The sequence below is a fragment of the Schistocerca cancellata genome, chromosome 2 (assembly GCF_023864275.1).
Source record: "Schistocerca cancellata isolate TAMUIC-IGC-003103 chromosome 2, iqSchCanc2.1, whole genome shotgun sequence".
Classification (NCBI taxonomy): Eukaryota; Metazoa; Arthropoda; class Insecta; order Orthoptera; family Acrididae; genus Schistocerca; species Schistocerca cancellata.
The window spans coordinates 640,911,737-640,983,825 of NC_064627.1; positions in this window are offsets into that span (position 1 = coordinate 640,911,737).

Sequence of the window (72,089 nt, forward strand, 5' to 3'; positions counted from 1 at the left end):
AGTCCCCTAGAAGTTAGAACTACTTAAACCTAACTAACCTGAAGACATCACACACACCCATGCCCGAGGCAGGATTCGAACCTGCGACCGTAGCAGTCCCGCGGTTCCGGACTGCAGCGTGAAAACCGCTAGACCACCGCGGCCGGCGAAGTAGAAGTGGTTATATCTTTAAATTCTGTGTTCGTGAATTGGTTTTTCTGTTTTCAATTGTAGTCTCTGAAGATACAGTAGTACGTAAAAATCATCTAACAGAAAAAACGATCACTTTTCATAATAAGTAATGTGGCATTACGAATCTTAATCGATCATCACTAATCCCTTTCACCTGTACACCACGGAAATGTACGTTTATACGCACTGTAAAAATTCGCCATTGGAGACAATACAGGCCGGCAGTGTTGTCTGGCAATATCACTGCCACATGAATTACAGCCAAATGTACGGCAACATTTCCGGCCACTGTTTCCCGGCAATGTTTGCGGCAAAGCATTTACAGGAGTCACGCTATTGCCGCGTCGTGAACAAAAGCAAGATAGTGGATGTGAGTGGCGCTCTCCTACATTTGCAGTCTACAAAGAAAAAAATGAGTAAGAACAAAAGGAATAAGGCATCACGGATGCGTTCTTTTTAAAGCAAGCTAACTGCTTCCTAAACTTTAGCTTGTTAACTGATACTGGGAACATACCTTTTCCAGAATGCTGAAATTCTATTTCGAATATACCGTTTAAAAGAAGTTCGTCCGAGAAGCAATACCACTATTATCTACTATATACGAGTTGCTACCGTTCAATTTTCGGCTAGTGGAGCTTGATACAGAGGTATGATATTCTTCTTTGGATATAAAAGAAAAATGCATTTTTAAAAGTTTGCACCAGAGCTTCTAGTTATTTAGTGTTGGCTGGCAAGTTTCGGGCTTTGCCTATTTTAAGATGCCACCTGTTACAGACAGTAAAATTTGTAATGAGTCGATGCGTCAAATGTGGATAATAAATGTACTCTATCAGTAATAGTATGTTTCTTATGGTAACTGCTTATGTTTTTTGTATTTAGGATGTATTTGTTGTGGACAGTTTTATTTATGTCAGAACAATTACATATATCTCAGCTCTGCGTTAAAATATATCACACTTGTAGTTACACCTTACTGTATTATGTTAACATTAACATAGCTGCATAATATATATTTTCCTTAATTGTTGTCTTCATTACCCAGTATGATGTGATTCACGTGACAACCATATTTGACATACTATGGAGAAGTTCCTCCGTGAACTACACTGTGCGTCACTCTGGCTTATTCATCGAAATTATTATCACAATTTTGACAGATGTTAATACAACGAATTTTATTATATCTTAAATAATCTTTGATGTATTCAGTTTACTTCGCGGTTGAATTAAGTTCAATGACTATATCCAGTGTAAGGTAGTGTTCCATCACATTACAATTGTACAACAATTATTTCATTTCCTTTCAGCACTCTTTGAAAGGAAACATATTGTTCCATTTGTATTTCAAAGAAATCTACACACAGTAGTATTACGCTGTTATAATTCTCACTGTATAGATTCCGGTTCATATGCTGATTAAGGTACTTTTGAAGATTTTTCTGAATCGTTTGTAGTTGCGTATTTGATGATTAATGGATGCTGGAGTGCCTTTCATGTACTGATTAAGGTGCTATAAAAATTTTCTGATTATTCTGCTGCGATTCTGTTTGTTGATTTAACATTTGTTCTGGGAGTTTAGTCATGTGAATGTAGATTTTCACAGGTATTTGTTCTAGTATGTCCATCAATTGGCCTTTGCAGCCATCTGTAAAGTAGTGAAATTTCTCTCGATGTTTTCAATGAAGTGTGTATTATTCTCTGAGGTGCGTGCTGAAAATTAAAAGGTTATTTTCGCTTCTGTCTACGTATCCTGTACATCTCATTTAAAGTGACTTGGAGTTCAGTGGGCTGCATATGTATGCCTCGCTTTCATCGCGTTACTCTTGATCTAGAATGCGAAGAAAGTTGCGGTTTTGTACCAACACTGAATGACACTAACTAAACCTGTACAAGGAAAGCTATTTAATTATCTGTGATAGTTTAAGAAATATGACCTTTTGGATAACAGACGGTTTACTTTGGAGGAATTTGGTGAACATGGCTCAAATCATTGTGAAGATATATGTACCTAATGTTCTGAAAATGTAGTTTGGAGAATTCTCAGCGTTTTTGACTCATCGTATGCCTCTTTCAGAACATTCCAGCAGCATTATTCTTGCCGGCCACCTGCTTCTTCATTCTCTGCAGCCTTTTTCGGGAATCTTTTCCTTACTCTCGACCGACAGTGCTGACATCCGCAGCAATTTTAGATTCAACTACTTGCTGATAATCTTTGGCTTTCAACACACTTAACTTATGATTTCCTGGTTGGATGCCTAATTTGTCCATTAGTTTTGTCTTGCCAATTACACTATCACTGAAACACATGACAGCATCCATTACACCTGAGTACAGTCAATGGAACACACGCAGCTCTTGAAACTCTCAATAGGGTTTGGTGTATGGCCATGCAGACATCTTCTAAGTAATTTGGTATCTGCAAGATCCCTGTATATTGGCTTTCTTGTTTCCATGAATGTGGCAGGCAAGAAATGTTTATGGTGATATTCCTTGCCTGTCGCATGAGCGTGGCTGGTTCGCAGACATTTGTTCAAAGGGGGTTAAGACCAAATCAACAATTGAAAAGTAGGTAAAAATACATTTAGTGAAAAGGGGGAAATTTGTCTTTCAGGTGGTGACAAAAATATCTTTTCGAAAATTTCAGTTATTTCAAGTACAGGTATCCTTAAACGTCCGTCTGTCCAACGTAGGCTCTATTAAGTTCGTTGCGTTCTTTTTTTTAAACTGCCAGAATAGTCATATCGTCATGCTTTGGCTGCTTTGTAAATGATGATGGTGTCGCGTGTGTTTATGTCAAAATTGCAGTAATTCCTGCAATAAATAAGCCACACTAATTCAATGAGAATAAATTCTCCACTGTATACGTTAACATAACACGGTAAGGTGTAAATACAATTTGAAATTGTGACATCTTCGAACGCAGAACTGAGATATAGTCAAGTATGGTGACATAAATAGAACTGTCCACACCAAACACATTCTAAATGCAAAATACGTAAATGGGTACCATATGAACAATATTATTCATGATATCTTTATGATCTGCAAATCAACGTATCCACTCGTAACAGATTTTGTTCTGTGTAAGTAGTGGCTTGTGAAAATGGGCGAAATCCGAAACTAGTCAACCAACACTAAATAATTAATTAGCAACTTTGTTGTAAATCTTTAAAAATGTCTTATCTTCCACATTTTTGAGCTGCCAGACGTGACGCACAGAAAAATTTTATATCTTTAAAGTTTATTTCTCATCTGTATGCTTCTTGGTACAAGGCATTTGCAATATTTTGGTGGAAGGGTCCAAAGAATTTATTAAAGTAGTAGGCCAGAGTTACAGGGCGTGAAAAGTAATGTATACAGCCATCGCAATAAAATAATAACAGTTGGCAAATTGATGCCCATTTAAAACACGTGAGGAAGCTTCAAAAGCGTTCAGGCATCATAATAACCGATGGAGGATAAAATTTCTATTCAGTACTGCAAATATTCTAAAACGATAGCAGCGAGAACGTTCTTTTTCAGAATTCGCTCTTTGTATACATTACTTTCTGTTTCTTTCTCTTTAGTTGTGGATGTATTTGTCACACTCATGGATTTCTTGTTGGCTGTCTCGTTTGCCCAATTTTACATACCTGTAGCTGCTTCTGTATTATCGGAGCAGTGATTCGTGTAATTCATTAGACGAACCTAATATCTGTTTCAAGTGACTTGACACGGCAGCACTGTCGACTGAGGAAGGAGAATCGAGGCTGAGAGTGAAAGGCAAACACACACAGTCGAGAAGTGAGACGGAAGTGTCCTGGGCCTTGACACGTTGCAGCAATGTTGCTGGTAACACTACTGCTGCCACACAACGCCGTAAAATAAGGCCTTAGGCTCTCATACCTGCCGAGGTGCGATTCTATCTGCCGGGCGGAGATCGAACGGAGAGATTAGAGAACCTTTACTCGACCTTCTATGGTTGCGAATTTCAATGGAAGCAAATTTCAGGACACCACCCGGAGTACAGAGCACACGTTAGTAAATATTAAATTACCGAGACTCCAGCCACGTGTACACAAAATCAAATTAACACAAGTCCCATAACACACCAATAAACTCCAAAGTGCGGTGACACAATTTCAATCGAGTGTACAAAGTTACAAACACAAGGGGAGCTGCAGCCAAATCCAGTGAACAACCCAGGAAATATAAATCTTAAAACACTTGGGTCAAAACCACATGAAATTTGCCATAAAACTAGTTTACAAAATAACCCGGTGGAAATCTGCCTTGTAGCCATTGATTATCCTGCGCAGAGGCAACACTCAAAACTTTCCAGAAAATTTCTGGCAGGATAACAAGGCTGTCGAGTACGACTTCTGCTTGGCAATACACAGTGCTGCGTGGGACAGAGTAAGTGCCAGTACTGATAAGGGAACCTCCCCATCGCACCCCCCTCAGATTTAGTTATAAGTTGGCACAGTGGATGGGCCTAGAAAAACTGAAAACAGCTCAATCGAGAAAACAGGAAGAAGTTGTGTGGAACTATGAAAAAATAAGCAAAATATACAAACTGAGTAGTCCATGCGCATGATAAGCAACATCAAGGAGAGTTTGAGCTGAGGAGCGCTTTGGTCCCGTGGTTAGCGTGAGCAGCAGCGGAACGAGAGGTTCTTGGTTCAAGTCTTCCCTCGAGTGAAAAAATTAATTTTTTATTTTTAGACAATTATTATCTGTCCGTCCGTCCGTCCGATGCGAGGTAATTGCGCCGTAGTATGGGGACGCTACAACTAAACAAACATCGAAACACACGACGTCAGTAGACTGCAGCGCACGGAAGAGGGAGTATTCCTGCTAACGAGGCTCCCTGGCTGGCAGTTGAGTGTTCGCTACTTTGGACGAGAGTGCATTAAATACGTGAGATGTATTCCGTGAGCAATATGAATCCAGCAAATATAGCTCGCGACTTCAATAACAAGGTCAATGAATATTTTCCTGTGGAGGAATCGCTTGACCTATGACCTTGCGATCAAATGTTTTCGGTTCCCATTGGAGAGGCACGTCCTTTCGTCTACTAATCGCACGGTTTTGCGGTGCGGTCGTAAAACATATACACTACACCTATTACAGTGAACAGAGACATTAATGAACGAACGGACAGATCATAACTTTGCAAAAATAAAGAAAGTAAACTTTTCACTCGAGGCAAGACTTGAACCAAGGACCTCTCGTTCAAAAGCTGTTCACGCTAACCACGGGACCACGGCACTCCGCAGCTTGTACTCTCCTTGATGTTGCCTATCTTGCACATGGATTACTCAGTTTGTGTATTTTGCTTATTTTTTCATAGTTCCAAACAACTTCTTCCTGTTTTCTCGATTGATCAGTGTTCAGTTTTTCAAGGCCTTCCACTGTGCCAACTTATAACTAAATCTGAGGGGGGTGCGATGGGGAGGTTCCCTTGTGAGAGACTATAAAAGAAAAAATACCCACAGTGATCAGAGAGAAAACAGTGAAGCAACTCAAATTCTAGCATGGATAACACACATCACAAAAACTTCTGCGTCATCCCGGTTCCCAGAACTCCTGAAGACAGACGTTGACTTTGGATATTGTATCACAGACACAGTCACTTTGACTGTTCAGAGATGTCACTAAACCCGCACAAAGATGTAAACAACCATGCACGAGCAGCGCCTATTAGACGGAGGGGCTCCCACAGTCGATCACATGCAGTCATTCAACAGGAGGGAGTTACACGGCTCGTGTTGTCTGTAGTTCAATCATGCCTTGACGGTCAATACCGCAGTTCTATCGCGTCCGCATTGTTGCTCTGTGCCAGGAAGAGCTCTCAACAAGGGAAATGTCCAGGCGTCTCGGAGTGAACCAAAGCGATGTTGTTCGGACACGGAGGAGATACAGAGAGACAGGAAGTGTCGACGACATGCCTCGCTCAGGCCGCCCAAGGGATACTACAGCAGTGGATGACCACTACCTACGGATTATGGCTTGGAGGAACCCTGCCAACAATGCCACCATGTTGAATAATTCTTTTCGTGCAGCCACAGGACGTCGCGTTACGAGATCAACTGTGCGCAATAGGCAGCATGATGCGCAACTTCACTCCCGACATCCATGGCGAGGTCCACTTTTGCAACCACAGCACCATGCAGCGCGGAACAGATGGGTCCAACAACATGCCGAATGGACCGCTCAGGATTGGCATCATCTTCTCTTCACTGATGAGTGTCGCATATGCCTTCAACCAGACAATCATCGAAGACGTGTTTGGAGGCAACCCGGTCAGGCTGAATGCCTTAGACACTGTCCAACAGCCGGCCGGTGTGGCTGAGCGGTTCTATGCGCTTCAGTCCGGAACCGTGCAACAGCTACAGTCGCAGGTTTGAATCCTGCCTCGGGCATGGATGTGTGTGATGTCCAGGTTATTTAGGTTTAACTAGTTGTAAGTTCTAGGGGACTGATGACCTCAGATGCTAAGTCCCATAGTGCTCAGAACCATTTGAACCACACTGTCCAGCGAGTGCAGCAACGTGGAGGTTCCATGCTGTTTTGGGGTGGCATAATGTGGGTCCGACGTACGCCGCTGGTGGTCATGGAAGGCGCCGTAAGGGTTTTACGATACGTTAATTACATCCTCCGACCGATACTGCCACCATATCGCCAGCAAATTCGTCTTCACGGACGACAATTCGTGCCATCGTGCACATCTTGTGAATGACTTCCTTCAGGATAACAACATCGCTCGATTAGAGTGGCCAGCATGTTCTCCAGACATGAACCCTATCGAACATGCCTGGGATAGATTGAAAAGAGCTGTTTATGGATGAAGTGACCCACCAATCACTCTGAAGTATCTACGCCGAATCTCCGTTGAATCAAGACCAACAGAGCCTTGATGAACTTGTGTATAGTATGCCACGACGGATACAGGCATGCATCACTGCAAGAGGACGTGCTACTGGGTATCAGAGGTACCGGTGTGTACAGGAATCTGGACCACTACCTCTGAAGGTTTCACTGTATGGTGGTACAACATGCAATGTGTGCTTTTCATGAGCAATAAAAAGGGCGGAAATGATGTTTATTTTGATGCGTGTTCCAGTTTTCTGTACAGGATCCGGAACTCTCGGAACCAAGGTGATTTTTTGATTATGCCTTATTCAGTACCACTCTGAACTTAACGGATCACAGCACTAACCTGGGCAGTAAATGATGAATGTTTCAGAGTTCAGGAGGCAAAAGGCCAAACTACTCTTGTAAGGTGGCTATAATTTCGCACGTTGCTAGTACACACTTACGTACTTTTCCATGATTTACAACCGGAATTAGGTATCATTTTATACGTTGCGCATTGTATATTTGAATATTTAAAGAAGATTGACATTGACACATGCATATTTTAAATAGTTGTTAACGCTCATTGAATGAAGGCGATGTAGTGGCCTTATTATCAAAATGGCTTAATGAATGATTGCCTATACTAGTAGAGGTTGGAACGCCAGCGAAAATGAAACTGCAGGCGTAGCTCAAGCCCTGGGTGGAAAAGCTCGCACAAGTGTGTTGGTCCTGCTTAACACAGGACGTAGGCGACGGTCGGTCGGGGCATCTGAGCGCTGGCCGGTATTGTAGCTAGGCCGGAAGGATAAATGGAAACTCTGAAAACCTTGGACGCAGCAGAGAGGAACAAGGAAGCGTTAATTCGGAAATCACACAGGCTGGGTTATTTCCAAGAATTTTTACTTTGAGAAGCGTGTCATTGTATGAATTCCTAATAAACTGGGATAGGTATTTCCTCGCAAACTTTCCGCGCTGGACGACAAAGGACTAAAATATGGTTGGTCGGCGTTCGGATGAATCTGTAGAGAGAGAGAATATTCCGTGGTTTCGAGCACACGATACGTCTTCGGCAGTTACGAAGGAGGGGAGCTGAGCTTTGCTGGAAAGCCAGCGGTGGAGTGAAGGTTGTCTTCCATTTTGAGCGCCCGTGTCTGGCGGTCGCTCAGTATCATCTTTGTTGCTGCAAACTGACTTTGTTTTTGCTCTCAGGAGGTTTTTTAGTTAGAACGATAAGGCACTGTACTGTTGCGAACTTATACGATTCTGTTCTTCGTCTCCGGGTTGGGAGTCGTCGTTGAGTTCGCATCGTTCAGTGATTGAGAGCACTTCTTATGCCTATACTCACGTTGAGACGTTATCTGAACTCCATCCTTGTGGCTGGGAGTTCGCGTTTCTCGTCTGTAGAACACAGAGAGGAGAAGACAATATTAGGTTATACTAGTCAGAGGACCGTCGTTTGATGTCCTACTGTTTGAATGAGTTTTTTTATACTTTTTGGTTGGAGTTCTACCGTCGTCGCAGACGAATACGAGAACCATCAGCGAGACGCACCGGACGGAGTACATATGGTGATATTGCTAAATGCTTTGGCTTATTAGGGCTATAAAGCTAAACAGCTGTGATCACGTAAATTTTATTTCCACTGAGGTTGCACACCACTGTAGATCATCTTTGAAAGTAGTGTCTTCTAGTGTTTGGTACGTAGATGATGTAAGTCATCTCGCGTTAATTACATGAGATCGCGTAGCCATAAAAAGGGGCAGATTTGGGCAGTTGACCAAACAAATTAGTTAGGAAATTAATTTGTATCTGTTTATGTCAATTGGACATTGATATATAAACATTTGTAATATATAAAGGGGTTTTAATCTACAATAACTGTATAAGCAGGCACAGCTTTTATCATTTTGTAGTTACTAGCCCCCTTAATCATTAATTTATGTTTATGTTGTAATTTATATGTTAAAGAGCAAGAAGGAGGAGATAATATCACCTTTAAGAGATCCTTAGATCTGCTTCAGGGGGTAGTCAGAAAGGGCAAAATCTTCATTTTCACGTTCACTATTTTCAGTTGCGCACATTCATTTTACACCCGCTTTGGAGTAGCATCTTGGACACTTAGAAGAACTTCAGGCTAAACACACCAGCATGTAGAGGCCAAAAACCATGCTCCGAGAAAATGGCGTAAGCACAGGAAAATCATCTTAAAACATATCCAAGAGTCCACGTCTGACAGCATAAATTCTCCAATTGGCAGATAAATGAACCAGGTCCGCATACCAACCACCACAACACATGGCAAGTCGCAAGTACTGCCGACGCCGGCCAAATCGTAGGCTACTTCGCAAAACACTCGCTAGTAGGTTCGTACTGTTCTCACCTCTCTCCAGTGACGCCTTTTCTTTGCACCAAAGCGCACCACCTCGCGCTCGAGTCGTAACCGACGACCAACGATCGAAACAAAGGGTCAATAATATCCTAAGTGGCTCAGTTATTTTACATCACCGTTTACGATGCACTATCGCATCATTAATCAATTCATTAGCTGAAAGTGGCTTGCACCACACACTAAGAGATTCTGTAGTACTGCATGTGTGGGAGGTAATTAAAAATGAGAACTGACGCAAAGAGTGGAATGGACCCCAAGACCCTCAGAAGCGACTATCGGGCTAAAGAGGTGCTGGGCAGACAGTCATTACTGTGAGAGGGAGCAGAGCGCGATGACACCGGTTTACAGTACAATAGTCCGCTGAAATCCCGTAGCGTTGCACAGTGCGCGTGCGAGATTGCTCTCCGATAAGATGGAGAAAATGACAGAATAGCTTGCATGGAGACATAGCGTCAGGGGTAGGCCGAGGTGAAAAGACATCCTTTTAGTGTGAAAGAGTGCGCAGCAACACGAACGATGGTTGTGAGTTAATCTCTGAGGAATCTTCTCATGGAAAGCACCGGGATACACTTTCCATCGAAAAGCAGAGCCGCGTTTCTGATTGGTAGAAAGCTAAGAATGTAGGCGGGGAAACGGAAACTTCCAGAAAATCTTCTGAATGGACTATTTGCTACAGGTGATAAGCTGGAAAATTCATGAACCATGGGAAGTAATGAATTTTTAATGGCCAATGGGATTCATCACTTAAGCGCGAACGTAGATAACACGTATCCAGGAGAGAGTGGCGTATGACATAGAGAGACCATTTCACTCCATGGATCCCTGCAGTGATCGATTGGAGACATTTCTCTCTGGGGATCGACGTAGAGTATCTGGTGGCAAGAGAACTGTTGCCTTTGACACACGGAGATTGTGAAATTGTTTCTCCGCGGTAGGTCTGTTATGCTGCTTATTAAAGTGACGATTCCTTAGCTCGCAGTTGAGTCTGTCAGGAAATTACCTGAGTCAAATTTCTGTTCCTAGCTAGTGAGCAAACAGAAATCTTCTGTCTTGTACTGAGGAAATTACAGCCCTAGGAGTTTGCGGACGGCATATTGCTTCTACTACGTAGGCAGAGAACTGCAGGTACGCCACGTACGTCATCTGCACAGCTCTGACTGCTTCATCAAGTAGATCATCACCACTGTAAAACTGTTGCTCGTATTTCAATAGATGAGGGTTGCGCTTTGTAAAGAAAGTCAAACATATGTTCTCCCAATCTCCACACCGCATATAGGGTAGCAACTGGCATTGTGTATTTTATATTTATAGAATATTTTGCACCCTGCATGGTTTTTTGAAAATAAATAATTTACGGTATGCACCTAGTGAATCATTCTAGTAACATACCGTGAGGAATAATGAAAGTGAAGTACAACCACAACACAATACTTAGATTTATTGAAATCCCTAGGTGTGTAAAATGTCAGTGGGACATCTTAATCAATCGTAGGCGTGAGAATTCCATTGCGGGAACAACATTAGGCAGCCGCAATACACATGCTATATCTTAGAACGCAAAGAGGGATTACAAAAAATAATGGCGATACTGGACCAGGACAGTTCACAAGCCGCGCGGGATTAGCTGAGCGGTCTGAGGCGCTGCAGTCACGGACTGTGCGGCTGGTTCCGGCGGAGGTTCGAGGCCTCCCTCGGGCATGGGTGTGTGTGTTTGTCCTTAGGATAATTTAGGTTAAGTAGTGTGTAAGCTTAGGGACTGATGACCTTAGCAGTTCAGTCCCATAAGATTTCACACACATTTGAACATTTTTTTTTGAACAGTTCACAAAATCGGAGCTTTTGTAAGTAGTTGGGGACTCATCTTGTCAGCACAATTTGTTTGGCGACTGAATTTGTAGGAAGACTGGCAATCACCTCAGGGATAAAATTTGATTTCAATTGTGTGGAACTACAACCAGCTTCATTAGAATTACAATTTGTGTATTGTAGATTCACACAATAGAGTTAATTATACATCTTCTGCGACGTGCAAATCTTTTCTGTTCAGAATTTTTTTAGTTTCTTCTGATACCACACATTATTTTTTTTTTCCAATGCTGCTTTTGATGTTTGTTTTGAGTATTAGCTTATTGTATCATTACCACAGAATTTCATGTAGCTCAAGACGACAGAATATCAGGCTACTGCAATGTTTCGGTAACAAACAGATACTGTCAGTTAAACTGCAGATAGTGAATAGCAATTTATATGATTTAATATTTTCATTATTTGTGTGTACGTTTGGAAATTTGTGGTGAAGTCTTATCGGACCAAACTGCTGAGGTCATTCGTCCCTAAGCTTAAACACTGCTTAATCTAACTTAAACTAACTTACGCTAAGCGCTAAGGACAACACACATACCCATGCCCGAGGGAGGACTCGAACCTCCGACGGGGGGAGCCGCACGGGTCGGGACAATGCGCCTCAGACCGCGCGGCCACCCCGGACGGCTTTGTGTGTACGTGATGTGAGTTGGGGCCTGTGTCGATGCTCACACAAAGCAAAGCACGTAACTCTAATCGAAACAATAAGTGAGGAAACAGCGACAAAATGGCGCTAACACGTGACGTGCAAAAAAAATGCGTTGGATGATGCTCACGTTATCATTCTAGCTGGCCAGCCAGCTCCAGCAGACGAATTGTAATTTGGAAATGATGCTGGTCATGATAACACTGGGAGGCACATGGAGACGTCAAGGCAGTAGTGATGATCCGCGGAACTACCAGGAAGATGAGTCCTTCAGTCCGAAATTTTATCGGGCCACTGTCGTATACATCAGGACGTCGTAGACCTACAGTAAAACACCGATGTGAAATGTTTAATCGGAAACTGGCAGGATTACAAGAGGGGAGACTCTCGTCAGTTTAGTTTGGATAGAAGGAACTGCGGGTGATGATATATTGTTCATTCTCGATTACTTGGAAAGGATGAATTGAGATGCAGTAGCAAATGCGAAACGTTTACAGACGTGAACTGAACATCTTGATAGAGCAGGAAAAGAAACACAGAAACAAATAGGACAGGTAAAGAAGGTGGGAGAAAATACCTGAAATGAAATTGAGCGCGTGAAAACCGAACGATCATACTACATACCAAGTTGTTGGATTGTCGCACAGATGACAAAATGGTAGATACCGAAATAGATGACAGAGGGATAGAGAAACAATTAAAATCGCTCAAAAGAGGAAAGGCCGCTGGACCTGATGGGATACCAGTTCGATTTTACACATAGTACGCGAAGGCACTTGTCCCCCTCTTCTTCCAGCGGTATACCGTAGGTCTCTAGAAGAGCGTAGCGTTCCAAAGGAGTGGAAAAGGGCACAGGTCATCCCCGATTCCAAGAAGGGACGTCGAACAGATCTGCAGAACTATAGACCTATATCTCCAACGTCGATCAATTGCAGAACTTTGGAACACGTATTATGTTCGAGTATAACGACTTTTCTGGAGACTAGAAATCTAGTCTGTGGGAATCAGCATGGTTTTCGAAAAGACGATCGTATGAAACCTAGCTCGCGCTAATCGTCCACGAGACTCAGAGGGCCATAGACACGGGTTCCCAGGAAGATGCCGTGTTTCTTGACTTCCGCAAGGCGTTCGATACAGTTCCCCACAGTCGTTTAATGAACAAAGTAAGAGGATATGGACTATCAGACCAATTGTGTGATTGGATTGAAGAGTTCTTAGATAACAGAACGCAGCATGTCATTCTCAATGGAGATAAGTCTTCCGAAGTAAGAGTGAATCCAGGTGTGCCGCAGGGGAGTGTCGTAGGACCGTTGCTATTCACAATATATATAAATGACCTTGTGGATAACATCGGTAGTTCACTGAGGCTTTTTGCGGATGATGCTGTGGTATATCAAGAGGTTGTAACAATGGAAAATTGTACCGAAATGCTGGAGGATCTGCAACGAATTGACGCATGGTGCAGGGAATGGCAATTAAATCTCGATGTAGACAAGTATAATGTGCTGCGAATACATAGAAAGAAAGATCCTTTGCATTTAGCTATAATATAGCAGGTCAGCAACTGGAAGCAGTTAATTCCATAAATCATCTGCGAGTAGGCATTAGGAGTGATTTAATATGGAATGATCATATAAAGTTGATCGTCGGTAAAGCACATGCCAGGCTGAGATTGATTGGAAGAATGCTAAGGAAATGCAATCCGAAAACAAAGGAAGTAGATTACAGTACACTTGTTCGCCCACTGCTTCAATATTGGTCACCAGTGTGGGATCCGTACCAGATAGGGTTGACAGAAGAGATAGAGAAGATCCAGCGGAGAGTAGCGCGCTTCGTTACAGGATCATTTAGTAATCGCGAAAGCCTTACAGAGATGACAGAAAAACTCCAGTGGAAGACTTTGCAGGAGAGACGCTCAGTAGCCCGATACGGGCTTTTGTTGAAGTTTCCAGAACATACCTTCACCGAGGAGTCTAGCGGTATATTGCTCCGTCCTACGTATATCTCGCGAAGAGGCCATGAGGACAAAATCAGAGAGCTTAGAGCCCATACAGAGGCATACCGACAATCTCTCTTTCCACGAACAATACGAGACTGGAATAGAAGGGAGAACCGATAGAGGTACTCAAAGTACCCTCCGCCACACATCGTCAGGTGGTTTGCAGAGTAGGGATGTAGATGTAGATGTAGATGTAGAAGTTTAAACAAGAAACCTTGGAAGTGAGGAAGCAGAAGAAGGATGTGAGAATTAACGCAAGGGATGCTAAGCGAATTTCACAAGAGACGCGTGAGGAACCACGCAGTACCACCAAAGCGCGGAAAACGGTACTTAACAAAATTCATAACAGAATAAAGGAACTGAAAGAAGAGAAAGAACGACATTACGACAGTCAGACAGCTGAAGCTCAAGATGCGAAATACGAAGTCATAGAGAAAGGCATAAACAGACTCTCCTGCAAGTTTTTGAGACAAAAGAGTCCTCTCTAGAATCGATATCTGACGTGCGCGAAGTGGACACGCGTGGCCGTCGTGTCATGAATACAGAAGCAAATAGCATTACGTCGAGATAGTGTGGGGGTGCTCCAGATGGAGTACATAACGTTTCCTGTAGTGGCAATGTTCGGTATACAGAAACCCAAAAAATGCCATAATCTAACTCATAAAGGTCAAGTCTGATTTCGTTGAACCAACAGGATACCGGCGCGATTCCAGAAATTCGGTCCAATTGGAACCTTAGCACTTCAGCAACTGCATTCCATAACGAAGGTATGAAACTCACATCATGGACATGTGTGGCTCATATCACCAAGTGGATGCAACATGACAGGGGAACACAACTATGTGTGGCACGTTAGAGCGAATTACCGTGGTTTAACGGGCCGTCGAGGCACCAGGCCACGATCGTTACCTCTCAGTTATAAAGTTTCACCACTCGAGGGAAGACGGGAACAGTCTACATCCCTTTACATTTATAGGGCAGTTTTAGGAAGCCATACCTTCATATTGACCAGTGCACTAAAAGACAGATTTTGTATCCGCACAACTAGAAAATGTGAGTTCAGAGACAATGCGAAAATACCAGAATTGTGCACAATATGTGACGAATTTAAACAGGCGCTAACGTGTGAAAAATCCGCCTCAGTTGCAAAATGTTACTGGTCTTTACGCAGGTTTCAGCTAGAGTAATGTAGCCTTCTTCAGAAGCATAAAATAAACTAATACATGCCAGAATAAGGCACGGTCAAACATAAAAAGCTAAAGTACCGTGGTACCATGTCAAGCTACGGTACTTAGCTGAGGAACAGTACCGGCCCCAATTCGTGGAAAGCCGCGGATGCTACGTGATAATTTTTTCATAATGCGGGGCCACAGTCGTAATATATTTCTGTAAAGTCAGTACCGCCAATAGACTGCTTCTTATATGCAGTGCTACATTTACACGATCATGATTTCGGCTTCAAAGTGCCATTATCAAGTGTTTTAATTGCTATACAGTGCCTAAGATGGCATACTGTCATATTTAAATTACACTATTAGACACATTGTCTAAGTGTCGTTAATTCTGATAAAGCCTACTGCTTGGTTTTATCACCGAGTATACCATCTTGACTCCCTTGACGCCATCTTAGGCATTGTATAACAATTAAAACACTTAATAACATCACTTTGAAGACGAAATTATGATCGTGTAAATGTAACACTGCAAATAAAAATATCTAATGGTGGTACTGACTTTAAAGGGCAGAAAAAAAAACGCTACGTGAGTTCCAACGTAGCGTCCGAGGCTAACCGACCGCTTTCCACAAAGTGGGGCCGGGTTTGTTCCTCAGCTGAGTAACGTAGCTTGACATGGTACAACGGTACTTAAGCTTTTTATGTTTGACCGTGCCTTATTCTGGCATGTATTAGTTTATTTTATGCTTCTGAAGAAGGCTAGATTACTCTAGCTGATACCTGAGTAAATACCAGTAACATTTCGCAACTGAGGCGGAATTTTGACATATTAATTTATCACAGTTGGTGACAGGGCTGCCACATGTTAAAAATTCTAAAACAGGCGTTAATGACAAGTTACTGGTCCCATCCAACCTAAGACAGATTAAAGAACAAGTTTATGACGCATAGATATACATAACGTACCAATGATAGCAATGTTCGGTATACAGAAACCCGACAACTGCCAGAATCTAACTCATCAAGGGCAAGACTTCTGGATTTAAAAGCGCGATAAAGATTTTGGCTAATTATGCCGGCTATATTGGGCAAATAAATACACAGCTGGGTATGTGTACTCGAGAGACTTTCAAGATGTAATAGATGAGCTTCCTGAAAGTACTGCGCAACTCCCAAAGATTTCAGTGCTGAAAAACAAATAGTGGATTTCCTACCTAGAATTCGTCCACAACAAAAAGAAATTGCGAAGCAAGCACTCCACAACATTCATATTGTGGGCCAGAGGCGAAAATCAAGGGCTGACAAAACAGCAACAGATAGGAAACTCCATGTCGGAGGAACGGTTCTCCTGACAGCCCACCATTTGTCGGATAAGCAGAAGACGATTTGCCTTAAGTTTTTCACTGCATGACATAGACCTGTGCCGAGTGTGTCGCATTGTTCACGCGAACACAATTGAGCAGGACGATATAAAATCAGGTAAATCACTTGGGATTCACCACATGAGTAATCTCAGTGCATTTTTAGAGAGATTGACCGTATCAAAGAAGAAGGGCTTACGCACGTACACACCGTAAACAGAGTAATAAATTGTAAATAGTGAAGAAATTGAAATGTGTTCAACGTAAAAATTGACAGATTACCATGGAGATGTTGGAGATATACTGCCACGTTTGGACACTCTACCCTTGTATGAGAGTACCTTTAAATCAATAAAAATTAAGACAACAACGTTTAAAGTTTATCTTATAATGAGGGTCACCCAGTGTGCAGTGAACTGTAATGTGACAAAAGTTTGTACACGTATGTTACTTAGGGAGGTGTGATGAAACACCGTAAGTCAAAGGCGAACGAAGTTAACAGTTCCCTCGACTCAAACAAATCTTTGTCGGAAGTCGTGTCATGCAGGCAACCTGCGTATTTGACAGATAACACATGGTTAAGATTTTCCAGTTAGTGGAGGTCATGAGGTCAGGTGTTTCTTGGCCAAATCTGTGTGAATTCGGTTATTATAGTACATTTCACACGGTCAAACCTACGTGTTGAGTTTGTTACAGAAGCAAGGCCGATGGTTTTTATTGGAGTTTGAGTGGTCTCGATGCAGTGCAGGTGAATGGAATTTACTCGAAGAAACACATACACATAGACAGGTGGATAGAGTTCGTTTGATACAGGTAGAAGGGAAAAAAAGGCTCATAATGTTGCAGTGAGAATATAATCGGAATTCAGTACAAAATGTATATGGAAGATTTGTTCAACAGGTCTTAGACGTAACTCATGTTATAAATAAAGTTAATGGCGAGAAGAAAGCTGGGAATCACCATGAAAAAGAAAGAACCATAGAAAAGAAGGAACAAGAGATAAACTTAGAAAGTAAAGCATTAAAGGTACGAAGCACTTTCAGTTTGATTATCTGAAATATATTAGGTCACTATCTCATTTAAAAACAAAGTGTGGTAGAAAATGTAAGAAAACAACAGTATGAGAAACACTTCTACACGGGATGGTGTATTCTGTTCTGTTCATAGGTGGTAAAGCCAGCCCATCTGCAACATCACTTGAAAGTCGAGAGGCCACCTCAAAGACAAGAAAATAGCCTCAATAATGCTATTACTAACTTTAATAGCTAGTAGTAAATACATTGAAATGGTAAAATATACTAACCATCACATGTATTCACTTCTTATGCCCACCCACCATAATTACCAATCTTTCAATTATAATTTTGAGTAAGTAGTACATTTTATAACATGATTGTTTTGAGCCTCAATTACGTTAAATGTGGAACGCAAGCAAAAAGCATTTTTGTACTTGTTATACAAGCATGTAGTGTTAAACAATATTGTTCATTTGAATCTGTTTTGAGTGTAGTATCATAATAATTTTAATATTAGGTAACTAGACTGATTGTGATCAGTCTAAAGACAAAACGATAAAACATGTTGCGTATTAGTTATGTAAGCGTGTAGTGCTAAGCAATTTTGTACAGTATGTAGAGAATGTTGAATGGCATAAGCGCCGCTACGGTGGCCACAGCTCAGCAGAGGAGACACATCGAGAAAGCAGAGGTGGCTGGAGCCGGAGGCAAGACGGTGGCAGATTGGATGGCTGAGCACTGTTATGTAACAGGCCGCACAAAGTGGAAGTCGCCCGGGCCCGAAGGAGGTGGCCTGAGGCGATCCCTGTGGGGACCGCTTTGATCACATCAAAGCAGTGATCTTGCTGCAGGACACTGCAATGGCGAACAGGTGTGCCGGCTGCGCAGGCAGGTGACGTCAGAAGCTGGTGCGAATGGGTCACTATTAAAGCCACACTCACTCGGATATCCTGCAGAAGCAGAGTTGAGCAATTTTGATGAAAACAGTGGGAGATAGATGCTGTTAGACTCTCACAATTACTTCAGTCCACAGTCCTCGCCAGGAATAACCGGCTAGTTAGAGGGGTACAGCGCAATCCTATGATATGACATTGCAGCGAACGTAGTACAGATCTCTTCTCACATAGGTCTTGCAGCCAAACACAACAACGAAATAAGCAGAAACATCTGTACTAGTGGAATAACCCTCTGCATCCGACAGTTCCATCCATTGAAAGAAGTAGGAAAACCCTGAAACCAAATTTGGTCCCAAAATAAGAAAAGAAGACTCAGAAGGGTGCAAGAATGTTTGAACGCACAAGAGAAGAAGAAATTCAATAAATAAGTCGCAAGAGCCCGAGAAAATGACATCAAGATGAAAAAAGGGGGTCCTATTCCACGTGAGATGTAGAAAGAGTTCTGTCACGCAACCTCAAGCAGCCACAACTTACAAACGTAATAGCAGAGGTCTGTAGAACGCATCCACAACCACAAGATGCACTAATAGTAGAGGCTAGCCCCCAAATATGGGTTAATTCAGAAGTGCAATCTACATATCTCCTTCTACCACGGTACCATGGCGTCTGATCAACGTGTCATCCGTGTCTCAAAACTGATTATCACTACGAATTTAAGACTTTACAGCAGATTTTTAATACAGTACGATAGCTCCTCCAGCTACTGCCATGCTAGGATCTTCGACATCAAGGCAGCGATGTTGCAGTAGGACACGGCATAGGTGTGCCAGTTGCAGAGTGCATTAGCTCCTCTTGGAGTTGAGCGAATGTGTGCATAACAGCGGTGTGATAGTATGAGTTGCTGTCAGACTCCATGGCCTGTCTGATTCTAGTGTCGTGCCCTGGCAAACCAAAACAAATGCCCCTGTATCAGAAAGCGTCTCATCTTAGCGAGTGCATGTGGAAGTCATGTGTGATGAGAAAAGTATGTCCCTTACCCACACCGCCAATAAGAAACAGTTGCTTTCTGCAATTAATAACCATGTTTTGAATTTGTTTCGTTGTTTGTTGTGTTTTCATTATGTCAACAGATCTGCCTCTTAATCATCAATTGTGTCGATATGTCGTGTTTTAGCTTTTAAGTGCACATGCTGATATGTATGATTAAATATGAGACTGTAGTTATAGCCCAGCTATGTAATTTAAAGATAAATGCAGATCACCAGTAACTTCAGTAACTACTAACATTGTTGACTGAATACTATTACAGTTCATGTTGTTTACATTGATATTCTCACATGGTGGTCACGCTTGATTTTTGTTGGATAGCCATACAGCTATCGAACAAAAATACTTAAGAGTGATGTATGAATATTTGGAGAGTGAGTGTGTTAGGTCTTGAGGTTGACTTGCATCAGCACATTCATAGACAAGTCGGAGGCTGTCATTGAAATTATGGAGAGTGGAGACTATGTTAACATTGGTACTGATCTGTTGGTAAATTTTGTTTTGTCGCTTATAATTTTGCTATTGATTTGTACTTGCCGTGAAACAGAACGTGAGTTCTACTTATAGGTGTCGCCTAAGCTCTAAGGACTAGTGCTTAATGCGTAAAGAGAACGGTCTCCAAAGAAGAGGTGTGATAGAGACTGGCACAACATGAAAGTGGCCTGCTCTCAGAAACACATAGAATATGTTCTGCGGAGACAATGTTCTGCTAGATAAAATAATGCCACAACTTTTATGTGACCACAACAGAAAATTAGCTGATAAAGTATCCATAGTGAAAGGTGGCAAGATTTTACAACCATATATTTAATATCTCTGTTGGTCCATCATGGACAGGGGACATGAGCTGGTTAAGTAATTGCCAATGTCAATGAAAGTCACCAACAACCGTGTAACTTACGATGTTATTTTATTCTATTTTTTTAAGACTATGCCATCTTCAGGCCACACATACATCTCACCAAATAAACGAAAAGTCATATACACCTATGAATGTCTCATTACACTAGTGTAACGATTGAATTCTTGACATCCAGAGATTGATGGCTCTATATGACTTTTCGTTTATTTGGAGAGATGCATGTGTGGCCTGAGGTTGGCATAGTGAAATGCTGAAACTGGTAGTCTTCAAAATAAAATAACATATTAAGTTAAACGACTATTGATGAATTTCATTGACACTAACCATACATTTAATGTTCTTTTAGATTTAGATTTATATGAGATCACTGTTTACGACGCACAATTGGATTATTAATCGTGTCGTGGGCTGATACTGCCTAGCACCCCGTACTAACAATTGCTGTAGTACTTCGTATCCGTGAGTTAACTAGGGCTGAGCACTGACACAAAGAGACAAGTGGGCCACGCTCTCATCAGAAGCCTCTATCGGCTAAAGAGGAGCTGTGAAGAGATTAGTTGTATTCTGCAGGGCCGGACATTTACTGGCCTGAGAGAGAGAAGAGCGTGGAGGCAAAGATTTACAATACTGATGGCTACTGAACCACTGCAACATGAACAGAGCAGGCAGGAGCTTCGTCTCTGGTGGGACGGAAAAAATTGCAGGGTAGCGCACCTGCAGGAAGAGTGTCAGGAGAGGAAAAAGGAGAAAGACATCCTTTGGGTGAAAAGGAATTCGGGGAGTTACAAAAGATGGTCACGCGGTGTCCTCCGAGGAATAATCTTACTGAAAGCACTGGGGCGCACTTCCTGCCAGAAATCAAAGCTGCATTTAAAATTGGTGGATATAGGAAGGGGATGGAAATTTCCAGAAGAGGAGTATGAGCTTCAGGTGATTGGCTGGCAGATTCATGACCCATGTAGTGAGAGGTAATGTTTGTAATGCGCACCGGGATGCATCACGACCGGAGATGTAGACGCCTTGTGTCCAGGAGGGCGTAGGGTGTGGCGTGAAGAGAATATTTCTATCCGGAAACTGACTGAGGATGCTTCCTTGTCCGATCAAAGACAGTTCTCTAAAAAATGGTTCAAATGGCTCTGAGCACTATGGTACTTAACATCTGAGGTCATCAGTCCCATAGAACTTAGAACTACTTAAACCTAACTAACGTAAGGACATCACACACATCCATGCCCGAGGCAGGATTCGAACCCGCGACCGTAGCGATCTCGCGGTTCCAAACTGATGCGCCTAGAACCGCTTGGACACACCGGCCGGCAAAGACAGTTCTCTCTGGGGCAACATAGAGACTCCACTGGGAAGAGTCATGGTGGAGAATTTGGCGGACAACACGTACGGAAGTGTTAGTTTCGGCTCAGGAAGCCCGTAAAATCGTTTGCTATCTTTTTCCGCGAGTGATGATTTTTTATCTCTCTGTGGAGTCTGACGTACATGAAATAGCTTCGTTTCGGAAAAGTACCTGAGTCGAATTTCTGTTCCTGGGTACTGAGCAAACAGAAATCTTGACTCATGTTCTGTCTTGAGCTGAGTAAATTTCAGCCGTAGGAGTTTGCAAACAGCATATTGCTTCCACTGTGCAGGCAGCGAATTGCGCAGTCCTCAACAAGCATATCATCGGTGCAGTGCAATTGCTGTCCGAACGTCAGTAGGTGATACGCACACTCCGGTTCGGCAGACAGGGAAAAAGTCACAGTAAATGCATAAGTTCCATTTGCTTGTCCACTGAGCGTTTTCTGAAAGTGCCAGTCGGAGTGTCAAAGTGATATTGTGCACTCACATTTTTACAAACTGTTGCACGCTACATGTTGTTTTAAAAAACAAAATTATGGTGTCCACATTGTGATTCCTCCTTGTAACATTCCAACAGGAATGATTGATTTGATGTGATAGACTGAAGTGAAGTAAAACCATTGAAAGGGTCTATGCTCTCCTTGAGTAAAAGGTACCAGTGTTACGTTGGTGGCGGAAGCCTCATCTCTGGTTTTACCTGGATACGGAATCGCCTGGGAGACGTTGGAATGTGTGAGACGGGCAGTCTGCTTCCAGCGCGCCGAGGGTCTACAACCGTGCTTTCTTAGAAGGAGGGTGAGTTGGTTTAACCGCGTGGCGCGTTGTCTCTTAGCGAGAGGGGAGCTTTTAGCGTTTGGTATCGCGTCTCGTCTTATACAGATTGTTTAACCTTGTCACAGTAAGGAATGCAAGGCTTCTGCAGACTTTCAGTTTGATTTCTAACGCAGACTTTGATCCGTAAGAAGAACGTAGCACAAAGGTGTTGCATATGTAAGAAGTGCGCCCTCGGCTCAGTGCGGTTGCTTGTCTGCCTGCAACTGCATCTGTATACCTTCTAACCTTTCCTGAACCTTAACAATTTTGCCTCTTCGTGAATTTTGTGTGTCCCTTTTACCTTATGTCCGTTTTAAGCCATCCACGTGGTTTAATATTAGAGTTCGTGGGCCCACTGCCATCACCCTTTGTCTATTCAAATGTGCATTCTGAAAAACGTTAATTGTTGGCTGCTGCGTGGTTTAATGTGGTTAAAACTTGGCCACGGTATGTAGAAATTGTGTCTCGGCAAACCACGTGGTCATACAAGTGTGTCATTAATCATGTACCGTTTCACAAGAAATTTTACTTAGTTACCAGGCCATAGCAGTTGTGTAGATGCATTACATCAATGTTTTAGGGAATAAATAATTTTGCCGCCAATCTTATCCTGTGTACCGATGTTACGTCTCTATTACCTACGCCATTTACCTTGAAGTTTCCTTGTTAGCCCATCCACAGCGTTCCCATGAGCACACGTTCAATAATTAGTGTTCCCTTTTTATTTAAAACAAATTCTTTTCAAAAGATGTTGTTTTCAGGAGTGCTTTTGCAAGCTGCTTTTATGCACAGTGTTCACGCATTATTTACTTTATTTTAATATTTGATTCACATGAACAATGCCGGACTTAACTAGTAATTACACCCCATTCTTTACGAGTTATAGTACAAATGAATGTTCTCTTATGAGTCTTTCTTTCTCATGATTAAATTAATTAATTTTTCGACTCAGCCGAACCCTTTATTTGTCGATTGGCTAGAATTGGTGGCGACCCAATCTTTAACGTTGATTTCAATCTCAGATAGTATTTTATTATTCAAAGTGAGCTTCACGCAACTTACACATAACGCCAATTTTTTCCGCTGCTTACACATAGTGACCATGACGCAAGCTAACTTCACCATAACACGAAAATTCGTTTTATGGAAATCCGGAGATGTACGCTGTCTGTGGTAGGGACATCTTATTCAATTGTAGGCATGAGAATTCCACTGTGGGGCCAACAACACGCAAACAAACATACACACGATATATATTTGAAAGAGTAGTGCGTTTACTTTTTACGGCGTGCACTGCAGCTGTAGCGGTTATAAGCTAAGTACTGACAAACTTATTTGTGCTCTGTAATACAGTTATTAAATTTAATAGATTTCAGCGGTGTTGCGTGTCGTTTATGGCGAAATAACGACTTAATAAACTTTTGTAATCGTTCGCTGGCTGTGTTTTAGAGAGTTTTCAGTGTGTTGAAGTCGTTAGTAATTTTCATGTTTTAGTTTTCAACTGACGTTTACTATTCTTTCTACTGAAATATTTCAGTAAAATTTTCATATAATGTTTTAACTTCGCTTGGTGTTACAGTGGTAGTTTTAATTTTTTGGTTGTAGCTAATAATTTTGTGATGTTTTGATGGTATTGGTATCGGCTGTGTTGTAGTACTATTAATACAAGTAGCTGCTTTCTTAGCAGGCAGAGAATTTCGAGACCATTATTGTAAGTTCTTAAATAGTTCTACTGGTGTAACTGAATTCTGGTAACGTAGACGTATAGTTTTTTTTTCAGTAACTGTAAAATTTACCACGAGTGAAAAGTGTGGGCTCTGTCGTAGGTTTGTGAGTAGTGGATTATGGTGTGGGATTTGTTCAAAGTACACTCCTGGAAATTGAAATAAGAACACCCTGAATTCATTGTCCCAGGAAGGGGAAACTTTATTGACACATTCCTGGGGTCAGATACATCACATGATCACACTGACAGAACCACAGGCACATAGACACAGGCAACAGAGCATGCACAATGTCGGCACTAGTACAGTGTATATCCACCTTTCGCAGCAATGCAGGCTGCTATTCTCCCATGGAGACGATCGTAGAGATGCTGGATGTAGTCCTGTGGAACGGCTTGCCATGCCATTTCCACCTGGCGCCTCAGTTGGACCAGCGTTCGTGCTGGACGTGCAGACCGCGTGAGACGACGCTTCGTCCAGTCCCAAACATGCTCGATGGGGGACAGATCCGGAGATCTTGCTGGCCAGGGTAGTTGACTTACACCTTCTAGAGCACGTTGGGTGGCACGGGATACATGCGGACGTGCATTGTCCTGTTGGAACAGCAAGTTCCCTTGCCGATCTAGGAATGGTAGAACGATGGGTTCGATGACGGTTTGGATGTACCGTGCACTATTCAGTGTCCCCTGGACGATCACCAGTGGTGTACGGCCAGTGTAGGAGATCGCTCCCAACACCATGATGCCTGGTGTTGGCCCTGTGTGCCTCGGTCGTATGCAGTCCTGATTGTGGCGCTCACCTGCACGGCGCCAAACACGCATACGACCATCATTGGCACCAAGGCAGAAGCGACTCTCATCGCTGAAGACGACACGTCTCCATTCGTCCCTCCATTCACGCCTGTCGCGACACCACTGGAGGCGGGCTGCACGATGTTGGGGCGTGAGCGGAAGACGGCCTAACGGTGTGCAGGACCGTAGCCCAGCTTCATGGAGACGGTTGCGAATGGTCCTCGCCGATACCCCAGGAGCAACAGTGTCCCTAATTTGCTGGGAAGTGGCGGTGCGGTCCCCTGCGGCACTGCGTAGGATCCTACGGTCTTGGCGTGCATCCGTGCGTCGCTGCGGTCCGGTCCCAGGTCGACGGGCACGTGCACCTTCCGCCGACCACTGGCGACAACATCGATGTACTGTGGAGACCTCACGCCCCACGTGTTGAGCAATTCGGCGGTACGTCCACCCGGCCTCCCGCATGCCCACTATACGCCCTCGCTCAAAGTCCGTCAACTGCACATACGGTTCACGTCCACGCTGTCGCGGCATGCTACCAGTGTTAAAGACTGCGATGGAGCTCCGTATGCCACGGCAAACTGGCTGACACTGACGGCGGCGGTGCACAAATGCTGCGCAGCTAGCGCCATTCGACGGCCAACACCGCGGTTCCTGGTGTGTCCGCTGTGCCGTGCGTGTGATCATTGCTTGTACAGCCCTCTGCAGTGTCCGGAGCAAGTATGGTGGGTCTGACACACCGGTGTCAATGTGTTCTTTTTTCCATTTCCAGGAGTGTATTTTCATTTGAGGGAATGCAGTGGCGAAGCCAGTGGTCATATTAGGGAGATCCTCTCCTGGGAATGTAGAATCTGTAGTAGAAACAAGTTAATAGAGGAGCAGAAGCGTAAGATCTGTGCCCTTCAGGTGCAGTTACAATGCGCATAGGAGGAACTAGATAGGTTGAGGAGGGTGAAGGGTGGTGGGGAATGGTAACTGGCAGTTGGCAAGAGGGCGGCTAGGAAGAGGAGGTACTCAGACAGTTTTAATTTGCATACATGCAATAGATATGACCAACTGTCAGAGTTGAGTGGAGAGAAGCCGCGTGTAGCCGTAGATGTAGGTAACTTGCAGCAGTCCTCAGCAATTAGGAGGCATAGGTTAGTTGCAAAGTCTAGCAGAAAGAAGGTTTTGCTACTATGTAGTTCCCACGGCAGAGGTGTGCGCCAGCAGTTGCAGGAGAGTGAGTACCAGGTCACCAGCATTATGAAGCCTAGTGCAGGGTTGGCTCAGGTGACTGAAAGCATAGGGGAGTTGTGTAAGAATTTTACGAAAGAGGATCAGGTAGTGGGTGGAGCAGGGAACAGTCTCGATAGGGACAGGGAATATGATGTTAGTGGTGACTTGGTTAAGATAGCTACTCAAATGTGCATTTCGTGCAACTGTTTCAGCGTCATGATCGGCCTCACCTTAATGCGGCTGTTAGGCGCGTTAATGTGGGGCTGGGAAAGGCACTGATGGCGGAGGGCATGGATCACATCTCATTGGTGCCAGTTGGGTCTATCAGTAGATGAGGTTTCACTAGGCATGGCCTGCACCTCAATATTTATGGGAAGGGGAGGCTGGCTAAGCTTATAGGTGACAGTGTAGTGGGTGGTGGTGGTGGTAGTGGTTTCACTCATGGAAAAATTCTTATAGTAGTTGGTGTTAGAGCTGCACCTTTTTTAGACTGAATTCAGCTGATAGGTATACCTGCTTAAAGGAAGTGCCTCTAACTAAGGGCTCACCTCCAGAGAATGTAATGTTTCCAAGTAGAGAAGGAATTAGCATACTTCATCAAAATATAAGAGGTATTAGAGATAAAGTTAGTGAACTGCTAACAGATGTAGACGTATCACGACACTGCACTGAACAGATATTTGAAAGTTGTGCAGTATTAGTTGAATTTAGTGAAACTAAACTTCTAATTGCTGTTGTTTATAGGTCCCCTAACTCCGACTTCAGAGCATATTTGCTTAAGCTTCAGAGGGTTCTTGATTCACTTTGTAGGAAGTAGCAGAAAGTAGTTCTATGTGGTGACTTCAATATTAATTTTGTACATGATTGTGCAAGAAAAAGGATGTTGGTAGATCTCCTAAATTCATATGATCTGATGCAAACTGTGTTTTTTACAACTAGGGTGCAGGGAAACAGTAGCACAGTCATAGACAATATTTTTATTCATTCTTCATTACTAGATGGGCATTCTGTTAGTAAAAGGGTGAATGACCTTTCAGACCATGATGCACAAATTTTAACACTAAAAGGTTTTTGTACTCTAACCAATGTCGTATTTAATTACAAACTACGTAGGAAAGTTAATCCAACAGCAATAGAGAGTTTTTCAAAACTTGTCAAGGAAAAAGAGTGGCAAGATGTTTATAGTGCCGATAATATAGATGAAAAATACAATGCTTTCCATAACACATTTCTCATGCTCTTTGAGATTTGCTTTCCACTAGAACATTCTAAACGGGGTACTAGCAGTAATGGGCAGCCCGGTTGGCTGACTAGGGGGATAAGGATATCATGTAGAACAAAGCGGGAATTATATCAAAATGGTATAAGTAGTCACAATCAAGCTACAGTAGCCGATTACAAACAGTATTGTAAGGTGCTTAAAAATGTTATTAGCAAGGCAAAAAGTATATGGTGTTCAAATAGAATAGCTAATTCACAGGATAAAATTAAAGCCATATGGTCAGTTGTGAAGGAAGTGTCTGGTCAGCAGCACAAGGTTGACGATATAAAGTCAGTTTGCAGTAATAATATTCTGTTACTGATAAATCAGATATATGTACAGTATTTAACAACCATTTTCTGAGCATTGTTGGTGAATTAAATAAAAATTTAGTATCTACAGGAAATCATATAAATTTCTTAGCAAATGCCTTTCCGAGATTGACGTCTGAAACACTCCTCTGTGATACAGACAAGAGGGAGATTGAGACAATAATCAAATCACTGAAGACTAAGGACTCTCATGGTAATGATGGAGTGTCTAGTAGAATATTAGAGTACTGTGCTGCACATATTAGCCCTGTATTTAGCCATATTTGTAATTTTTCCTTTAGGAATGGTCAGTTTCCTGAGCGATTAAAGTACTCAGTAGTAAAGCCGCTTTATAAAAAGGGACAAAGGGATAATGTAGATAATTTTAGACCTATTTCTATGCCATCAGTGTTTGCAAAAGTTATCGAAAAGGCTGTGAATGTAAGGTTAATTGATCATTTTATATCACAAGATTTGCTATCAAATGTACAGTTCGGCTTTAGAAGTCGTTTGACAACTGAAAATGCTATATTCTCTTTTCTCTGTGAGGTACTGGATGGGCTAAACAAAAAGTTTCGAACGCTTGGCGTATTTTGCGATTTAACAAAGGCGTTTGACTGTGTTGATCACACAATATTGCTCCAGAAGTTGGACCATTACGGAATAAGGGGAGTAGCTCACAATTGGTTCACCTCTTACTTTAGCAACAGCCAGCAAAAGGTTGATAACGGCTGTGATGTGGGATCTGAGTGGGGTACTGTCAAGTTGGGGGTGCTCCAGGGATCAGTGTTGGGGCCGCTCCTGTTCCTTATATATATAAATGATATGCCCTCTAGTATTATGGGTAACTCTAAAATATTTCTGTTTGCTGATGACACTAGCTTGGTAGTAAAGGATGTTGTGTGCAACATTGACTCGGTTTCAAGTAGAGCACGACCTCAGTTCATGGCTTGTAGAAAATAAACTAACGTTAAATCACAATAAGACTCAGTTTTTACAGTTCCTAATACACAATTCAACAAAACCTGACGTTTTAATCTCACAGAACGGGCATATGATTAGTGAAACTGAACAGTTCAAATTCCTAGGTGTTGAGATAGATAGTAAGCTGTCGTGGAAAGCCCACGTTCAGGATCTTGTTCAAAGACTTAATACTGCCATTTTCACTATTCGAACGGTATCGAAAGTGAGTGAGTGAGTGAGTAAATTAGTCTACTTTGCTTATTTTCATTCACTTATGTCGTATGGTGTTATGTTTTGGGGTAACTCTTCCCATTCTAGAAGGATATTTTTGGCTCAGAAACGGGCGGTTCGGGCAATAAGTGGTGTGAGTTCACAAACCTCTTGTCGACCTCTTTTCACGAGTCTGGGTATTTTGACATTGGCCCCTCAGTATGTATATTTCTTATTGTCGTTTCTTGTTACAAATATTAGTTTATTTCCAACAATAAGCAGCTTTCACTCGGTTAATACTCGGCAGAAATCAAACCTCCATTTGGATCGGACTTCCTTAACTCTTGTGCAAAAAGGTGTGCAGTATACTGCTGCATCCATTTTCAATAAGCTGCCACTCGAATTAAATAATCTTAGCAGTAATCCACGCGCTTTCAAATCGAAACTGAAGAGTTTCCTCATGGGTCACTCCTTCTATTCCGTCGAGGATTTCCTTGAAAAATTAAGATGATTCTCATTGTATTGCTGCTAGCGTTTGCTTAAACTTATGGACTGATTTTCTTTGAGGTTCATGAACATTTATTTTTATCTGTAATTACTTTTTATGTTATAAGTTCATGTACTGACACGTTCCATGACCTTGGAGATTTGCTCCTCAATTTGGTCCTACGGAACTTGACATTTAAATAAATAAATAAATAAAACCAAGGGGATTAACACTGTTACTTCGAATGGGCCTGGCAAATGCACCTGGAAATGCTCATGAACTGAGTGTAACTTGTGTCTTTATACTGGACTGTAATTTGGAGAATACGAATCAGTAGAGACTTAATTTAAAGAATGTTAGTGGATGAAATCACAGAATTGAAATGTGACTGTCGACGTTTTGTCGACATCTCAATTTCCTGAAGAAAATATGTAAATCTAAAAATTTCGGAAATGTGTGTTCGGTATGCTGTACATATGAACATTAGTTATAAAGCTGTAGCGTAATTATGGTTTGCATTTTGTTGTCCAATTAACTTAAATAGTAAAAAAAGAGTTTTGTGCTACATTCATCACTAGCTTGGTATGTGATATATTTTATCTAAAATTTATTTCTAAACAGTCCTTTGAACCCAGTAAATGTTACGTACAGCTAAACTGTGTAATGGAATATAGGAAAAGCTCCTTTCTCAGTACGCAGCATGTCTCCGAACGTCACGGACAATGGGGCTTTTGTGTGCTGTTCGTGCCTCGCAGGGTGTCTAGCAGCCTAGATGGTGCATACGTTGTCGCTTTACGGCAGGAGCCTCGAGATGACTGGGTGTTTGTGTTGTCCTCATCATTTCATCATCATCCAGGAAAGTGGCGAAATTGTACTGAGCAAAGGTTGGGAAATTGTACGGGCGCTGATAACCACGCAGTTGAGCGCCCCACAAACCAAACATCATCATCATCATTTACGGCAGGAAAGTTCTACACACGCACACATATATCACCGTAATGTCATTTGAACATTGAAATGCTGTAGTGAAACACGAAACATACATACACTGCTCTGCAAAGCTTAAGGGCGGGGTACATAAACCAACACAACATAATAACTACTTCATTGAATGGAAGTGCAGGAGCATCGTGCCAAAGTCTCGCAGTTGTGCTATCAAAGTTGGACGACACATTGTGCAACAAGCAAGAAAGGGCCCACGTCAAACAGTGAGTGTAAATGCAAGCACATTTAACAGGATTGCGAGGCACCGATTTCAGGCAGCACAGTGACTAGACGGCCAGTACAATGTGTCCTGTTCACAGCCGTACAACGACGGCACCGTTTGCAACTGTGCCAAAACATAGGTCGGAGGTCGCTTGATTTTCTCAGATAAGAGTGGGTTTAGTCTGGGTAGTGATTCTTGACGTAACCGCATACGATGAGAAGTCGATACACATACACATTATCAAAGATGATCATTTTATGGTCCAGGTGCTTTGGTCTAGGAAGGCATATTGTTCCAAGGACGAACTGACTTCCAGACCTTTCAAAATGTTCAAATGTCTGTGAAATCTTATGGGACTGAACTGCTAAGATTATCAGTCCCTAAGCTTACACACTACTTAACCTAAATTATCCTAAGGACAAACACACACACCCATGCCCGAGGGAGGACTCGAGCTTCCGCCGGAACCAGACCTTTGAACACGTTACGCTCATCAGTCAACTTATTATGACACTGTATCCCTTCCCCATGAAGTATTTTTGGGGGTGAATTCAGTCTTGACTGTTATGTCTCCGTACTCGTCGTCAAATATTACGTCCAGCCTTGTCGTCAAATATGGGGCGTCTAGCAATCCTACGTACTCGATTCGCTAGACAGTGAAATCAGGCATGTCGTATTAACGAGTTTTATTGCAAAATGAAAAGATACAACACTAAACTTTGCAGTGAAACAGGCGTGTCGCAAGCAAAGGGCGACATACGAAATAATAAATCTTCTTCAGCATGAACAGTTCCACGTCTGTGCTACATAGAAACTGAAAGCGACGTAACTAGAATTGTCGCTGCTATTGAAGTCACTAGTCTTGAAGCGCCGGCCGTGTGGCCGAGCGGTTCTAGGCGCTTCAGTCTGGAACCGCAACGGTCGCAGGTTCGAATCCTGCCTCGGGCATGGATGTGTGTGATGTCCTTAGGTTAGTTAGGTCTAAGTAGTTCTAAGTTCTAGGGGAATGATTACCTCAGACGTCAAGTCCCATAGTGCACAGAGCCATTTGAACCAAGTCTTGAAGCTGCTATTCAACTGTGGCGTCGCCAGTCGGTCGCGGCGTCTGTGTCTTCCTCATACAGGGGCCGCTGCTGTCACGTTGTCGTCCTGGAGAGGGGTCGATCAACGTGCGATTGGCTGACGTCTTCTCACAGCCATCTCTTCTCTATCGTTCCCGACTGTCGTGCCGGCGCTTGACTTTACGTCGTAACACTGTCTTCAATTTTTCAAGATTGAAGTGCACAATATTATCGAAATGCGCAGGTGCAGGAACTCTTGAAACAAGAGGATATTCAATGAGTGGATTTGCCTGCCCGTTTCTCTGACTTAAACGCCATCAAGTACCTGCGGGATGCATTGAGGAGACGTAATGGCCGGCCGGCCGGTTTGGCCGAGCGGTTCTAGGCGCTACAGTCTGGAACCGCGCGTTCGCTACGGTCGCAAGTTCGAATCCTGCCTCGGGCATGGGTGTGTGTGATGTCCTTAGGTTAGTTAGGTTTAAGTAGTCCTAAGTTCTAGGGGACTGATGACCTCAGAAGTTAAGAGCCATTTGAGCCTTTTTTTTTTTTTTTTTTTTTTTTTTTGAGACGTAACGCCGCATGTCCTCATGCACCAACGACCATCCAGCAACTGTCAACAACACTGGTGCAAGAGTGGAGAACCCTACCACAAAAACATCGTAGCAACCTTGTGGCCAGCAAGAGAGCAAGTTGCAGATTGCAGATCTTGCACTGCGGTACGTGATGATGACACACCCTGTTAAGAACTATATCGCGCCTTTTTAATGTCCAGGGGAGAGGGGAATCATTATAAATCTCAGTAACTTCCGTGTAGTTATTGACTTTGAATAAAAGTGTATATTCGACTCACTGCCCATTTCTTTCAGTTATATTCTGTACTACGCTGTAGCAGTTCTTTCTGTGGATCGTCCAAATTTCATTCAGCTATGTTAGTTGACAACATTACCTGCTACTTGTGCATATCTGTGGCAGGTTGCAGCAGAGCTGTCTGCCTTTTTTTGGAGACAACTCTGAGAGTCCGACGGGGACGACGGGGACCCCCGTCAGACGTTCGAGTCCTCCCTCGGGCATGGGTGTCTATGTTCTCATTAGCGTGAGTTAGTTTAAGTTAGATTAAGTGGTGTGTAAGCCTAGGGACCGACTTCAGCAGTTTGGTCCCATAGGAACTTAGGGACCGATTACATTTGACCAATTCAGACAGTACGCAGATGACTCCACACCCAGTTTGACCTCTGAAAGCTATTACGAACAAAAGTACAGCCTCCGCACCTTCGACGTGTGCGATAAAAAGGCGCGAAGGAATGGAAACAGTATCAGTGGCGTTGTTTTTTATTCCCAGAGGGGTGCTTGATTTGTCTGACGCCTAAAAAATGGCTCTGATCATTATGGGACTCAACATTTAAGGCCATCAGTCCCCTAGAACTTAGAACTACTTAAACCTAACTTACCTAAGGATATCACTCACATCCATGCCCGAGGCAGGATTCTATACTGCGACCGTAGCAGTCACGCGGTTCCGGACTGAAGTGCCTAGAACCGCACGGCCACCGCAGCCGGCTCTGACGCCTAATGCTCGTCGTAGAAGTGTCTGGAGACCCTGAGGCATAAACGTACGAAGCAAACTGCTGCCATACGAGTTCAACAGGAAAGTGAGTCAGGCATGTTCCTCGGTCATTGCCATGTAGAGATGACACATGCCTCTCATCGCTATTGAGAGTAACTTGAGACCTGAGCAGTATTAGGACAGCGTATTGCAACGCATTTTCCAGCCCTTCTGCCAACATTTAAGCAACAGGTTTGTCTTTCAACACGATAATGCATGCCCATACGGCGCCCACCTCTCGAACATCTTCGTCTAACAGTGGGTTGGCGAACGATAGCTGCTGCTATGAACCAGAATGAAGATGCTTGGGACCAGTTTAAACTTGCAATGAAGCGGCGGTGTAACTATCTTGGCAGAGGTTACAAACAGTAGAACCATCCAATTTAGCACCATGCAAGAAATTCATGAAGATTTCTTTAAAAAAATGCTGATGTTGTGCTGGTTTGTTTTCTTTCCAGCACCTTTGACTTCCTGATACAGCCACTGACTGAAATAATTCCGCTGCGTTCTCCATTCGTTTGTCTTCCACGCTGACATCGAGCTGCGCTGTCGACGGTCGGAGTGGGCACAAGGCGGGAAGGCCTGCTGGGGTCAGCTCCCAGCGACTGATGTGCTGCTTGTGCAGTGACGGCCATCTCTACTAGCTCTCAGTAACGATCTCAAGTTCTGGCCTGCCGTTGTACTTTCATTCTGTTACTTCTGTTGGTGGTGGTCGTAATCCGGTAGCCCGGAGTTTGTAAAACAATTCATGTGTTGTGTGATTTAGCTGCTGCCACTTGTGATATCTACGTCGTTCGTCCACAGAAAAGGCACAAGTCTGTTTAATGCGTCATTGAGTGGTGTTGTAGTTTCTGAGTATTCGCTGGTGTGTTTGCAGACTATGACGACGTTGTCGGTCAAGTTGTTAGGGGTGTTTCAGTTACCAAGTTACGACTCAGAAACTGCATCTGTAGTACAAGAAGGCGAAAACCTCATGCTACATAGCTGTGATAACGCTTCTCCTTTATATCGGTATCGAGTATTTGCACTGAGGACTAGCTGTGACGAAAAGGTTGACTGCTTGTTACTGAGTGTTGCTGAACGCGTTGTCCACAAGGCTGGCATTGCGAACATTTGTAAGATAAAAGGGTTTAAGCTTTTGTCTTCTTGTTCTGGTCGTTTCCACTTTGGTTATGTGGGTACCTCTTGAGGAGCGTATTTGATCTCGGGTTGACTATGAACTAGCGGACATTGTAGTCTGGAATGATCGTTGTGCTTCTGAATCAAGTTTTGGATACTCTGAGCTTTTCAGAAGTGGAAAAACAGACATTTTCGTTGTCACTGAGTGGCTTGTTTTATTCGATGATGTAAAGGAGTTGGTGTAGTACAGCTGTACCGTCATTTGTGACTGGATTTATGTAGTACCTTGTCGAGAAGTAGAGCACTAGTCTCTAATAGATTCAGTAGTGGTGCACCACTGTGGATCTAAGTTGTCTACTGACTGTAATTCCTAACAGCTGTGTCGTCCGAACAAGATACAGCCAGGGCAAAACCACCACAGGCGCAAAGACGCGAGCTGGTGACAGCGCCATAGAGACCCGCCAATTGCGCGAGTTCGACCAGCGCCACAAGCGGTGCTGAAGATGCAGATATCGACTTCGCCTCGCCAATTGCCTGCCGAGTACAATCCGCAATAACCGGACGGCAACGGACAGAAGCTTACTAAGAAGATAGAAGAATAGCTCTCGCCCAAGTTACTACATAAATCATAAAAAAAATGGCTCTGAGTACTATGGGAGTTAACATCTGTGGTCATCGGACCCCTAGAACTTAGAACTACTTAAACCTAACTAACCTAAGGACATCACACACATCCATGCCCGAGGCAGGATTCGAACCTGCGACCGGAGCGGTCACGCGGTTCCAGACTGAAGCGCCTTTAACCGCACGGCCACACCGACCGGCCATAAATCATCGTCAAGGGCTGACTTCGACAGGGAACGTCGTTTAGTGAACTCTTAGAAGTGAAGAAACAGTCGTTGTAAATTGCATTTGCTATGTACAGTGAAGTTTACCTTCGATTACTTGCATTTAGATATCGAGAGCTTTTTTTGCATTATATTACATGCAGTGCTACTAACCTCAATATCCGACGAGTCACAAAGATATGTAAATCCTTTCAACTCATGTGTGTGACTTCGTTACCAATTTGTTGGAGTGTTGTGGAACCTTCGTTCACCATTCCTGTTGTCTGACCCTGGGGCACGGCTGTGCATTAGTGGCAGGGAGAACCTGGCTTAGCGGTGGACTGCACCAGAAGCCGTTTCACGAACTCACAAACTCGGGCTCCACAGGACTTGCGACGACGCTTTACAAATCTCGCGGTGAGGGTTTACCAAACTAATCTACGTATGGCCACACTGTACAGTCTTAACATCGCGTTACGTAGTGAATGCTACTTGTACAAAGGTATTTGCAGCCGATGAGCACTGTACTCTGAAAGTTAGCACTCCATGAAGTTCTTTCTAAGTCAGCGTAGCCGTTCTGTTATACTAAGCAACCTGTGGGTGTGTTGCTGGGCTCCATTACGACGGCGCTTGGTATTGCAAGTCAATTACGTCGTGAGGCCATTGCCTCCTGAAATTACTTTCATTATTTACTGCCTGTCGGTGTTTCTTTTACAGACCTGCTTGTCGTATACAAAACATTTTAGTATTCTAGCGTGTTTTATTGTCTTGTTGGAAGATATTCTTTACAAGCTTTGTTACTTAGATGCCGATGCAGTTGTGATTATTTTAAGGGGTTACTTTATGACCGGTTCGTTGGATGACTTGAGAGAGGGAACCAAACGGCGATGTTATCGGTACCATCGGATTAGGGAAGGAAGTTGGCCAAAGGAACTATTCCGGCATTTGCCTGAAGCGATTTAGGGAACTCACAGAAAATCTGAATCAGGATTGCTGGACGCGAGTTTGAGCTGTCGGCCTCCCGAATACGAGTCCAGTGTGCTAACCACTCCGTCACCTCGCTCGGTATTTTACGATTGTAGCTGAGTTGTTTAATAAAAGTTCCGTCTGATAAAATCACTCTCAGTTTTATGCTGGCTGACTAGTTTTCATGAAAAGAATTTGCTGTATTGTGAAGCCCTTTCATCAGTAAATTTTGGGCCGTTTATTAAAATAGTACTTGTACTTTTAGAGCGGGTGTACAGATCTTCTTATGTATGTACAGTAATCTTTGATGTTTGTAAATGGGTGTGTGCGAGGCTAAAATAGGTATAACAATGGCTGTTCTTAAATGTATCGGTCATCACCCATGTTCTAAGCTGCCAGCAAGACTGTGTAGTGATTCAGGTTGATAGTTTCAAGTATCCCGTTGCAGCACGTCGGAGCTTCAGATTTTTATTTCCGTATCCTTAATTAATAAAAAGTATATCAAACTGACCTCCGAAAAAATTGATATCTAGCCCCAGACTCTCATTTGATCATTTTCTGCTTCACTGTTACTACCTTATGCAGGCATATGTTATACAGAGATGGGCCTTCAGTTGGTTTACTGGTTATTTTAATGGCTGGAATCCACATAAGATTGCTGTTGCATTTCACCAGTGAGGGTATTCAGAAAACATTTTGGTTGGTAACAATTTTTCAGAATGTGCATTTACGCCAGAAAGCTTAACTAACTCAGTTACGGCATGCAACTTTCAGGAGAGTGTTCTGTCCAACACCCATTACCCACACTTCCGAAGACAGCTAGCACTGAAAAAAAGAGTTACAGAAATGCCTAGACAACCGTCAACTTCCTACCCATCAAGACCTTGTCTCCCAATGTCGACTAAGATCTCGTAAACCATCATGGAAGGTGCAAGAGGGTTTACAAAGAGACAATTTTAACAATGATGATGCTTGTTATCGAGAATGGTCTTCCTCCAACCCAGATTCTAAGAATCTAATCAAAGATCCGAGCCAACTCCCTGTTGGATTTGAGCAACCAAGGACATCCTGGACAGCAGTCAACCGGTTCCGAACAGGGCATGGAAATTGTCACTACTATAGGCATAAATGGGTCGTGGTTGATAGACCCGACTGCGACTGTGGCACAACAAACAGACACTACAGCACATCGCCACTGAACGTCCTTTAAGGAAATTCCAAGGCACCTTCCAGGACCTTCATTTGCTTAAGGGAGAAGCTACCCCGTGGATGAAAGGATTGGACATCCATTCTTGAGCAGTACAGTAACGCCAACCACATGGTCACCTTATGGAATTATACATCACATATTACTTTATTCTATGTGACTTGATATTATATGCATTTGTTGTTATCAGTATTTTATCTTATGATCAGTATGTCCAGTACATATATCTTCTATCTCAAAATGAACCAGATGTAATCTGATGCTGTATTAATGATGTAATCTGACGCTGTAGTTAAAGCTATACGAGAGTACTGGTCGCAGAACCAGGCTACCTCCGATTTCAGTTTCACGAAGAAACGCTCCATGAAGAAACAGCTGACTGTTGACATTGAGGAACACGGTATAGATTTCCCAGATTCAACATTTCGTATTTCTTCTCTTTTAGTTTAAGTAAGAGTTCTCAAAACGACATCGTAGCTAAGGTTTTTGCCTGCAGCTGTGCTTCTTACAAATAAATAAAAAGTAATTTCGACATTCTCTTTGTGTGACTGACCTGTGGTTTTCAGTTTGTCCATGAAGTTTCGAGACAGCCTATGTAGATATGCATGCGACAGTATGTTTGTCTAATATGTTTCAAAGTACCGCGCGTGCAAACGGGACTTTTCGGTACTCGTACCTTGGGTTTTATTGGCAATCAAAATGTAGGTTCAAGTGTTATGGATGGCCGTTGGGCTAGGGACCATTTGTATACCTAACAGAAGGATCGTCTGACTGTCAGTATCCCACAGAGCAGCATGGAAGTATGAATATTACACTTTCTCGTGTTTAAGCAAATGGAGTAAATCAGTTCTTTCTTCTTGTCTTTGATGTGGGGTTAATGGGGCTAATGGATGCACCACTAGTTCATTGGCAGTTCTTTGAAAAATCCAACAAAAATGATTTTTTTATTATAATTTCACCGTCACCAGCGTAGGTAAATCCAGCCGAGGATTCCAAGCACAGAAAATGGCTGAAATGTTTACAGTACATTCCTAACATCCCAACGTCGAAATACCTTGAAAGCTTCCTTCATATCTTTATCCATTTCCAACAGGTGTTCAAATTTACTCTGCTTCTACATATAAAATCCGGCATGAGGCAAAATCTAAATAATAAATAACCGCAGCAAATTGCTCAAGTTTAAGTAGTATATCATCTAGGCATTTATGCAGAAGAGCCATCTCCATATTTTCAAAAATATTTATCCGTTTTCGAGAAACATCCCAAAACCTTTTTTTTAGTACCAAAATCCAGTCTTGGATTCCGCGATGGCTACACACAGCAAATGCCTGTAATTTTTACGATGTATTCCTAAGATCCCGACCTCGAACAATCTTGAAAATCTTCGAGCTTTAGTTATCCACTTCCGAGATACCCTCCTCGTACTCGTAAAGTATGCAAGTAAAATCATGTATGAGGTGAAAACGTAGTTTATAAAGTGACGTAGCACGGAGAAATATGTCGTGTTTCCGTTACCATCTGGGAACCTCACGTCGTAGAAGTGAAGCACTTTCAATTTTTTTAGCACGTAAATTCCGGTCTGAGGTGTAAAATTATTTCTGCGTTATTTCAGTTTCATTTAAGTAAACTACCTGAATTTTACTGACCAATAAATTCCTTTTCATACATGCGCTGTTCCAGCAAGGTAAACATGGGAACCAGCGGACAACTACTCCTATCAGAGGGCAAAAAATGCGAGTACGTTCTTGTTTATTTAACACATTCTGAGTGAAAGTGAAATACCAGCTGCCTCATTTCGCCTTCCTCAGCACCTTTAAAAATTTTCCCAAAGATTTTGGTATACGAACATATTCACGCTGTTTTATGCTGAGAGAGAATAACACAGTGACAGTAACAAAGAGAAGGAAATCTAATAAATACTGGAAGATAGTAGACACTGGTTGTGTTATATAAAGAGCGAAGGAGACAATGGCAATGTGGGACAAAGAGACGGATACAGTGGCAGTGGAACACGATTGACAGTCAGAGAACAGGGTAAGGAAAAGAGTGAAGGAAACAGAGGCAGGAAGAGAGCAATAAAGAGAAATAGAAAGTGGAAGTGGGTGAGAGCAAGTGGTACTGAAAATACACTCCTGGAAATGGAAAAAAGAACACATTGACACCGGTGTGTCAGACCCACCATACTTGCTCCGGACACTGCGAGAGGGCTGTACAAGCAATGATCACACGCACGGCGCAGCGGACACACCAGGAACCGCGGTGTTGGCCGTAGAATGGCGCTAGCTGCGCAGCATTTGTGCACCGCCGCCGTCAGTGTCAGCCAGTTTGCCGTGGCATACGGAGCTCCATCGCAGTCTTTAACACTGGTAGCATGCCGCGACAGCGTGGACGTGAACCGTATGTGCAGTTGACGGACTTTGAGCGAGGGCGTATAGTGGGCATGCGGGAGGCCGGGTGGACGTACCGCCGAATTGCTCAACACGTGGGGCGTGAGGTCTCCACAGTACATCGATGTTGTCGCCAGTGGTCGGCGGAAGGTGCACGTGCCCGTCGACCTGGCACCGGACCGCAGCGACGCACGGATGCACGCCATGACCGTAGGATCCTACGCAGTGCCGTAGGGGACCGCACCGCCACTTCCCAGCAAATTAGGGACACTGTTGCTCCTGGGGTATCGGCGAGGACCATTCGCAACCGTCTCCATGAAGCTGGGCTACGGTCCCGCACACCGTTAGGCCGTCTTCCGCTCACGCCCCAACATCGTGCAGCCCGCCTCCAGTGGTGTCGCGACAGGCGTGAATGGAGGGACGAATGGAGATGTGTCGTCTTCAGCGATGAGAGTCACTTCTGCCTTGGTGCCAATGATGGTCGTATGCGTGTTTGGCGCCGTGCAGGTGAGCGCCACAATCAGGACTGCATACGACCGAGGCACACAGGGCCAACACCCGGCATCATGGTGTGGGGAGCGATCTCCTACACTGGCCGTACACCATTGGTGATCGTCGAGGGGACACTGAATAGTGCACGGTACATCCAAACCGTCATCGAACCCATCGTTCTACCATTCCTAGACCGGCAAGGGAACTTGCTGTTGCAACAGGACAATGCACGTCCGCATGTATCCCGTGCCACCCAACGTGCTCTAGAAGGCGTAAGTCAACTACCCTGGCCAGCAAGATCTCCGGATCTGTCCCCCATTGAGCATGTTTGGGACTGGATGAAGCGTCGTCTCACGCGGTCTGCACGTCCAGCACGAACGCTGGTCCAACTGAGGCGCCAGGTGGAAATGGCATGGCAAGCCGTTCCACAGGACTACATCCAGCATCTCTACGATCGTCTCCATGGGAGAACAGCAGCCTGCATTGCTGCGAAAGGTGGATATACACTGTACTAGTGCCGACATTGTGCATGCTCTGTTGTCTGTGTCTATGTGCCTGTGGTTCTGTCAGTGTGATCATGTGATGTATCTGACCCCAGGAATGTGTCAATAAAGTTTCCCCTTCCTGGGACAATGAATTCACGGTGTTCTTATTTCAATTTCCAGGATTGTATATGAAAGTGACTACGAGGAAGCGATAGATAGTGACAGTGGCAAGAGACAACAGTAGTAGGGAGGACGAAATGAGATATTAGCCGTAAGAGAGAGCAAGATGGATGCTGTAACAGTGAGAGGAGACTGCAGTAGTAGGACAGAACGAAGGGGGTGTGGTTGTGACACAGGAGACAATGACAGTGAGACAATAAGGAATAATAACAATGATCTGTGCTGAGTGAGTGAGTGAGAAAGTGAAACTGGGAATGGAAGTGTATGAGTGACTTAGAGCGATGGCTAGTGGCAGTGAGTGAGTCACAGTTAGAGAAGCTTGTGGGAGTTTATGGCGAATTGCACGTTAAAGAAGTGTGAATGTATTCACATGCCAAATTTTTCGGAAAGTTTTTTAAGGTGCTGAGAAAAGTGAAATGAGGCAGCCGGTACCTGCACTACAGGGTCTTTTAAACGAACAGCAGTATATTAGAATTTTTATGCTCCGATAAGATCAGTTTTCTGTTTGTATACATTTGTTCAGTGTTTTTATCTGATTGTTTCCAACATTATATGTTTGTAAATTCATTGCATCCTCGAAAATTCCTCTGGAGAGTAGAAGGATCTTTAAAGGAAAATGAAGTAAATAAGCCTTTAAAAATATGCGACGGTTGGTGGAATGGGGATGGGGCTGCAAAGGCTTCTATCCCGGACGAGCCACCGGTTGCAAAGGTCAGCGGAATGGGAAGGGGCTGCAAATGCTTATGATCGCTGGCTGTCATCGTGTCGGAGATGATCTACGTTCTCTGCCGCGCGACATATGCGCTTAACACCTGTTCAAGTGCATAAAGAAAATACTCTCGATGCTGTTGACAGACATGTAGAAATGTTAATGAGGGTACAGTCTAGGAGGCTGAAGTCAGTGACGAATCGAATGTGTATGTTCCTTAAATTTAACAAGTTTTTTTTCAGAACTAAATACAGTTTACTGCTGGTATCGTCCAAACAATTAAGTGCCGTTTTAATTATTGCTCGAGCCTCAATAGCGATACTGAATGTGGTATCAGTTAGATACCACACTTTTTGGGAGTTGCAGTTATCGACCGCAATCCGTATTAGTATCGTTGGACCCACGAGTCGCGACCAGCGCCTCTAAAGCCGCTCCGCGGCTTGTATCAAGTTTCTAGCGAGCTCTCGCCCACTCTTGCTCGTTGACGTCAAGTAGTAAAGTCGGTCGCTTGACGGCGCGGCCCTGCCCGTTGCCGGCGCGCCGTAAGGCACGGAGGCTCGCACTAGGGCGTATCGCTTCTAGTCGGGCGTGCCGCGGTAGTCTTCACGTGGGGAAGTGATGCGTCTCTCATAGCCGCTCCTTCCCAAGTGGCTCTTTCCGCCTTTCCGTGGTGCCAGACGTTAAGCTTGGCATTCTGCTTTGCGACAAAAAGGAGAGCTTCGACCCAACCCGATGCGAAAGCTAAGAGTGCGTGGCACAGGGGGAGCTGTCTCAAGGGACCGAACACCAGTCCCTCTCTGTTCGCAGGGAAGAGACCAGCAAGTGCTCTGCATGCCGGCGACCTCGTTTGTCGGCGTATGATCGCGGTGCGAGTCGGCAACGGTGCTTCGCCGCGCCCCTGGGTAACCGGGGCGTGTTCTGCCAAACCCAGGAGGTGGTGACATCGTCTGGGCCAGGTTAGATGGGTCCAGACAGCTGAACGACTGGGTGACCGCCGCTCAGAAAAACCCCTGTGCTTTATTTCCACCACGTATCATATCCGTGACACTCTCTTCCTCATTTTGCTATAGTACAAAATGAGCTGGTCTTCTTTGAAATTTTTCGATATTCTACGTGAATTCTACCAGGTAAGAATCCAATATTGCACAGCAATACTTCAGCAGAAAACGGATGATTTAGTGTAGGTGGTCTGTTTAGTGGATTTGTTGCATCTTCTATTGAGGGTGTCATGCCAATAAAATGCTGTCTTTGGTTCGCATTCCAGACAACATTACCTATGTGATCGTTCCACTTTACGTTGTTCGTAATTTGATGCTTAAAAACAGTCTACACCACAAATTTCTTTTAATCGGAGTGACCGGTTTCAATCATTCAGGATCATCTTCAGACTCTGAAATAACACACGTAAAGATAGAGGGAACTTTTCTGTAACGTATATACAAACTACATATACCCTGCACGGCAGGTGGACTTCGATGGAGCACGCTGGGGCGATCCACGACGCTGATCTGACTGCTAAATGGATATGCAGGGAGTGCATAGCACTAGTCCCACTCACCGTCCTGAATATGACATCAGTGTTAAGCAATCAGAAGTACAGTGTTTACTGTTAGCATAAGATGTATTACAATAGTCTATATAACTAAGATTTGAAGAAGAGTTATAGGTAAAATACAGAATAAAATTGCTATGAAATAGCTATTCATCAAAAAATACATACCGTAGTAAATAATTAGCTTAAAATAGTCTAGGCTGTCCTCTGTTATCCGTTCCGTAACCTATGTGCTGTTGGCAAAGATATATAGAATAGATGTCAAAGGTTACTATAGCGATAGAGAGAAGCTGCTAGCAAAGATAATCTATATGGACGTTGAGGGTTGCCGTAGAAACGGCGTCCAATATCGATGTGACATTCCGAAAAGTTGCCACAGAATGCTGTAACGATACCACAGACTATCTATGTAAACGTTAAGAGTTACCGTAAAAACGGCGTCCTCTATCGATGTCACACATCAAAATAAATAGAAAATATAGTAGTGAAATAATAGTCGTTAGAAATTATCGATAGTAGTATGAATGGCAGAATAGCGAATAATGGGACGTTAGTTACAAGCAATCTTGCCTGTTATGTAGGAAGGAAACATAGACACAAAGGGCAGCTTAACGTTTTAGATATACAGAGATCCATTACATCTCGTGTTAGACACGAAATGCTTATAAATTCATATAATAGATAACATTGTGTAAAGTAATGGTGATGAGGGAATAACCCACGCAACATTAAAGGATACAAAATCCGTTAAAAAGAGACTGTTAGTGAAAATTCAGTTTGTAGAGAGAAAGAGTGTTGGGTGGTGGGGGGGGGGGGGGGTTGGGGACAGAACATTAAGAATACTAACACAACCGCAGTGTTAATTACAAAGAAACTAAACGTCATTAACCATAGAAAAATGCTAATGATAAAATCACGAGTCAGCATTATTTGCGTAGAAAGAAGGTAAACCAAAACATAGATTGGAGAGAAAAACGAGACAGCAGTCAAAATTAAACTCAGTGTTCAAAAAGATGAAAGAAATATTTCTCCCTAAAATCAAGTTGCTCGTTCAATAAAGCTAGAGGCTCGTTTTTATGACGTGTGTAAATTTCTATTACTTCTACCGACATGAATGCCTGACCATTCTGCTGCTTACAACATGCTGCGTCAATTACACAGGCTGCAACACACAGATAACACACGGCACATGTGCCATCTACCGTGACGACGATGCATTTCCGGACACATGTTCATAGAACCTTTTATCCTCTGTTTTCAGTCAGGAATCCGTTCCTGCAGTTTCTCGATTTTATTAGTGTCAGCCTCTATATACACGTATAAGAAAAGTTTTGCATCACCCCTGTTTCCAGAACTCCTGAAGACAGACGTTTACTGTGGATATTCTATCACAGAGACAGTCTCTTTGACTGTTCAGGGATGTGACTAAACCCGCCCAAACATGTAAACGATCATGCATGAGCAGCGCCTATTAGACGGAGGGTGTCAGACAGCCGATCAGTTCCCGTCGTTCCAACAGGAAGGAGGTACACGGCTCGTGTTGTCTGTACTTCAACCATGCCGAGACGGTCAGTACCGTGGTTCGATCGCGTCCGCATTGTTACTTTTTGCCAGGAAGAGCTCTCAACAAGGGAAGTGTCCAGGCGTCTCGCAGTGAACCAAAGCGATGTTTTTCGGACATGGAGGAGATTCAAAGAGACAGGGTCGATGATATGCCTCGCTCAGGACGCCCAAGGGCTACTACTGCAGTGGATGACCACTACCCATGGATTATGCCTCGGAGGAACTCTAACAGCAACACCACCAAGTTGAATAATGCTTGTCGTGCAGCCACAGGAAGTTGTGTTACGACTCAAACTGTCCGCAATAAGCTGCACGATGAACAACTTAAGTCCCGACGTCCATGGCTAGGTCCATCTTTGCAACCACGACACCAAGCAGCGTGGTACTGATGGGCCCAACAACGAGCCGAATGGACCACTCAGAATTGACATCACGTTCTCTTCACCGATGAGTGTTGCGTATGCCTTCAACCAGACAATCGTCGGAGACGTGTTTGGAGGCAACCCGGTCAGGCTGAACGCCTTAGACACACTGTCCAGCGATTGCAGCAAGGTGGAGGTTCCCTGCTGTTTTGGGGTGGTACTATGGGGGCCGACGTACGCCGCTGGTGGTCTTGGAAGGCGCCGTAAAGGCTGTACGATACGTAAATGCCATCCACCGACGGATAGTGCAACCATATCGACAGCATATTGGCGAGGCATTCGTTTTCATGGACTACAATTCGCACCCCCATCGTGCACATCTTGCGAATGACTTTTTTAGATGTGCGTATCATAGTCTTTACTAAACTAATAAAGGAGGCTGAACTTGTTAAGTGAAAACTGTGTGTAAGAAAACCTATCACTAGCAATATGAAGCAAATAATTTTAAATTCCGATTACAGTGTGTGATCTGTAATCGCCATCGCTAGCCTGCTTTTAAACACGAATAAAATTGTGCAAATTACATTTAGTGAGTGTTATTATTTATTCTAAACTACATCTGACTGTTTGTAAATGAATCTGAAAATAAATAATGGGTATTAATGTTAGTCAGAGTGATTTTCTCAATAAACAGACACACACAAATGCTGACTGTTGCATCACGAAAACTGTGCCCTGTTATAAAACGTATCCATTGAATTTATATGAAATTTTGTTTAATGAACACTGTTTCTGTTATTCTCTCAAAAGATCAATTAGGTCCTGCAGTAGCTTCTTAGCTTCCAACGAATAACTGGGCTTTTGCCTGCCTCCTTTACAAAGATAATGAGCTGATAGAAATCACTGCACCGCTGTATATCTTTGTAATTCTTCTACCAGGCGCCATAGACAAATCAATCGCTTTGTTTATTTTTCAAACATGATATCCAGTAAAAATGCAAAGGTGCAAGGCATGACAGTATAGTTTTTTACCTAACAAATTTTTCATTTAAACAGTGAAGATAAGCTTTGGTGAAATGTTTCGCAAAAGAGTAATAGTGTATTTTGCAATTATATTCAAACCATTTAAAGCACAGAAAAATCTCGAACTAACACGAACTTTTACTATTTCTCAACATTATTTTTGTCAGCATCGTCATACACTATAGTAAATGCTCTTAACAGATACTTCTTTAAATCGCGTAAGAATTTACTCTTTGAGTACCCTAAAGAAGTGTTTTTAATTTGATCTTGGTGGGGGGAACTAATTAGAATTCAGAACACATGACTGATAATTCTCTCTGGTTACCAACTCGTAGATATCGTTAAACGCAATGAAATCCTTGCACTACTATAATTACTAAACAAAGGCTTCCAGAAAAATAATCAAAGCTTTTAAAAGCGACACCTCTCTATAGAGCCATGTCAAATGATACTCTGCCCTCTGTTACGCGTCATGGGACGTCTCAAATAAAAATTTTAATGCGGCACATCCGCCATCCAAGCTCCTCGCTCTACCAAGGCACAAAACGCTCTCTCCCTCTGTGGCCAATAACTGCATCTGATTCTCGTTCATCCGAGATTCATCAATAATGCTCCTCTGGTAACAAAAGAATGCGGAATAATCATATGTTCGGCATGCAAAGATGCTCCAAATAATCAAATATACCAACAAAATGACACTTCTCATTATATTTTAATTAAATCAACCGTGGGTTCTTGGTGAAATATTGTGTATTAACTAACAAACACTGTTATGCGTTGACATGAATGGCTGCCAATGGGATCACCAACTATGGGCTCCTCCCCAACATATTCGGGAACAACCTAGAGAACAGGATCTTCACACACATCATAAGACCAAAGAAATACAAAGTCATATACTGGAACCGTTACGTCGATGACATAATATGCCCGATTGATGAACCACGCACGCACACACACATTTAGAAAAGCTACACAAGTAAATAAATAACTTACACCCAAAATTCACTTCACGTTATAAACAGAAACAGGCAATACACTGTTTCCTATACCTTACCATACGAAAAACGAACAAAACCCATGATTATATTCAGGAAACCGACAATCACGAGCACTACCATTCACAATCTGTCGGACCACCTGGTGGCGCACAATCAAGCAATCTTCAGATTCGTGCACTATAGATTGAACAGAATACCCGTAAGCAAACTGAATTACACGCAGGAGCTAAATACAGTAAAGCACATAGTAGACGGAAATGGTTACAGGCGCTACATGACAGAGAAATTAAACCAACAAATTTGGAAAGAGAAAAGGAACGAAAGCAGAACACACACGCACAAAACCTTACACAACACAGCATACGAACAATGACCACATGCAAGAAACAACAGTACAACAACACACACATAAAACAAAATGGCACATACCCACCTATAATAATAAAAAAACAGGGACTTCAAGTATGATTCAAGAGAGACAACACAACACAGAAAAAACTCAGAGCACACGAGACAACCCCAGATAAAATCAACAGATCAGGAATATATGGGCTCATATACAACACTTATCCGTCAGTATACTCAGGACATACATGCAGGAACTTTAAAAGAAGATACGCAAAACACCTCAGAGCCCTAAAAAGTAACAGCACCCAAAGCACATTTGCTGACCTCCTAATATCCTGTATAACCACACTCAACTACAATACTAACAGATTTAAAAATACTAAAATGCAGCCGCAGCCTATACCAGAAACTGACAACAGAACTCTCACATACAGAAGACAATAGCAGAAGGCAAACAAGTTTTACATGAAAACACGCTACACCCAGTTTTTATAGTCAAGAAGCGACTTGTTGAATAGCGCTTCATCAGCCTTATATGACTGTATTAAATATGCTGTGTCAGCGTCACACCAACTAAATTTGGCGGCAATATTTATATTTTAAAACAGTACGTTGAACATCAAACAGCTGGGGCAGTGCGAGCGATCCAGGCGGTTACATTTTTCATTGATCAAATATAGGGCGAGGCGCTAGATTTGATGCGAGGCGCTGGATTTGATAAAATAAAATTTGACGAAACACAGCTTTGACAAATGTTCCCCAAACATTTGACGAAACGCGGCTTTGACAAAAGTACTCTATCACACCTCCAAACCTTTAACAACGACGCTTACATTCGCCCAAGCAAATGAGAATAATTTATATTAATATGCCGCACATACTATTCACACTTCACTAATTGCAAGGTACTTCGATGTAATAGATAACAGTAATTAATTGTACCGACAATAACACAATCAATGTTTTCACACCCAATTATAAACAATAACGTTATATCTCCTGCCTGCGAGAAAGTATTGAGCTGATAATAAAATAGGATGCCCTGAACGTTTCGTTATTTGATGAATTCGTTGCTTTTAGGATTTTATTAGCGTTTAATCAGTAGTATGTTACTATGCTCTCTTCACACGATACGAAACATCTTTGCCCCACGTACCTGGTCCTGTCAATTGTGATCACTGCCTATGTTCGACGTCAACGTGCAATAAAAAACTCACAGACGGCAGGTGGCGAAACCAGGAGTGGATGGACGCTGAAAACAGCGCAGTTGGTTCGTAACGCGACATTAGAGCGATTTGTCTGACCTCCCTCTGAGGCACGTAAGTTCACCAACTGTTCGCGTCCCTCCGTGATTAAAGTATACCGTGAATGACAAAATGAAGCTTTCAAAAACCCGCACAGAGGCAACTGTTGTGGACAACGGGCCACAAATGACAGCGGTGAACGACGTCTGTGGAGATGTGTACGGGGGAATACGAATGCAGCTGTTGAACAACTGACTCCTCAGAAGAACCAAGGGGCTACCAACAGGAACGACCGTTGCGAAGTTGCGAATGTTGCTGCGTTTCTCCTTTTCAGTAGGTGATTTGTTCATGCACCCATACTGAGTGCTTTTCGTCGGCCACGGAGCCTGGAATTTGGAAGCTTTACCCCTACTGGACTTCCATTGAGTGACAACAGGTGGCCTGTTAGATGACAGGTGGTCACAGGCGTGTACGTTGTGAAACGTCTGAAAGCACACCGCACACTCTGCAACAATCGTCGGAGGGGTCCAGGCCGGAGGAAGGGGCATTATGATCTGGGGCATATCTTCGTGGCGCTACCTTGGTGATCTCATCATTCTGGAAGGCACAATGTATCATCTCAAAATACACATCTATTCGTGGGACCATGTCCACCCTCCACATGCAGTTTGGTTTTCCTCAGCATGTCGCCATTTTCCAGCAGGACAACGCAGTGTGACACAGCTCGCACTCTACGCACTTGGCTCTAAGATCATCACGATTTATTTACCGTACTTCCGTAGTCACCTAACTCCCCATATTACAATACAAGCAAGAGCCTGTGGGGCTGTCTCGATAGGGCTCTCCGCGCTATCAATCCTCAGCCGAGAAACTTAGTACAGCTGACCTGGCCACGACTCTGGAGTCAGCGTGGCTGTCGGTACCACCCAGAACCTCATTCTCCCTCTTCCTGCACGCCTGGCAGTGATGCGGGTTGCAAAAGTTGGTTATTCACGCATTTACAGGAGGTCACGTTAATGTGACTGGATGGAGTATAAATCACTGGATCATTCACTTGTCTCACCTAGGGTTATCGTCGAAGAGTTGGATGCTCTTTGATATCACTGCACTGCAGACATTGGATGAACGCTGTACAAAGACAACATGTTGGTAGCTGTCTTGCCAATGAAAAATTAATTGAAAACAAATGCAAAATAACCTCCTACTGACTGAAATGTCAGTGGACGCCCCAGGATAAAGAAACGACTAAACGGACGTGGGAAAGGTACACGCCATTTGTTACTTCACAAAAGTCCAACAGTCTGTTGTACCAAAAAATACAATTGGCAACAGCTGCCTACAATGAACGTAGTTAAGAAGGCGCAACTGATGAGTGACAATAATAAGCACCACTACCAGATTTAAAATGTTAACAACACAGTTAAATCAGTTGATGAATAATTTATTAATCTAAACTAATAAAATGCACCAATTTAGAAAGGACGAACAAGCAAGTAGCACAATCAAATATAACTCAAACACGCGCTTAGCGCTGGGCAAACAATGGCAGCAATCTTGCTGAAGATTATAATTTAAACATTTGGCTGATCCCAGGGGATACTTGACATTAGCGCATATAACATACAAGAAGTGTAATAACGCGAAATTTCACAAGTCTGGTGTCTGAAGAGCTGAAGCCCGTTAAGTACTAATACTTTATGCAACGAGCACAGGAACAGTTCTCAACGTAAATATACAATATTTGTTCAATCAGAGACGTCCCTTGGGCGTAGTCAAGATATAATAAAATACTTTTTATCAAATTGAACATTGCACCAATATTAAAATTGTTACCTTAAAACCAATCTTCAAACAGAGAAAACGTGGAAGGGGCAGGTACGTCCGGCCACGTCTGAGTAGGATGGCTTAGAATGACGGGAACTTGGGGTTAAATTAATGCCCGATTCCTATGAGGCAGAAACGCTCATAAGTTGAGGGATGCCGTAGCAAGCCAGGAAGCCGCAACATCTCAGACGCTACGTGAGACGGGAAGCGTCGCGAAGATGGCGCGCGCGGATGCGGCCTGCGCAGGCAGCCTACGCCCGATGAACCGGCGGGTAATAGATAACGCTCTGGGTAGCGCCTCTAAACGCTACGAACAGATCAGAAAGTCGAGAGCAAACAATCAGATATATAATTCATGCATAATAATCATAGAACATATGAAAATGCTCAAACCAAGAAAAGGAACTGAATGTTATCGTGGCCCCAAGCATTACAAGAAGAATATTACAAAGAGAATTACTAAGATGATTAACCGGTTAATCTTAAAATAAAATATAACAACAAGTTAATCGAGTAACCAAGAACGCACAAGGCTACCTAAACACCTTAACTTAAATGCCCAAATGAGTCATGATTCACTGGGCCGCTAGCGTTTGCTTACCGTGGCTGTAGGCAATTTTATAGTTGTTATCTCAGTCAGGGGAGCAACAAGTTCCAATGGAAAGAAGACTCAATTTCGACCTCAGTGGTCACTAATACACGTTGTGGCCTAGAAAATGTGACGCAATTGATTTCAGGCCCGAATAACAAGATAATCAGACATTGATGAAATTGCAATTAAAAGAAATTTGAAAACAAATCAAATAAGGCACTTAGATAATTTCAAAGAGAGGCACAAGAAAGTAAATTTAATGCTTGAGGCAGAGTGACGGAGAGCTACAGGCATTCCAGCGTAGGGGGAGAAACTTCAACGCGGGAGCACATATGTCAGTCAAGTAACGAGTACTTTGTCCCAGAGGGCTGAACAGACAGCACCAGAAAATGAGCAGTACTCCAACACACACATCGCCCAAGTATTTCTGACCAACACAACTAGCTCCACCGACCACCGGCCGCTTAGACAATCGTGCACCCGTAAGCTCAGTAAACAGCTCAACCTACGTCACATGTGCCTCATGTCTCTCTCTCTCACTGACAGCGACCGACTGCCTGCCCATTAGATTAGATTACATTTACTTTCATTCCAATTGATCCGTAGTGAGGAGGCCCTCCAGTATGTAGAACATGTCAGAAAAAGAAGGATACATGACTATTTACAACTGAAACAAATAAGCTAATGTACCTTCCACAGGTTCAACTGGAAGGATCGTCATTTTTTTAAATGAACACTATATGAAAGAAACATATTAAAAACACTCATTTACCAAGATTTAATGGACTGAATTCAAAATTTAAAAAAAGGTGTTTTATTTATAAGTAAATAACATATAATAAACTGCTACAACAATTATTTACAATGAACACATTACTGCACTGAAATGGTGCAGAAGTTATGTATATATATATATATATATATATATATATATATATATATATATATATATATATATATATATACTGAGAAATTCATCAATGGAGTAGAAGGAGTAGGCCACCAATGAATTCTTTAGGCTTCTCTTAAACTGAATTTCATTGGTTGTTACGCTTTTTATGGCTGTTGGCAAGTTATTGAAAATGTGTGTTGCTGAATAATGCACAACTTTTAGTGCAAGACTAAGTGACTTTAAATCATTCTGAAGATTATTCTTATTTCTACACTACTGGCTATTAAAATTGCTACACCACGAAGATGACGTGCTACAGACGCGAAATTTAACCGACAGGAAGAAGACGCTGTGATATGCAAATTATTAGCTTCTCAGAGCATTCACACAAGGTTGGCGCCGGGGGCGACACCTACAACGTGCTGGCATGAGGAAACTTTCCAACCGATATCTCATACACAAACAGCAGTTGACCGGCGTTTCCTGGCGAAACGTTGTTGTGATGCCTCGTTTAAGGAGGAGAAATGCGTACTATCACGTTTCCGACTTTGATGAAGGTCGAATTGTAGCCTATCGCGCTTGCGGTTTACCGTATCGCGACATTGCTGCTCGCGTTGGTCGAGATACAATGACTGTTAGCAAAGTATGGAATCGGTGAGTTCAGGAGGGTAATACGGAACGCCATGCTGGATCCCAACGGCCTCGTATCACTAGCAGTCGACATGACAGGCATCTTACCCGTATGGCTGTAACGGATCGTGCATCCACGTCTCGATCCCTGAGTCAACAGATGGGGACGTTTGCAAGACAACAACCATCTGCACGAACAGTTCGACGAAGTTTGCAGCAGCATGGACTATCAGCTCGGAGACCATGGCTGCGGTTACCCTTGACTCTGCATCACAGACAGGAGCGCCTACGATGGTGTACTCAACGACGAACCTGGGTGCACGAATGGAAAACCTTCATTTTTTCGGATGAATCCAGGTTCTGTTTACAGCATCATGATGGTCGGGGTGAATGCACATTGGAAGCGTGCACTCGTCATCGCCATACTGGTGTATCACCCGGCGTGGTGGTATGGGGTGCCTTTGGTTACACGTCTTATTCGCATTGACGGCACTTTGAACAGTGGACGTTACATTTCAGATGTGATACGACCCGTGGCTGTACCCTTCATTCGATCCCTGCGAAACCCTACATTTCAGTAGGATAATGCACAACCGCACGTTGCAGGTCCTGTACAGGCCTTTCTGGATACAGAAAATGTTCGACTGCTGCATTAGCCAGGACATTCTCCAGATTTCTCACCAATTGTAACGTCTGGTCAATAGTGGCCGAGCAACTGCCTCATCACCATACGCCAGCCACTACTCTTGATGAACTGTGGTATCGTGTTGAAGCCGCATGGGCAGCTGTACCTGTACACGCCACCCAAGCTCTGTTGACTCAATGCCCAGGCGTATCAAGGCCGTTATTACGGCGAGAGGTGGTTGTTCTAGGTACTGATTTCTCAGGTTCTATGCACCCAAATTGCGTGAAAATGTAATCACATGTCAGTTCTGCTATCATATATTTGTCTAATGAATACCTGTTTATCATCTGCATTTCTTCTTGGTGTAGCAATTTTAATGGTCAGTAGTGTAGTATTGATTCCATGAATTGAGCTGTTGATTTGAGAAAGTGATATATTTTTAATGACAAATTTCATTTAGGAATAAATATATGGGAAATCAGTAGTTAGTATCCCCTAGTTCCTAAACAAGCTTCTGCAGGATGTTCTTGAGTTCGCACCACATATAAATCATATTGCACGTTTTTGTGCCTGGAAAACTTTATTTTGGCTTAATGAATTACCGCAAAAAATAATCCCATATGACATTATGGAATAAAAGTAAGCATAGTATTCCAGATTTTTCATTTTTATATCTCCTATGTCTGACACAATTTGCGTTGCAAACAGAGATTTGTTAAGACGCTTCAGCAGTTCTGTGGTGTGCTCCTCCCAGTGTGTAACAATAATGTACCTATAATAATTTTTTTCTTTATGCATTTAGATAAATGTTTCTTTCTGAATTTATGTAAAATAATGTAAATATTAATTTGAATTTTTTTCCTTTTCGTGTCATGTTAAAGAAACTGTACACAACTTTTTAAATGGATGTCATTATTTATGTTAGATTTCAAGCGATTTGATAACCAAAAGGAAATGTATTTAATGTTAAAACTATTGTAAAATGTGAAAATTGTAATTTAAACACTTGGTCCATACGTAGGTAATGCATTAGAATATGTGTAGTAGAAAACCTGTGGTGAATACACTACCTGTAGGGGCGCGGGAAAAGGTGGATGCAGGCGAGTGCGGGAAAACGCACACTGGCGCGGTTCGGCACAACGGGCTCAGTAACACAGTCGGAGTTGGGCATCGGTCAGAGGAACATGTACTGTACCGAGGAGGCTATCTGGGAAAAGTGGATTCCATTGAGCCTCGGATGGGCCGATTCCGACGACTACTTGGCATGGCTATATTCTCAGGCACAAAACTGGAAAGATTACGACGCCAAGAAGAATGAAAGTGCCGATACTGTGAGAGCCTTAGCCGTGCTTGTATGTGTGCTGTGCTGCCCGCTATCTCGCTGCCCGCCATCCGTCGCAACGACGTGCACAGGTCAAACATTTATTTCATCTTTAGAAGTGTATCTGTGTGGACAGTGTTGAAACTGTTCTGACTGTTAAATAATAACGTGACTTTTACCAGAATTGCCTTAACCGTCACTTATCCTTATCATTGACCTAGACAGGGTCCTTACCACATATTGTGCAACCCGAGTATCCTGAATTGAAAGTTTACTGTTAGTACTAAATTATCTGCAGACCAATTTAAGCTATAAAGCAGTTTGAGAGTTAGGAATGCCAATGTAAATGTTAGTAAAGAACTACAGTGTGATTAAATTGAAAGATACATTATGAATTGAGCTAGCAATGATATTTAATTCATTTGAGATTGAAAGAATGTTAGTCAATTACTCCAGAAGCGTGACAAAAGAATAGTAATCCATAGGTTGATAATTTTGAGTGTTAATGTACCTTCAGGACTTACTAGTTTCAGCATAACGACCGTAACAGTTTCAGGGCCCCCCCCCCCTTCTCTTGCCTATTCTTGCACATTTTGAAGTGTACTGATCAGAATTGAATAGTAAAATTGATTTCTATGTTAAACCTAAGTGTATTAGTGTTTTTTCCAATTTTAATAGTGACATTGTATGTGTGTTTTCAAAATTGCTGATTCTAGGGTAATCTATGCCCGATTTCAGTCTGATCAATATACAAAGTGCAGCTCGTAGTAATCATTGCTGTGTGGTGTTGTGTAATTTTAGCTCATCCAAATCAGTACAAAAGAAGAAAACCTTAGTTCAGTAGATTCTTTCTGGTTCTAAATTTTGCTATAAAACGCAACATTGCTACGTGTCATTATGCTTGTACATGCTACCACTTGTACAGGGAAAAACTCACTCAATGCCTAATTAGGCTGGCGACCGTATTATTAATCATTGGTAGTATCTACTGTGTATACTTCTTATCCATGCGAACGCGTAATTGTACCTTACTTTTGCTTGACGCATCACTGTAGTTTCTGACTGAATATAAGTCCGAATTGCTTCCATTAGGTACACGCGGTCAACTTATGTACTAAATCCTTGTTTACAAGGTGAAGCCCGTGAACTTATTACAGTACAGGCTTTATTGAGCTAACGCACGTCCGACAGGGCGGAAGTGTTACAAGTGGCTTCCCGGTGACAGGACATCCAGTTATTGTCGGTTACAAATTAATGTAAAGACCGAACAGTCGATGTTCAGTGGCACGAATAGCAATACAGTTCAGTAAAATAAACTGCAGTATGAGTCAAGTACAATAGTGTGGTGTAATTGGCATTTAATATGGACAAGAACGGGGACAGGATAGATGTGCCGAGCGAAATGGAGAATGCGGCGAGTAGTAGCAGGAGTTTACGCGGCCAGATAACAGATGGCGTTAGCGGAAGACAATTGGCGTACATACAATACCATGAACACGTCAACGAACAGATTGAAATGTCGCGATCGCCTCGAACACAGCAAGGGACAAAACAGGAAGTAGAGGGTGACTTTGTAGATGATAGTGGGTACGTGAACGAATCCACTGACATATTTGATTCACCACAAATAAAGAAAGAACCGAAAGAGACTTTTGAAGTAGGATCGGAAAACACAAATACCATAGAACAAAACATTGTAAAAATTTTGAGCATGAACGATCTATTAGAACAATTAACCAAACAAATTGCAGGACAGACTGAGCAACTTAAAACACAGAATGAGCAGCTCAAAACACACGTTGATGAGCAGCTCAAAACACAGAGTAATCAGATTAAAGCACAGGTTGAAGGACAGGGAATTAAAATTAGTAAACAAATAGAACAAGTAGAACAAAAAGTAGGTAATTTAAGTTCTGTGGTAAATAATATGAAATTTGAAATTGATACTATTAACAAAAATATGGATACTATGCAGGAGGAAATTGGAAACATTAATAGTAGATTCGATGTTGAAATTCTCAACATCCAAGAGAAAGTAGAACCTCTGGTTGAAACTAAGGTAGACGAAAAAGTTTTCGGTCTTAAGACTGAGATCGTAAATGAATGTCAACACGGAATATCGCAATTGAAAAGGGTAGTTGTAGACACTGAAAAAGAATTAGGTGAAAAAGTAACCGGATGTGTTCAAAATTGTACGAAAATTCAAGGAAAAATTTTCGATCTAGAGAGCAAAATTAAAGATAGGCCTGGTGTGATCTGTAATGGCGCACCAATTACGAAGCTGTTAGAAGGCGAGGAACGCTTCGATCCAGCCAAGAAACATAACGGGTGGCATCCGTTAGACTTCATCAAAAATTGCGAGAGAGTATTTCCTGAGCACTTGTCTGATCAGGAAAAGATAAATGTAGTAATTAGCGCCTTAGCAGGTGACGCTAAGCGCTGGGGAATAAATTTAAATACCGAACGAATGACGTTCGAAGAATTTAGGCAAAAATTTACCGAAGAATATTGGTCTGAACAAAAGCAGGACCATTTATGGCGCGAATTTATCATGGCCAAACAGCATGATAACAGGGGCAGGAATTCTTTGAAAGATTTCTGCGAGTATTGGTACCGAAAATTGACACACTTAAGAGGTAGAAGATCGGATTCAGAAATTATCTGGGAGCTGTATAAGAAGCTCCCAGAAGATTCAAAGAGGTATGTAGGAAGCAACCATCGTAGCTTCCAAGCATTTCTGGAAAGGGTCGAAGACGAAGACCATTGGCGCGCAAGTCGTGCCAATTATCAAAATTTTGGCAACCATAATAACCGATATAATGACGAAAGAAATGACGGCGATGGGTTTCGCGTCAATATGATGCAGAGAGGAAGAGGCAGAGGAAGAGGCAGAGGAAGTTATCCAGGTCGCGGTCGAGAGTACACCGCGCAAAATAATAACGACGCGGGAAACTAATTTCCGCGAACGTTGCGGGCCAAACGGAAGCGGACAATACATACCGGCCCCGATTTAAGAAAAGATACCGGACTGACCGCAATGTAATGAGACAGGCTAGAGACAAGCGTCAGGTGCGAGCCAACGTGAGTCATATAGGCCGCACAGAATACTCCAGGTTAACAGGCGAGTGGAGTATCAGAGGGCAACGGCCCAGCCTAGCGGAACATCTGTTCAGAGAGAAGCCGCTAGCAATCCGGCAGCAGTAGGTGCGAACGTAGCCGTAAGAGATAATGAAAATTTTACGAGTAATAATTCCGTGGCAAAGGAAACAATAAATGAGACTGTGAGTACACAGGGAGTTGCGGTTAGCAGTGTTCGCAATGTGGTAAAGGGCGATAATGAATTAGCAGAAGTAAATGATTGGCGTGTGCAGATCGACGATCTGTACAAGGGCCTAAAGCAATGTGAGTGGGAGGATTTTAAGAAGGAGTATGAGGCGAGGAAATTAGTTAGTAGAAAGGGAAATGATAGGGGCGTCAATAAATTGACGTGGCCCAAATTTGAAGAGGGGAAAATAAATAGCGCCGCGCAAAGTACGCGTGCTGCCGATAAGGGGAAGGTTAATGATAGGAAGGATTTGGAGGATGAAATCCTCAGCATTGACGAAGAAATAACTTCTGCTAACAATCCGCCAATAGTGCGAGCTGCTACCGAGAGGCACCGTGGAGAAGGGGTAGATGATTACATGAAAGTAATTAAAGTCCACGAGGATTACACCGAATATGAAGTCACAGTAGATGTAAATAAAGCTGATGATGAGGCCGTTTCGCCAAAAGAGGAGATTGGATTAAAATCTAAGCCTGATGACAATACCGAGGAGGAACTTAATGCCTGTCTCAGAAAAGCCTTTATGTTAGAACCTGATAGCGATCCGGAATGGTCGGATTCCGACGATAGTTCAGAAGATGAAAGATACGCTAATATAGACAAAACTGAATATACTAACTTTCCCCATTGTGCAAAAGTAGCGTACTTAAGCGAATCTGATGTGGAGGAAGAGAGTAGTGATGACTCGAGTGAAGATGTATTTTTAGGTGTAAAAGAAAATGAATATACTTTTACTGAAAGAGGATATGAAAAAATTAGTGAAATAAAAGGGGATGCAGTTAAGTACGATATTGTACCTAACGATGACGAGATATCAAAACAAAATCCAGATGTTGAGACCGAACAAAGAAAGAAAGAGCCGCCGGACGACTCAGAGTTTATTTCGCAAAGGGTTCAGGTAATTAATGACTTTGAACTCCCGGAACCAAAGAAACCGCCTGATATATGTGAAGTGAATGTTAAAAGCATATCTTGGGACGATGTTATCGTCGACCCGGATTTGCTCAAGGAAGACCACGATAATGAAAGACATTCGACGGTTAAACAAACAATAATACCAGTTGAAATTTATAACATGGAATTGCAGGTACTTCTAGATACTGGGTCTCAGATAAGTGCAATTTCCCAATCGTTTTTCGAACACATTTGTGATAAGCCTGGGCTAGTAATTATGTCAGTAACAGGTGTAAAAATTGTTGGGGCTACTGGCAAGGCTAGCAAGCCGGTAAAGAACCAGATTTTGGTTGAATTTAGTATAAAAGGACAAAACTTTGAACACGATTTTTTGGTTGTGCCAGACCTGAGTACTGAAATGATTTTGGGGATAGATTGGTTGGATAAAGAAAAGGTTATTATTGATTGTAGCCAGGGAGTGATCAAAATTAATAGTACATTTAGGAATTTGGAATTGAATTTTGAGGGAATTGGGGAAGTGTTTGATTCAGGAATTGATTCGTTGTTGTTGGAGATCGACCAAGGGAATGATGGGTTGACAAACAAGTATGAGGTGTACCATGTCCAGAAATTATTAAATGAAAGTGACAAGCAGGGGCATGAATTTAAGGGAATGGTGGAAAATTTAGAGGGAATATCTCCCGAACAGAAAGCAGAGTTGCTTGAAATTTTAGATAATAACAGCCCCGTATTTTCGGACAAACCTGGCCTAGTTAAGAATTTTGAATACCAGATTGAGACAATAGAGCATAAACCTTTCTTCGTAAGACCGTTTTCGATACCCATATCAAAGAGGCAGGCTGTTCAAGTGGAAATAGATAAGATGATAGAGTGGGGGGTAATCGAACGAAGTAGCAGCGAGTATAATAGTCCCCTTATCATAGTGAACAAAAGGGATGGGGGAGTGAGAGTAGTTATCGACGCTAGGACTTTGAACAAAATTGTAAAAAAGGAAATAGATAGACCTGAGAATCTGGACGAAATGCTCCAAAAATTTTATAACGTAAAATATTTAACCAGTCTGGATATGACCGCCGGATACTGGCAAATCCCGTTGAGTAAAGAATCCCGTAAATATACCGCTTTTCTATTCGCCGGGAAATGCTATCAGTATAAAGTAGTGCCATTTGGGCTTAGCACATCTGTGGCAGTATTTATTAGGGCACTGGACTTTGTATTAGGGAGAGAACTGAGTTCCCGGCTAACCATTTATGTAGACGACTTACTGATTGCTACAGAAACATGGCAGGAGCATTGCGAGTTATTACGGAAAGTTTTTGTTGCTCTACAAGCAGGGGGCATGACACTTAAATGGAAGAAGTGTGAATTTGTGAAATCGGAAATAAAGTTTCTGGGGCACATTATTACTACCAACGGTATTGGCAAGGATCCGGAAAAGTTAAGTGCAATATCGGGGTGTCCAGCTCCTAGAAATAGAAAACAGTTGAAAGCCTTTCTAGGTTTGTGTGGGTTCTATAGAAAGTTCGTCAAGGGCCAAGTTTTTAATAGTCCTCATTTGAATAATTTACTTAAGAAAAATAGTGCTTTTGTGTGGACTGAAGAATGCATGAGAGATTTTGAAAACTTAAAAAGGGAACTTTTGAATGACCATATTTTGCATCACCCCATACTGTCAAAACCTTTCCATATGAGTACTGACAGCAGTGCTTATGGAATTGGCATAGAAGTGTTCCAAGAAATCTGTGAGGGCAAAGAAATTGAACACCGGACTATCGCATTTGCCAGTAGAACCCTAACAAGATACGAGAGAAACTACACTATTTCGGAAAAGGAAGCTTTAGCCATTATATGGGGGCTAAAGAAATTTAGAAATTATCTGTGGGGCCATAAGCTCATTATACATACCGACCACAAAGCTTTGACTTTTCTTAAAGATTGCCGTTTACTTAATGGTAGGCTGACTCGTTGGGCTTTGTACCTGCAACAATTTGATTACGATATTTGCTATGTTAAAGGTACTGAGAATTATGTGGCAGATGCCTTATCTCGATTGCCTAATGGTATGAGTCAAGTGCCCAATGAAAATGGGGAAGAGGGTACTTTTCAGATAAGGTATATGAAAGAGATTTCAGGAAATAGGAAAATTGAGCAGATATGTAAAAATATGAGGTACCATCAGAATGAGGATTCAACCTGGAAATCAGTGAAAGTAAATTTTGACAGTGTGCAGTACCCTCAAATTAAGAAATATTACAAAATTTATAAAGGCATTTTATATAGGAGGAAAGATTTAGTTACTGAGGAATGGAGGGTATGTTGGCCAAACCAGTTTGATACTGATGTCATAGATTATTTTCATTTGGCATTGTGGCATAGTGGACCGAAAAAATGTTTGGATAAACTGAATAATGTCGTAGTGATTACCGGTAGTGTAAGTAAGAAGGTAAAGGAACGGATTAAGTCATGTGATGTCTGTCAAAAGACCAAAGTACCGAACAAAACTAGTAGGGGACCAATGCAAAGTACATTGCCTGAAGACACCCTAGACTTATTATCGGTAGATTTATATGGTCCCCTCCCAAAGACTTCGGGAAACTGTGCATATGTTTTGGTGATTTTGGAAGTATTTTCTAAATTTGTGAAACTATACCCCTTGAAAAAAGCCACAGCAAAAGCTGTGTTTAGTAGGATGGTCAAATACTTCAGGACCATCGGGAAACCCAAGGCAGTACTATCGGACAATGGACCCCAGTTCATATCCAAAATTTGGAAAGAGGGAATGGAGAAAAATGGTGTGGAGGTTAAATATATTGCAGCCTACCATCCTGCAAGCAATCCGGTTGAAAGGTACATGCGCGAAGTCGGGAGATTGTGTAGAACATACTGCAGTCACAATCATAGAGCCTGGGGCAGATTCATATCGGATTTTGAGAATGTCATGAACACATTACATCATGAAACTACATGGTTCCCACCGGAAGAAATTTTGTTAGGTAGAAGTAGCAAAAGTTTAATTGAAGAAAAATTAGAGTTTCCACCTTGTACAAGTTTGGGATTGAATCAAAAGAAAGAATTGGTTATAAAAAGGGCAAAGCAAAAAGCCGAATCTAGATCTAGAAGACACGATAAAAATCTAAAGGTTTCAAAATTCAAAATTGGAGATTATGTTCTTCTAAAAACCCACGAGAAATCTAGTGAACTAAACCATGAAATTTCAAAATTTAAATATATTTATAACGGACCATATATAATACAGAATATTCCACACGATAATGCTTACTACCTAATCTACCCAAAATCCAAAAGACCTTTAGGTGTAAGAAATATTGTGGACCTGAAACTGTATGTTCCCAGAAACGAGTAATTGTGCTGTATTTTATGCTGAACCCAAGTTATTTCAAATGTAACTATTCTTTGTAAATGTCTGTATAATCTTGAAAGTGTGCTAATGTAGTTATGTGAGTTTCAGATTACCAATTGTACTGTAACTATAAAAATGTATGGAGGAAAGGACTGAAAAGAAAGTATAAATGCTTTCAGACAGATAAAAGATGGAACTGTCAAAAATGAAAATGGGCAGTGTATGAACCATAATATGAAGGACTGCCAAATACCATTGAGGGCAGATAAATAGTCGATGGAAAATAGTAAATGTAATCCAGAGGATGTGACAATATGAAGTGAAAGGGACTGCCCAAATCCACAGAATAGGCAGCAAATATGTGTAGTTAATTTTACGAAAATTTTGTGTGTGTGTTTTGTTTAGTAAGTTAAGAAATGGACTGCTATTTAAAGCAAGCAGCGATAAATTATCCTATAGTGTATACGAAATATGCATTTGTTTTTGTAGTTAAATGTTTGCATTCCAGAATTTTAAATTATTTCTTTAAGAAATTTGGGAAAAAATGATTAAATTGCTATTTTAGTAATGTTAGAATGGGAAGTGGGACTGTGCAAAAGGCACTTAAATAAATAACAAGAAACTGGTCTTAATATGTTAAAATAGTGTGAACCTATATACAGTGAGTGGAAGGAAATATGTAGTGTAAATCTTCTTGAACCTTTACGTGAAGATTCAGAACCAGTGTATTATTGTTAAATTTAGTGTTCCCATAAAATTTAGACTTAAGAAAATTTTCTGGAAACAGGGGCATGTGTAACAATAATGTACCTATAATAATTTTTTTCTTTATGCATTTAGATAAATGTTTCTTTCTGAATTTATGTAAAATAATGTAAATATTAATTTGAATTTTTTTTCCTTTTCGTGTCATGTTAAAGAAACTGTACACAACTTTTTAAATGAATGTTATTATTTATGTTAGATTTCAAGCGATTTGATAACCAAAAGGAAATGTATTTAATGTTAAAACTATTGTAAAATGTGAAAATTGTAATTTAAACACTTGGTCCATACGTAGGTAATGCATTAGAATATGTGTAGTAGAAAACCTGTGGTGAATACCCTACCTGTAGGGGCGCGGGAAAAGGTGGATGCAGGCGAGTGCGGGAAAACGCACACTGGCGCGGTTCGGCACAACGGGCTCAGTAACACAGTCGGAGTTGGGCATCGGTCAGAGGAACATGTACTGTACCGAGGAGGCTATCTGGGAAAAGTGGATTCCATTGAGCCTCGGATGGGCCGATTCCGACGACTACTTGGCATGGCTATATTCTCAGGCACAAAACTGGAAAGATTACGACGCCAAGAAGAATGAAAGTGCCGATACTGTGAGAGCCTTAGCTGTGCTTGTATGTGTGCTGTGCTGCCCGCTATCTCGCTGCCCGCCATCCGTCGCAACGACGTGCACAGGTCAAACATTTATTTCATCTTTAGAAGTGTATCTGTGTGGACCAGTGTTGAAACTGTTCTGACTGTTAAATAATAACGTGACTTTTACCAGAATTGCCTTAACCGTCACTTATCCTTATCATTGACCTAGACAGGGTCCTTACCACATATTGTGCAACCCGAGTATCCTGAATTGAAAGTTTACTGTTAGTACTAAATTATCTGCAGACCAATTTAAGCTACAAAGCAGTTTGAGAGTTAGGAATGCCAATGTAAATGTTAGTAAAGAACTACAGTGTGATTAAATTGAAAGATAAATTATGAATTGAGCTAGCAATGATATTTAATTCATTTGAGATTGAAAGAATGTTAGTCAATTACTCCAGAAGCGTGACAAAAGAATAGTAATCCATAGGTTGATAATTTTGAGTGTTAATGTACCTTCAGGACTTACTAGTTTCAGCATAACGACCGTAACAGTTTCAGGCCCCCCCCCCTTCTCTTGCCTATTCTTGCACATTTTGAAGTGTACTGATCAGAATTGAATAGTAAAATTGATTTCTATGTTAAACCTAAGTGTATTAGTGTTTTTTCCAATTTTAATAGTGACATTGTATGTGTGTTTTCAAAATTGCTGATTCTAGGGTAATCTATGCCCGATTTCAGTCTGATCAATATACAAAGTGCAGCTCGTAGTAATCATTGCTGTGTGGTGTTGTGTAATTTTAGCTCATCCAAATTAGTACAAAAGAAGAAAACCTTAGTTCAGTAGATTCTTTCTGGTTCTAAATTTTGCTATAAAACGCAACATTGCTACGTGTCATTATGCTTGTACATGCTACCACTTGTACAGGGAAAAACTCACTCAATGCCTAATTAGGCTGGCGACCGTATTATTAATCATTGGTAGTATCTACTGTGTATACTTCTTGTCCATGCGAACGCGTAATTGTACCTTACTTTTGCTTGACGCATCACTGTAGTTTCTGACTGAATATAAGTCCGAATTGCTTCCATTAGGTACACGCGGTCAACTTATGTACTAAATCCTTGTTTACAAGGTGAAGCCCGTGAACTTATTACAGTACAGGCTTTATTGAGCTAACGCACGTCCGACAGGGCGGAAGTGTTACAAGTGGAATTTATTATCAAGTTGTAATCCCAAGAATTTATCACTGTCCACTTCTTCTATCTGCTTGTCATCGTGTGTTAGGCATGTACTTGTGGGACACCCCTTACAAGGTCTGAAATGCATGTAGTGTGTTTTTTTCAAAGTTTAGTGACAAAGAATTGGCTAGGAACCAGTGATTAATGTCCACAAATGTTTCATTAGCCGATCTTTCTAAGACTACACTTGATTTGCTATTTATTGCAATGTTTGTGCCATCGGCAACCAAAACAAATTTGGCCTCTAATAATGTTACTGCTGAAAGGCCATTGATATACACAAGAAAAAGTAAGGGCTCTAAGATGGAACCTTCTGGGACCCCACATGTAATTAGTTCCCAGTTGGATGCTGCCTGATATCTTAATACGTGTCTCATTCCTACTAACACCCTTTGTTTCATGCCTGAGATATGATTTGAACCATTTTGCAGCATTTTCTGTTACACCATAATATTCTAATTTACTTAAAAGAATATTCTGATTTACAAAGTAAAATGCCTTTGACAGATCACAAAATATACCATCTACTGAATTAAGTACATGAAGTAAGTGTAAATAGGCTTCTCAATATCAGAATCCTCTAGAAATCCGAACTGAAACTTTATGTTATTTGTGATAAGATGGTTATAAAGCCGATAGTACATTACCTTTTCTAAAATTTTTGAGAATGCTGGCAAAACTGAAACTGAACGGAAATTTGATGCTATTTCTTTATCTCCCTTCTTAAACAGTGGTTTATCTTCAGCATATTTCAACCATTCAGGAAATATTCCACTGATAAAGGACTGGTTACACAGATAGCTTAATATGTTACTTAGTCAGAATCACATTCTTTAATTAACTTTGTTGATATTTCATCATACTCAATAGATGTTTTTGATTGTAAAGATTTTTTGATGGACATTACTTTGCTGGGGTCAAATTCATACTATGGAAGTTACTTGAAATGTCTGGTCTGAGGTATCCCTAGCAGCATCTACAGACCCATGTGTTCAATAACCCACACCAAGAAACTACAACAAAAGAGCCGACTACAACCGGTAGAAGCGCCACACGGCGGCTAAATACAGACGGATCGCACCAGTAGGCAAGTGCTTTTGCCAGTTTCTACCGCCGCCGGCGCTGCAGTCCTTCGCTTCTCAGGGGCAGCTCTTTCGCTTCTCACGCAGGTGCAGTGGCCGGGACCCGGGGTATAAAGGAGCCGCCGTTTCTGAAAATTGTGTGGTAAAGATAATTGTATCCGGCACCATAATCGTGAAGAGCATAATCATATAAGACCCCAGGAAAGTCTACGGAATAGAGATGGGCAAACTGAAACACGTAACTGTTTCGAAACAATTGAAACAGTACAATGTAATGTTGCGATACGCTCTTTCGAAACAGTGAAACAGTTTGTGTTTTGTAATCTAATAAACCTAGACATTTTATCATCTTGAATGTCTAGTGTATAGGTATGCCCATATAAACACAAATGAGGTGAGAGAGCGCTAATCATATCGCAGAAAGTATGAAACTATCACTTAGGCGTCTTGGCAGTTTCGTATTTCATGCAGCAAATGCGCTGCTTTCGTGTCGTGTGACTTTCATACTTTTCAATTGGCTGAGGACAGCCATAGCTGAAGACAGAAGAACCACCACGAACGGAACTGGAGGTGGGAGTGAACTGCAGAAACAACGGATATGGTACTGGGATTCCCACATTCCGCTAGTATGGGAATATACCCATCCTGCTAATTCCCATGCACACAAAGGGAATCATTGTGGATAATAGGCACAGTGACTATAGACTCACAAATAATTCGAATAAATAACAAAATATAACAGAAAAAATTTTGTCTTTCAAGGTGTTTCGAACCGTAACTATAAATTCACCATGCTTCCCAGCCCTTCCCGTTCACCATTACACTATCAGTGATATGTCAAACACATTGCTTGCAATTATACCTACATTAAATTTATGTATGTGTATAATAACTGTCACTCTACGCCTTTTTTTATCCAAAATGTTCTAGGCTTACTTGCGTTTCTTAATATGATTACTGTACATGAACAGAGAAACGTATGTTATAAAAAAAAGTGTAATTTAACTGAATGATTTTCACATATTTATTATTTTGAATGTGAATAGTACGCGTTGTTTTATTGTTTGGTTAATGTTTATAAAGAAAATGTTACGCCATTTCGGAATAGGACAGTAATCTAGAAACGAAGCTTTTTTTTCGGATATCTTAAACTTCATGCTATTGCTTGTCAAAACGATTTCGACACTCTTGAAAGTGTTTCACGAAGTGGTATGTTGTGTTTCAGTACCTGTGCCGAGCCCGAATCTCGTCCGACACAGAGCGGAATGAAACATCACTGTTTCGATACAATCAGTCCGTTCCAAGCACAGGTGGACTGAAACAGCCTTATTTTGAAACAACGATACAAAAATGGTTCAAATGGCTCTGAGCACTATGGGACTCAACATCTTAGGTCATAAGTCCCCTAGAACTTAGAACTACTTAAACCTGACTAACCTGAGGACATCACACACACCCATGCCCGAGGCAGGATTCGAACCTGCGACCGTAGCAGTCCCGCGGTTCCGGACTGCAGCGCCAGAACCGCTAGACCACCGCTGCCAGCAAACAACGATACTGTTTCTGTGTCTAGCTCGAGATCGAATCTGGTCCGGATATCCGAGACAGGGGCGGAATGAAACACCACTGTTTCGAAACAGTGAACCACAGCCGTTCCGAAACACTGAAACAGTTCCACGTATCGATACACTGTATCGAAACATAGAAACAGTGGCCAATTCTACTACGGAATCACAAATTCGTAAGAACATAGAACGAGCCAATATGGTTCACTGATGTTCCGGCGCGTCGTCTCATCGTAGAACGTAGACTGTAAACCTGAAACTGCTTGAAGAGCAGTGCACTGTGGCGGCTCGTTCCGACTCGATCCATCGGTATTTTGCGTATCTTTGGTTCGCTGCCGCGCCGTGGTGCTAGGTGCCGCTCCGGGGACGGGAGGTAAGCTAAGGGAGGGAGAGCTGGCCAAGCGGCATTTAAGGGAGTGCGCCGACCTCAGTAAGATCGTTTACGAGGAAGTGTGCACTATTGGGCGTGCTGCATGCGCGTGGTAACTTCGTAAGAGTTTAAGTTTGTATGTGAGCGATTGGTTTTAAATTCATGCATTTACTTGTATTGAAAATTAATAGAAATCTTGATGTATTCTAGCATTGCCCACGTGGCCTGTTAAATTTAAACTACATCACTGTTCGGTTGTTCCGCTGGGTCTATGTGACTTGTTATTTACCCGTGGACTCAGTGCTGGAATTTTGGTAATTGTAGCATATTTTAGTCTAATTTTCTTGTTTCATGTTGTGGAATTTTACGCGTAGCATACTGGTGATGTCAATATGTAACCTAGGTCATATATTACTGCAAATTACATATTCAAAATTTTTGTAGATTTCTTGTGGCGTCTAGTCAATAGATTAATTGTATTTTATACGCTTTATAAGCTTCTTCATATTACTGTGGTTTCAGAATTGTAAGGTCCGGTTGTTTCGGACGGTTGCTTAAATTTGTATCATTCCCAAGCGTAGTGGCCCGGTGCAAGGCTTTGTTGAAGAAAAGTTAATATTCATATTGCAGTTAAAATTTGGCCTGTCCCTCAATGCAGTTAACGCGAGCTTTTCCTCTTGGATCTCGACCAATAAGTTTTTGTATCCTGCATCTGCCTCCCATCCTAGTTGTAAATGTACTGGCTTGCTTTTGCGCTACTTCGCTTGTGTTAATCGTCCACGCTTCGGTCGCTGAGATGACCGCAATGGCCAGTCTGCACATCTGCGAGACGGAAGGCACACCTAGACATCGTGCGACACATGTTTTTGTGTGTAGTCATTCCATAGGGACTTTGTATATTGTGCCTTTTGCAACTAGTCCACGCAGATAATTGGCAAAGTTAAGCTATTGTCTTGGACTTTCAATATTTCGTGTAATAACTGACACTGTTTTGTATTTCGTGTCCCTACTATACAGATTAATGTTCTTGGATCTAGTCTGTAATTATGACGATTAATAGTTATACGAGCCCAGTCTTCCCTTAATTATATAATGTGCTCTTATTCAGTTATATGGGCCTAACCTTCCCTTTATTGTATATTGTGCTGTCTCTTATTTCTCTGAAGTATTATTATTAATAAAATGTTAATTATAGTTGTAATTTTGATCCAGTTAATTTTATTAAATGGTGCAATTTTTTATTCAACTAGTTATGCTTAAGACTCTGGTTCCCCGTGGTAAAGGAATTTCATTTGTTTTGCGAAAAGAAAAAAAAAAGTTTAACATTCAGTTTTATTTTGAACGTTAGCCTGCATGTGAACCTTGATTTTGATATTATTAATTAGTCATATTACATAGTCTTGAGATTGGTGAAGTACATTCTGGACTAATTGATGGCTTAAACTAACCTTCTTTTAACTGATTTAACTGTTTATTTGAAATGTTGTTTTCTGAACGCTTACGATAAATAAATTTTCTATCTGAAATTAAACGGCGAATGCCTTTAAACGACTAGGGACCAAGTTCTTCAGTATGAGTGTTCTCCTAGCAGTTCCTTGGGACATTATTTGCACATTTCAAATGGTAGCACAGCTTCGTTATTCTGGTAAGAAGTAATGGGGAAAGGGGTAGCTATGGAAGGATAGCTATTCTTCCCACGTTGACATCATTCTCCATTCTTTTATATGTGTATTGCTATTAGTGCTAACTGACTGTGTGTCTTAAGGAGTCATTACGAGCATGAAGGCCATAGGTTGCCGGAGCATTACTTTCCTGAAGCGGGAGCAGTTGCTGTATGAACTTACAATACGCCAGCAGGTGGCCGACTGTTCCGTAGCAGAGTCTTCTTGGTAGACTTGGGCTCAATCCGTAGTTTCATGGGTAGTGGATTGCGGTCACTTCCACAGTCAACTCCACGAAAGATTTTACAGTTTAAGACTGAAGTCTACCAACATCTTCGCACTAGGATGAAATCAGTCTGCTTTCTATGTTCATCACCAGGTGATATCCAAGTGTTGGGTGATGCCGAAACATAGTGTTACCGAAGATCATGTCATTACTCGCACAGAAATCAAGTCTAGTACCTGTCTCGTTAACTTCTGTCACCTAGACCATAACGTACAACCGTAGACTGAAAGATTGTGCTCTGGGTAGTATCTCCAATTTCAGAATGAACTGATCGATTAGGAACCTAAGGATGTTGTAGTGTCTCCAATTTCAGTACTGAAGTAATGATTTATGAACATAAAATTGTTATTCTTTTATACGTACGTTATAGGTAGATATAATGATTGTGAGATACTGTTAATGCTTATTTATACGAAGAGAAATCGCTGTTAGTGCAGTTGATTATTTGGACGGATCCATGAGACTGATTAGTGGAAGAAGGCTAGAGGTATGGAAATTAATATGGTGAAGAAAGATTTTTAGTTCAAGCAGAAAGAAAACAGCCCGAATGATCATTGTCAAGAATCTGTAATTGTGAAGAAGTTGTCTCAAATTTCTAATTTACACGCTGTTTTCCCGTTGTAACACATACAAAAGAAGAAACAGATAGCCTACGAAGAGCACATTTAATGTAGACAGCTTTAATAAGGTTCATTTTAAAGAAAGAATTTCACAGTTATCAAAACGTATAAAAATGAAGAAAGAAAAGAAGACGAATACTGTTTAATGTTCCGTCGAAGACGAGGTCTTAGAATGGGGAAAGATATCCGCCGTATTGTTTTCAAGCGAACCCCAGTGGAAAGGCGCACAAAGCCTTGTTTAGTGAAGTGGCTATCGTAGAATACATTACATGGACTCTGTTGCCTCATTCATGGGAGATGATGCAGTAATAGACAATTATCAAGGGTGCCTGTTCTTGACGTGAAGAACCGACTTATTTGACTCTAAGCTTTCTGTTCTAATGGTACATATTTGAACTCGAAATTCAGTGTTGCAAACTTGGTTGAACAGTGCGATATGGTTAGTCTTTTCATTGAGTGGTTTAACGGTATCTAGGAAAAACTATGTGAATGTAATGTTTTTCTGATGCCATCGGGATGCTTGATATCGGCGAGTCATTAGCATCTTACGATCAAGGCGACTGATTTCGGTGATCATCCATGTTAGGTGCGCTTATCACTTCATGCACTTATCCATGAGACTGATTAGTGGAAGATTGCTAGAGGTATGGAAATTAATATGGCGAAGAAAGATTTTTAGTTCAAGCAGAAAGAAAACAGCCCGAATGACCATTGTCAAGAATGCGCTTACCACTTTACCTTGTTATTATGGTTGTGGTTTGTATTCCTTAGGTAACTGAGTAGAGCCCAGCCTGAAAGTTAAGGTGGTTGGATGGAAATGAAATGAAATGAGCGTATGGCATTGATGGCCGGGAGGCCCCATCCGGGAAGTTCGGCCCCTGAGTGCAAGACTTATTTCAGTAGACGCCCAATTGGGCGACTTGCCTGCCGGTGATGAGGATGAAATGATGAAGAGGACAACACAACATCCAGTCCACGAGTGGAGGAAATCTTCGGCCCAGCCAGGAATCGAACTCTGGCCCGCTGCATGGAAGGCAAACACGTAACCACCCAGCTAAGCAGGCGCACGGTTGAATGCAAACACACACCGGCATCAGTCACCTTGATGGCGGGGTTCGGGGACGCTCACTTAAATTAAGAATTCCTGTTGTTTGGGGACTTAGCGCAGTCAACCCCGTCGTGAAAACTACAAGTAGTTTATTTGGCAGAAATGTCAATTGCTAGACATATTATTTGTACTGTACAATCTAATTTGTAGCACTGAAGTAACGTTTGAACATCAGTACCACCTGTAGAACAGAAAGGTTTACATTTACATCGTAAATGAAAGGTGAAATCAAATACACTTGATATTTGCCAGTTATAGCGCCATCTACCAGGAAAGGTAAACGGTTTGAGTAAACCGTACATATTTTTCTGTACAATATTAACATGCAATAAAAATGGGTGTACGCATTTGAGAATACAAAATTCACCCCACCCACGCTAGAGGGCTGCTTAGGAAGAAGCCACTTGTAGCACAGACGGATGTCCCTTTTACTACCAGTAACTTTTCACCTGGAACGTGCACTATTTTCCAGAATTATAGTTGTCTCAAGACAAAACAAACGCCCTGTATATTTAGTAATGTTAATAATGAAAAATATTTGTGTCCTTCAGCGGATAATTGCTATGTTAACAAAGCTACTAACAACCA